The sequence below is a fragment of the Natrix helvetica genome (assembly GCF_964273705.1).
Source record: "Natrix helvetica genome assembly, chromosome: 4".
NCBI lineage: Eukaryota > Metazoa > Chordata > Lepidosauria > Squamata > Natricidae > Natrix > Natrix helvetica.
The window spans coordinates 107477492-107549580 of NC_138550.1; the positions used below are offsets into that span (position 1 = coordinate 107477492).

The 72089-nt window shown below is 37.4% G+C and overlaps 1 protein-coding gene across 1 annotated transcript; it reads right to left on the minus strand.

Annotated features, from left to right (window-relative positions):
* Window positions 1-16907: 16907 nt before the first annotated feature.
* On the minus strand, window positions 16908-33969 carry GALR1 (galanin receptor 1; the record flags this gene model as incomplete). Its single annotated transcript, XM_081953301.1, has 3 exons — window positions 16908-20921; window positions 22773-22838; window positions 33256-33969. The coding sequence occupies 3 exons, from the start codon at window positions 33967-33969 to the stop codon at window positions 20604-20606; spliced, it is 1098 nt and encodes a 365-aa protein (XP_081809427.1). The 3' UTR covers window positions 16908-20603.
* Window positions 33970-72089: the final 38120 nt, after the last annotated feature.

Sequence of the window (72089 nt, forward strand, 5' to 3'; positions counted from 1 at the left end):
TCCACATCTTCCATTCTTGCACTGCTTCTTTGAGTTTTTGTACGCTCTGGCTGGTGTCAGCTTTGATGGGGTCCAACCATTGTGGTTTATTTGGCAGCCTGATTTCCTATCAAATATCAGATAATAAGTCAATTTAGCACATCTAAAATTATTCTCAGCAGGTTATTTAGTATCAATAAAGAAATCATTTGTAGTTTGGCATTTCTGAAGCACTATATGTGCTGTGGCTCAAAATCAACTAATGTATAAAAGTAATCATAGAATAGAATAGAATAGAATAGAATAGAATAGAATAGAATAGAATAGAATAGAATAGAATAGAATAGAATAGAATAGAATAGAATAGAATAGAATAGAATAGAATAGAATAGAATAGAATATTAGAGTAGAGTAGAGTAGAGTAGAGTAGAGTAGAATAGAATAGAATAGAATAGAATAGAATAGAATAGAATAGAATAGAATAGAATAGAATAGAATAGAATAGAATAGAATAGAATAGAATAGAATAGTTGGAAGGGACCTTGTAGGCCATCTACTCCAACCCCCTGCTGAAACAGGAGACCCTATACTATTTCTGACATATAACTGTCCAGTCTCTTCTTGAAAGCTTCCAGTGGTGAAGCTCCAATGCTTCTGATGGCAAGCTGTTCTGTGTGGTCGATTGTTCTCATTGTCAGAAAATTTCTTTTATTTCTAGGTTAAATCTCTCCTTGATCACTTTCCATCTATTATTCCTTGTCTGTCCTTCAGATGCTTTGGAAAACAGATTGACACACACACACACACACACACCCCTCTCTGTGACAGTCCTTCAAATATTGGAAAAATGCTATCGTGTCATCCCTGGTCCTTTTCTTCACTGGACTAGCCATGCCCAATTCATGCTCAGCTGAAATATGTATGCTAGCATATACGTATCTTTGCCTTCTTAATACTGCTATTCATTAAGTATTAGGTCTCCTTAATTTAAGACACTTAATAAATGAGGTTTTATTGGCGTTTAGAGGTATGAAAAGCCTGATAGGGAGTGTTTGTCATTATTTTATTGCCTTAAGGTATTGTCAGAAGATGGGAATCACATGACCAACCTTAGTTGAACTCAATATCTAAAGATGGAGATACCTGGTTAGTTCTTGGTTGGGGAAATTTTTAAATCTTAACTTTAAATTAAGAAGACAACAGCAAACCATTTCCATTATGGTGCCAAAAAAATTGCATAAATGCAATCACTTGGAATGAAGCTGAACTCAAGGGCAACTTTAATTTACTTAGTACATGCTGCTAGTCATACACATTAGCTTGCTTCCAACGAAAGCAGTGAGAGCGATCATCTTTCATTTTTGAAAGATTATGCCTGTGTACTTTAGGAAAAAATATATTATACAACATTCGAAATATCTTAGAAAAAGCAATTTAAAAATTCCATAAATGCCCATTTCTGTGAAGCCTGCCCATGTTTGAGAACCAAAATATTATTAAGAAGGTCACAGTTTTGAAAGCTCCTTATCTTATAAATATCTCTATATATTTTCCTAAGTAAAGATTGCACAAAATGACTTGGTGGAGATACATAGATGCATGCATCCTGCATTTCTTCATGTGTTCCTTTCAGAGTAAGGAATGTTTTAAAAAGATCTGAAAGGAAGGATACAATAATAAACTTAAATAGCATAAGATTAAGAAAAGGAAATAGAATCCTATTCATAATTATACAAACACTATATGCATTGGTCATTCAGCCACTTTTGTGCAGCACCCATTAATTCATTCTTGAACCTTTCTCTTTTTTTGTTTTACTTCTTAAGCACCCTATCCCATTGCATTGAACTTTTATATTTATCCTACTACATACTCACTCTCACTTCCATAATCCAAAGTAGGAGAGGAAACATTCTTCCATACTGGCATTTTCACTTCGGGCAGAAAAGGTTCTCCTCTAAATCACTGTTCAGCTTCCTAGCAGCATTTGCACATCTTAACATTTCTCCACCCACTTGCTCGTTTCAGTAAGCATTCTTCTATTTTCAAAGTAACTGATAATTTGGTGCTGCTCAGGTATTTATTTATCAACCCCCCCCCTTTCATGAATGTCCCTGAAATTTCTAATGTTGGATTTTCCCCCTTACCAGAGGAGCCCCCTTGTGGAGTACTGGAAAGCCGTTACCATTGCAACTCCACAGCGCTGTACAGTAGAAGCCATTTTAAGGCACAACAGCCTGTATTTTAACAGAACGCACACTCTGAAGGGTGTTAGGGGTGTCTTACCCTCACTGTATTTGTTTCCAGAGAGTAAGAAATCTGTGCACCAAGTTTGGTTGAAATTGCTCAAGGCGTTCCAGAATTATGCTGGAACACACACACACACACACACACACACACACACACACACATACACAGAGCCATTTAGATAGATAGATAGATAGATAGATAGATAGATAGATAGATAGATAGATAGATAGATAGATAGGTAGGTAGGTAGGTAGGTAGGTAGGTAGGTAGGTAGGTAGGTAGGTAGGTAGGTAGATAGATAGATAGATAGATAGATAGATAGATAGATAGATAGATAGATAGATAGATAGATAGATAGATGATAGATAGATAGATAGATAGATAGATAGATAGATAGATAGATAGATAAATAACATTCAAGTTAATCATAGATTCATAGACCAATCCAAGTTAATGTATAAAAGAATAAATAAAAATGAAATAAATAGAATTTTAGTCATGTTTGTGCATGCACATGAAACATAACTACCCAGAAGCAATATAGTGTAACTGTGATGATCAATTTCATTTGCTTTGTGCATATAATATATAAACGAACCATATGAATTAAACAGAAAAAAAAACCTGCAACAGTTCCTTTCTCATGTTCTGCAGGAGCTGCTTAGATGAAAGGAAGCTAGAATGAACAGGGCGGAAGCTGTAAATCAAGTCTGAGTTTATTTCTGACACATAAAAGAAATTCCCGGGGTGCACCTGTTTTTCTTAATTCTCCAAATATATTCCATATTCATGTCAAGATGACTGATTTTCCTTGTACTTCCAGGCATAACCAGGAGACGCTTTGTGGAAGATTGGCAAGGTCTCTAGAATTGCCTAAAATCTTCACACTTGTTTTGTGGGTGGTGATAATCATCTCCTGGAGGAAACCTGTGTGATTGATGGCTAAGAGTCAACAATGACTTTATGGCCTATAATCACTCAATCAATGTAGTAATCATCAGTTTGAGGTCCAAAACATACAAAACTAGAGTTTCTCGTGGAAAGGTAGAAAGTAAAAAAACCCTCTTACTATGTATCTGTCAAGTCTTCCAGTTTAGAAAGGACTATCGTGGCTTTGGGTCCTTCCTTCTTCTTGGGAAAAGATGCTACAGTGGGTAGATCCTATGGGGCTTTCAAAAGCAGCACTCTGTAGGAGGTATGTGAAAGAGATTCCCTGCTGTGATCACCAATTCTTTGAAGAAACTCATAGCAACAATGACCTGATCCTGATTAAGACCCCAGTGGCCACTTTGGAACCATAAGCCATGAGAACCCAAAGGCATGGTATGGTTAGGTGTAAAGATGTGAGAATAATTTCTTTTCAGAAACTACTTATTATTCCAGTCTGTGAATTATTTTGAAACAGAAGGGAGGTGGGTGTTCCTTCATGAGAGGTTTTTAAGAAGAGATCAGACAGCCACTGTATTTGTCTGAAATAGTATAGTACATAGCAGTCTTCTACTTGAACAGGGGTTTGGATTAGAAGACCCCCACTGTCCCTTCCAACTCTGATCTTCTGCTATTCTGTTATTCTGTCATCGACAAGTGGATGCTTTTGTTTTCAAAATTGTATTGTTATGAAATTAAAATCATTTTTCTAGTGCCAATCAGATGTGGTATTCTACCGGTTTGGATCAGTTCACCCAAACCGGAAATCGTGGTAGCCGCTGCCCACCCACTCCGGCTCTATGGCATCCCATTAGGCCCTTTTTTCACCAAAAGTGCATGTGTGGAAGGCTGAGTGCAGGCTTCCACACTGCTCACATTTGCGAATGTGCATGCCCACATCCCTGGTAGGGAAGGTAAGTGAATACTACCCCTGGTGCCAATCATGTCTCAGCACTGTCCACATGTCCAGAATAGCCACACCACATTGGATGCAGAACTTTTTCAGAGTTTGATCTTAATGGTGAGTGATAGTTGCATGAAATTGATGGGCAGTTATGCCTTTTATTATTTGGATATTTTTTTTGGTATTCGTTGATCTATATAAAAGAAAGAAGAGAACTTCCTATTTTTCAAAAGCTTTCTCTTTCTGATAGCAAGAGCAATAAAATTAAAGCTAGAACCTGGAAAGAAAGGCTTCTAATGGAATGAGGCCATGGCATCACATCTGAGGAGGACCTCCATTTCACTTTTTAGCGGAAAAAAACAATTATACAGCAATCTATTAACTTTATCAGAGGTCACACACATAACAGAATAACAGAGTTGAAAGCGACTTTGGAGGTCTTCTAGTCCAACCCCCTGTTCAATCAGGAAACCTACACCATTTGGGACAAATGGTTGTTCAATCTCTTCTTAACAACTTTCAGTGTTGGAGCACCCACAACTTCTGAAGGCAAGTTGCTCCACTGATTAATTGTTCTAACTGTCAGGAAAATTCTCCTCAATTCTAGGCTGGTTCTCTCCTTGATTAATTTCCATCTGTTGTTTCTTGTCCTGCCTTCAGGTGATGCTTGATAATTCAGGCTCTTTTAGAAACAATTTTGGTGAGACAATCTCAAAAGAGAGTTTGTAATTCCGAGTGGATCTCAGACTTCTCAACAAGAAAAGAAAAATAGCCCACATTTCCCACCTTTGCTAGAGAACAATAAGCATGTGGGAATTAATAGCTGAATCTGCAGTGTTCTTTTCCTTTCAGGTTAGACCTGAAACTTGTCTGCATTTAAAAAGCGTTGCCTTTTACTACTTCTGTCAAGAGCTGTGTGCAGCTGAATAAAACTATGCAATTTAGAGGCATTAATCCCTCCAGAAGCCCTGGCAATACAACACTTATGTAGGCTGCAGCAGAAAGCATGCACACTCAATAGCAGCCTTAAGAATCTGGCTTCACATATTTCATTTAATTGTTTGTACACTTCAGGTGTAATGAGAAATTCATCCACGTCAAATCTGTAATTCTAACTCCCCCTTCGGTGGCATTTGCTCTCCCTCAAGCACCACTAGAGGGCTGAAGAAAACAGAAGGATCATTTGGTAAGCATCTATGGACCTGCTTGTGCTTTTGCTCTTACTAACAATGGCCACCATCGCTTCTCAGCAACTCAATCCCCAATCTATTACTGGATGTCAGGGCTATTAAATTCCCTTGGGCTTCACTGAAAGGGAAGAGTGTGTGCTTTTCGCAGAGCATCTAAATGAATGGTTTCAAATGGGCACTTGGGAAGTTTTTCCACATTTCTTCAATGCATTCATTATACGAAGTCCTTGAACATGTTTGCCTGCATTTGTACAAATGCTATATTAAACCAAACATGTTTATCTCTTCAAAAAATGTACAGATCCATCCATCAATAGTATGTGGCATACCGCTGCACAGTTGCCAATATTTAAATCCGTTAAAGAAGGCACACTTACCATTTAAGTTGTGCTTGTCCAGTGTTCATGCCAGTATGCACTAATCTGAAGAGACAAAGGCACTGCCAACAATTTACAAGGTATTCAGACCAGGCTGCAAGCTAACAGTTCTGCTGTTGTGTGTCTCTGCCTTTCAGTTCCAGGAAAACAATGGCAAACACTTTTTTAATGTGTCTGGATCTTACTGGGTTTATAAAAGTTTTATTATTGTTGGTCTGACTCAGCCTAGGGCAGGATGGAAACATCTTCACTGAAAGTTACACACACACACATACACACACATATATAATGCAGGCATAATAAGCAGCTTTAAAAAATATGGTTCTTCTTTTCTGTTTGAACGAATAAGTTTTATATCAGCATTGCTAAAACAGTGCAGGAATTAAAACATACTGTATGTTCATCATAATAAAGGTTGTAAGCCAAAAATCTGAAGAAATGTTGGTTTTTGAAAAAATATTCTTCTTTCCTTGAGTGGCTGGTTTTTTTTTTCCTTAGGCCTTCCAAAATAAAAGTTTACCACTGAACAGCCAGCATTTGCAAACACTTGAGATGGCAGAGGTCAGTTCCAGCTCCCAAATACCAAAATAGCCGATGGTGACTAAATTAAACAGTGACCAGAAAAAATGGTATAACAATAAATCTATGGGTGCTTAAATATAAAACAAGACAAAAAGCCCAGAGGGAAAGAGATTTTACTCGGGGGGGGGGGGGGGAAGAAAGGCATTAAAATACACAGACATAAATTTTCTACCTGGTTTCAAACGAGCAATCTTCTCCACAGGAAGCGAAGAGGAACCAGTGTGCTGTTTCAGCATACTGATAAACAAAGATATAGAAATTATTAGAGTGCATAATAAGCACTGGCTGAGTTGATATGTTGACAGCAAGAAGAATGCTTTATGGACAAAAATGGAAAGATATTTTAATTACCGCAATGGATGAATGGCTGGAAAAACTCCCAGAACTAGCAGAGATTGGCTAAATTCACTTTAAACAAAGAAAAGAACACGTCCAACTTTGTTTTGGCTTGGAAGCTGCTTCTGAATTTTGTGCTGGAGATGGAAAAAATATGAGAAACATGACTTTTGAGTTTTTCTGATGAAGTCTGTTGTCCCGGAAATGGGTAGTACATAGAAGTTGTAAGTTGTACATAAAAGTCCTAAATAGTTGGAAGTCAATGCTTTTGTTTCTTTTTTCTCCTTTACCCTATTTCTTCTTCTTCTCTTTTTCTCTCCCCTATTTTCCCACTATTTCCTTTTTCTTTTCTATTTTCTATTTTGATACACTTAATTAAATTATTTTTTTAAAAATAAAAGCACTGGTTCGGTTGAGCGGGGGGTGTTGGTGGGCCTTCTTTTGCAAAATAGTTACAGCTTCTGATTGGCCTGCACAAAGAGAAGCACATTATCCCATCCAGATTGCAGCACTCAAGGGGACAAGATGTTTTCTAATACAACATGTCTTTTTTTAAAAAAGTGGTTTGAAGAGCAGTGATTTAATCTATCTGGGAGATTGGAAGAGGAGAGGTTTTTTGTGGGGGAGGGAGTTGTAGTTTTTCAGAGTGTATTGGATTTTTTTTCTGCTTTGAAATGGGTATTTATTGTGATTGGTGAAATTAAAACTGAAGTATTATGTTATTCTTGAAGGTAAAGGTTCCCCTCATACATATGTGCTAGTCGTTCCCGACTCTAGGGGGCAGTGTTCATCTCCGCTTCAAAGCCGAAGAGCCAGCGCTGTCCGAAGACGTCTCCATGGTCATGTGGCTGGCATGACTAAACGTTGAAAGTGCACGGAACATTGTTGCCTTCCCACTAAAGGTGGTTCCTATTTTTCTACTTGCATTTTTACATGCTTTTGAACTGCTAGGTTGGCAGAAGCTGGGACAAGTAACGGGAGCTCACTCCATTATGTGGCGGTAGGGATTCGAACTGCTGAACTGCTAACCTTTCAATCGACAAGCTCAGCGTCTTAGCCACTGAGCCCTTTTATGGTATTCTTAATAGTTTTTATATTAGCAGAGTAGAATATCTATTTTAGGTCACGTGCTTGATAAAAGAAGTCAACTGAAGCTACAGTAGTTGACTTCTAATATACCTCCTGTTAATAGCTTGTTCAGCTGCTATATTTTGTTCTAACCTTTGCATTTTTCACAGTACTTTATGATTTAAGATTTCTCTTAAATTTCACTACTCTGTGTTCCTGGAAATCTGTCACTTAAGTTTGTGATGTTTTTGTTTAGTTGTGATTTTTATTTTTATTGTGATTGACTATTCATCTGAATAGAACATACACATGAATAATTGAATACTGTAGTTGTGTGCAGACTTGTACCTTAACCGTGAATTATTTTTCACGGTTCCCAATTTTCAGAGATTGTAGGCATGCAAAATTCATATACCCGTAATCTTGTGCTGACCTCCAAACCAGGTGGGAAAACCAGAAACAATGAGAAAGACATAACTTTTATCTCTCACTGAAGTGATATGATATGATATCTTCAGCAATAAAAAAATAGCTCAAGTTGCATTAGACTTCTGGAGATTCCATGGGAATCATATCTAGTTTCAACCCAGATCCTGCTACCTATAAAGACTGTGTAGCAATAGATGTGATATTCTTAACAACATAGCAAAGTGCATGAGGTTGAAAGATACTGATTTCAAGACTTAGCTTCTGAAATATAGTTTATGTGAAATGAAGGTTAAAAAATTAAGGCATGGAGTAAGAAAATGAAAAGGACAGTGTAAACTTTTTTAATGCAAATATCATTCACCCTGCTTCATTACATCATACACATATAAAATCAGTCTCCTACTTACACTGAATATTTTCCTTATGATATTGTATGCAGTTTTTAAACAATCTGTTAAAAGTCTGCTTTGAATGTTGCAGTCATTTGACAAGACACTATATTTAAAGTATTTTCCATATTCCTATCCATGGCTGAAAATGTTGCTTTCATAATACATTGCAGCTCAAGGTTTTTTTTCATTCAGATATTGATCTATCAAAAAATATTCACTTGCATGAAGCATTGCCGCACATAAATGGGCTTGCTCTGTTCTTCCAAGTTACAAGATTGTAATTTTTTTTCCCTAAAAGAGGAAACATGCCACACTAACAAGAAAATAATAAACAATTATTTTACTGTGATGCCTTCAAACTGGACATTGTTTCAGTTTTCCATCTCCATTTCCTCTGTCAGACAAATTTTTAACCCACATCCTTCAAGTAAGTGAATAGCAAAAGGTTCTACAAAGAATAAATATGACTCACTAAGCTGGGTTTCTCCCAGTGTTTTAATTAGCTCATTAAAATGTTGTGGTTCAGGGCTGCCTGTGTGGTTGATAAGATGTCTTGCTTGTTGTTCATTTGGCGTATCTGTGTTAGGCAAGATATGTAGGAACCAAAAAGATGCCTTCAGAGAAAGGGATTTTGAACTATTCATGACTTGATAGCTACCATGAATATTGCAAATACTCTATATTCTACACTGTAGTATTCTGCTCAACGGTACAGAATGTAACAGGGAAGGGGACAGAATGATAAGACTATGAAGAGCCCAAAGGAGATACTTTTGTCTGTATGCGTGTGCATGTGCAAACACACTCACACACACATATTGTGGACCACCTGCAGAGCTCCAACAGCTGGGAATGTTATTCTAGTTTCTTTTTTCCTTGATAAAACCATTGCATGGCCAATTATTCAACTTTATGCATCGTTCCAATACAGGAGAATATTTGTAGCTCAGGGATGAAATGAGAGGTCCTTGGTGCTCTCTGAGCTTGCTCGTTTTCTTGTAGACTTTTCATTGCCCTAACTAGGAACATCTCAGTGATGGTGCACTAGCACCAATGGTGGGATTCAAATAATTTAACAACCGATTCTCTGCCCTAATGATTTCTTCTAACAACCAGTTCACCAAACTGCTCAGAAAGTTTACAACAGGTTCTCCTGAAGTGGTGCGAACTGGCTGAATCCCATCACTGACTAGCACTGTTGATGTTACCTAGTTAGGGCAATGAGAAGTCTGCAAGAAAACAAGCAAGCTCAGAGAGCACCAAGGATCCCTCATTTATGAATAGTTTTGATGCAGCTATTTTAAAAGCACACCAAAAAAATCAAGGTGTTTTTTTGCAAGTGAATTAAAACCGCTTAAATCTGCAAGAACATATGGGGGAAAGCAGTTTTCCTATCAGATGAAGGGGGGAAAAGTAAAATATTACTTTCAGAGATATTGGAGTACTTTAAGGTTGATTAATTATGATACACCAGTGGAATATGCAATAAGTTAGTTATTTTGATCATGCAAAGCCTGAAGCCCCCTGCAAGCAGTGTTGAAAAAAAACAATTGTGGTACATGAAATGTATTCCCAGAAGATGGTCCCACTTGCTATTCTGCCCATGATTGCCAGGTTTGTTGCACTCATGGACTTGGCAGTAGCAGAGGAAATGCCCCCTCAATGCTAACGCTGTGTACTTTCTTGTGCTGGATGCAACAGGAGTAGATGTTCTTGCAGCTCATTTGAATCTTGGAAGTGTCTTGCTGCATAGTGATTTTGGAGATATCTGCAATGGCATGGGCTGTTATGTGTGCCTATACAACAGCATGTTACATCTCTGCTCCATGAACTGGTTGCCAGTCTGCTTCTGGTTCCAATTCTAAATGCTGTTTTTGACCTTTAAAACCCTTTATGACATATTAAATTTAAAGGCAAAGAAATAAAGGGAGACTACTATAGCTATTTCAAGCTGTTTAGCTTTCATCAGCTAGCCATACCCTTCTGGGATTCGAACCCCGTGCCGCTTGTATATTAGGCAGATGTATTAACCTCTAGGCCACTGGCTCCCCTCACTTTGTTGGCTGTACTTGGGGGGGGGAGATCATTTTACAGCTGAGACTGGTCTATCAGGGCAACCTGGTCTATCCAAATATGGGACGGAGCATACTCCAAAGAAGAAGAAAGCGGAAGCAGTATCCATCCCATATTTGGGTAGACCAGGTTGCCCTGATAGACCGGTCTCATCATAAAAACACCTTTATGACAGGGGATTGGGTTATTTGAGGGACCACCTCTTCCTGATCATATGTCCCTATCCTGTTCTTACCACTTTCTATAGAGAGACGATCAAGAGCATCCTGTCATATTGCATTATAATCTGTTTTGGAAATATTACTGCTTCAAACAGGAAGGCAGTGCTATGAGTGGTGAGGAGAGCAGAAAAGATTATTGGCAGTTCACTCCCTTCTGTCCAGGACATAGCATATAAGCGTTGATTGAGCAGGGACCACAATATTGTCTAGGACACTTCACATCCTCTACACGACCTGTTTCCCTTGTTACCTTCTGGGAGGAGACTTCATAGTATATGGAGCAGAACATCCAGATTCAGTCACTGTTTTCTTCCATATGGTATTAACCTTGTGAACTCCCAAACTTCCTCTTTCCGCTATGTATTCAAGATGGACAGTGATTAATATTTATATGTATTTATATGTAAGGGTACAGGTATATACCGGTAGTGGGATTCAAATAATTTAACAGCCGGTTCTCTTCCCTAATGAGCAGCTGGGTAGGCGTGGCTTGGTGGTCATGTGACCATGTGGCCAACTCAACCTCACTCAGGTCGATGGACGCTTCACCTTAGCCGTTACAATGTAATAAGGGTTAACCGGAGAGGCAGTTTCTGTAATCAGGGCAATAAAGATTAGACTGGAAACAACACCAGAATGTTTCCTTCCTGCCTCCCTTACAGGATTAGCCCTGTAAAGTGGAATAAAACAAAATGAGATTTCTTCCAACAACCGGTTCTCTGAACTGCTTAGAAAGTTAACAACCGGTTCTCCCGAATAGGTGCAAACTGGCTGAATCCTACCATTGGTATATACATATGGATGTGTATAGCGTGTCTATGTGTGTGTTATGTATGTGTACACTTTTGAGAGCAGGCGACAGAATTTCATTTTTAATGCGTGCCAATGTGCCCACAATTTAAAAATGACAATAAAGGTTATTTTATCTTATCTATCTTATCTTATATCTGCCCATTGTATCAGATCCAGCAGAAGAGGCATGATACAGATACCATCTGCTAGGAAGCTACATCGACAGGCCTCAGAAGGCAGGCCTTTTCTGCTGTGGTGCCCCTTATGCAACATTGAGTAAGGTTAATTCCATCCCTGTTGATTTTTCCCCAAGTCACTTAAAATCTAGTTATGCCTTCAGTCCTGGCAACTAGCAAAGTACTAAGGTGGCTCTATTGTTGTTAACATCTGCTGTCCTCTTTCAGCCTTTGTGATTTCATTTTTTAAATCTTTTCATATCTTAAATATTTTACAGTCCTATTGTAAATTGTTCAGAGATGGGCAACCATATAAATTTGATTAATAGTTAAATCAATAAACCATATGTCACATTATCATTGCACTATGTTTTTTTTCCATTAATGGAGAAGATGCTACTTGATATAGAAACACTTTTATTTACACTGATTGGCCTCCTATGAACTTTCAACACTTGTACTTATATAAAAGAAATACCACCATTAAAATAATGAGGTGATCTGACTGTATATGCATTTGTAATTCTTTAAATGACCTAGCAATTAAGCTGCACTCCTGAAGTACAGTGTATCTTTTAAAGCCATCTCAAAGGGCTTGATTAGTATAAGTTATGTGTATTTTTGATATATATATATATATATATATATATATATATATATATATATATATATATATATATATATATATATATATATATATATATATATATATATATATATATATATATAATCAATATAGATAGATGATAGATAGATGGATAGATAGATAGATAGATAGATAGATAGATAGATAGATAGATAGATAGATAGATAGATAGATAGATAGAGATAGATAGATAGATAGATAGATAGATAGATAGATAGATAGAGATAGATAGATAGATAGATAGATAGATAGATAGATAGATAGATATAGATAGATAGATATAGATATAGATAGATATTTGTGTTACAACCCCTGTTATGCCCAAATATTTATTTATTTATTTATTTATCAGCACAAATACAACACACACACAGACATACAGACACACACAGACACACAGACACACACATATATATATATTGAGACTAAGAAATAATCCATGCATTTAAGATTAAAAAAAGCAAAAATTGGTACCATATTCATCCTTAGATAAATGGATATGCTACAAAATGTGACCTAATTAATAATGTGTACATATCAGATCTTCAGGCTAATTGCAAAATATCTACTTTTAAAAGAAAACATTCTCTTAAGTCTGCCCCAGTGGAATCAATAATGTTTTGAAGCCATGGTCATTTATTCACAAACTCTCCCTGAGCTATTTAATTTATTTATTTTTTATTCCATTTCTATGGACACCCATCTCAAATAAATGACTCTGAAGAGAATTACATCAATATAATAACATAAACTGAACATGAAAAATGAGAATTCCCAATTAGAGTAAAATGGGGGGAGAATCAGTCAAATAAAACTCTTAACAATATCTTGCAGGCTCATCTAACCTCATGACCCCGTCTAGGAGCTCATCACAGTGACTTTTTAGGGAGACTGCTATGGTTTCAGTGACCCTAAAAAAGAGAGAGTTCCTGGTAGGGCAGGGGTGTCAAACTTAAGGCCTGTGGGCCAAATCCGCAGGGTGCTTAAATCTGGCCCATAGAGCCAGACCAGAAATATCAAAGGACCGGCCCATAGTGCCTCTGCTGGCCAAAAGATGCCATTGAGGGACACATGTGGGCCCCCTTATGGCCCATTTTTGGCCTCCATGTCCTTCTGCAGGACTTTGCCAGCCAAAAATGGGTCATGTGAAGGCCCCATTTTCAGTCTCCCTGACCTCCAGCAGCACATGGGAGCCTTGGGGGGCCTCCATGCAGCCCATGTTTGGTTAGGAAAGTGCTGCAGGAAGCCAGGGAGGGCAAAAAAGAGGCACGGGGGCCATCAGGGCACTGCAGGAGGTATCCATCCCATTTACACCCCCCCCCAACGGCCCACGGAGGAGAACTACTGCTCTGGCCTTTGGAGAAATCCAGTTTGACACCTCTGTAGTAGGGTATAAAATAGTGATGGAAGAAGACAGATCTAGAAGGCAATGGCAACCCACTTCTTTATTGCTACCTAGAACATTGTTATGAACATGGTTGAAAATGTTAAGAGAAATTTGGGTGAAACATCACTTTGACAAAGAGTTCCAAAGACTGCAAGGAACTGGTCACTGACAGTAGAACAAGCGGAGTTCCTTGTTTTAAAGGACTGATAGAATATGAAATACTTACGAACCAAGAAAAACTCAACACTGACAACATGGAAATATCATTTACCAGATTGGGCATCTTAAAGAGTAAGAGAGTTTAGGCAAAGTGGAATAGGGACTTCAAATCAGATACTTTCATGGATTATCAAGGACATAAAACAACATGATAGAAAGAAATGGCAGAAAGTTTATTGCTACCTAATTGTTCAATTATCGAACAGATGCTGAATGAATGGTGTGGAAATAAACAGAGAAAAATGTATAACAATAAAGTATAGTGGAAGTTTTGACTTGAAAGTTGTGTAATCCAACTATGGAATCACTCTAAGGAATAGATTCAGTAGACTTATAAGAAGAAGAAGAAAAAACCCCTGATGGAAAAAGGTAAGGGACATTGTGAAAATAGAAGCAGAAAAAAAAAATCCAGCTCTTCAGATGAAAAGAATAAGCTGCAACAAAAGCAAAATGGAAAAAATAAAGGCCTTGGGAAACAAGGATTCATGACTAGCAAGTGAAAATTTACAGTGTTATGCAAGGAAAGACAAGGACAAATAGCTCAATCAAGAATGTCAACCAGAAAATAGAAATAACAATAACAGGAGAATGAACCCCGTTAGTAATTTTATAACTGAAATAGAAATAGTAAAGAATAATTGCACAAAAGATTTAATACGGGCAATTGGAAAGAATAAAGGAAAATGTAAAAACTACTGAAATGCATACAAATGGGATTATAGGAATGATAGAAACATTTTTGCATTTTAAGCAAGTCAATACTGAACATTATATCTTACCTGATGGGAAATGAACAACAGCAAAATAATATCTAGGTTCAAAATCCTAACTTGCATAGGGTGTCCCAAAGGTGTTTTTCAAAAAGCAACTGCACTTCTCCCCCCCCCCCCCCGCTTGAAGATGTTTCAGTTCTCATCCATCACTTCTTATCTTGAAGCTTCTTGGATGAGAAGCCAAACACCTTCAAGGAAAAAAGGAAGTCCAGTTGCTTTTCAAAAAACACCTTTAGGACTACCATGATCTGGATTACTGAGAAGCTCCATAGATACTTGCATAGGTTGGCAGGAGCACACTTAGGGTAAAACTGGGCTTTAGTTGTGCTTCCTGTTGTATTGTTAAAGATACTCTCCTGTTGACCTGTATATGGTTAGCAAGAAATAATGAACATGGCACAGGTTTACACTTTCTGTAAGTTAATTAATAATATTATGTGAAAGCCCAAATTGACAAAGACTATAATGGGACACAGGCTGTTCATCAATGTAAATGGAAAGGTCACTCTAATGTAGATTATACTGAAGCTGACCAGGAAATATATCAACTCATTTGCCAAACGTATGGTATATGTTAAGGGCATCATGGTATAGAGTTAATTGTGAAGCATTGTAAATGGACACATAGAATATATTTTTTTCCAGTATTGCTATCTTTTAATAAAATTTGCAATAAAAGGATCCTGGTCTTATGTGTATATAAACTAACTTTCTTTCTCTTTCTTTTCTTTCCTTCTTTTCTTTTTCCTTTTTCTTTCTCTCTTTTGCACATACACACACTCTCTCTCTCTCACACACACACACAGACGTCCTGTGTTATCCAAATTGAACCACATTCCAGATTTGCCTGGTTACAACTATAACTCTAATACATTCTGAGAGTAAATTTAGAAAATATCCTCCTCCTAATTAGCATCTCTCTTTTCTTGGTTTTGCATAATTGGAATTTATAGTAATCAGTCAAAGTTTAGTTGGGTTAATCTTTATCAAAGCTAAAATATTTTCATCTTTTAAGCGAGTCTCAATCATATCCAGTAAATATGTACTACTATGTATTCAAATGTAATGTGCAACATCTCTGTTGCATCTTATCACATTTTGGTCTACAAACATAATGTATTTATCGTTTTATAAAAATGTTTTATCCAGCTCTTCTAGTGTTTGTGAACCACAGATATATATTAACCAGTATACAATTAACATAGCTATACATGAAAATTATTATTGGCAGTAAAAAGTTAAACTTTTGATGTTATTTCTAAGTAAGGATCTTGATTGGGAAACAAAGAGAAGTAACTCTTTACTCAGTGCTAAAATGAAGCAGTTTGTGAATTCAAATTGCCAACCTAAGATCTGGTTTTTATTTAAATCAACAAAATAATTGGGGTTTTTTTTCTTTTTACTTTTCTAACACATTTGTCAATTGAAGAGTAAGGTATTTATTCTTCTTGCCTCCCTTACCTCTCTCTCTCTCTCCCTCTGCATATATTTGTTTGCTGACATTATTATGAAATGGAAAATGAAAAATACACCTGCGGAAGAATAGAGCTGGCTAAAAACAGAATTGGAAGCAGATAAGAGGAGATTCAAAGAATGATGAATAAATGTTAAATATGATAGGACATATTCTGAAACAGGGGAATTAGTTTAACACATGATGGAATGACACTGGAAAAAAGAACAGCTGTATTCATGCATTTATGTATTATGTAAGGCAAAAATGGAGGGAGACAGATGTGTCTTTCAAAAGGCATATGAAAAAGGTAAAGGTAAATATCTGTCAAACTCCAATTTATGTCATAGTGCATATCAGACTGAAGATAAGATGATAGATAGATAGATAGATAGATAGATAGATAGATAGATAGATAGATAGATAGATAGAAGTTTTGAAATAGGTTTCACCTATTGCTATAATTTTGTTTACCCTTTTATCAATGAAGTTACTGCAATTCAATTTGATGGCTACTATTTATTTCTCTTACTCTTTGAAGCAGTATCTTCTACAAACAGTATAGCAATAATAGTTGACCCTGTTTTTGTACTTTAGAAAGTTAGAGCAATTAGGAATTACAGTTTAAAACAATGTTCATCACATTTACTTACTTTTTTTTTTTTTTGCAGAAACAGATACTCTAGCATGTATAGGGTAGGCAATTGTCATGCCTCATAGACGGAAAGCCAGATGTTTGTGTGATGTAGAAGCACTACTTTCATTGGTGCCAATGAAATTATTGTTGCTATATGTAAATGTTGAGTGCTGTTTAAGTCTCAATTTGAATTGTATTATTGGTCTTATCTTACCTAAACCTGGACACTAATAATGTTGGGCCATATTAGTAACAGACTACCAGGGAGCACCAGACTTGTGGGATACACTGTTAAGTCAAAAATAAAATAGAAAAAATAAACTATCTGAAAGGGTACTGTGGTAAAGCAGTTCTGTACGTAGTGTACACTATCTATATATAGTATGTAAGCACTCCTGTACTGTTGTGTTACATGTATGACTGCATCTATATGTAAAGGAAGTCCCTAAGATTCAACCTTGATAAAGAGATTTTTGTATCTTCTCTATAACAGAACTGCTGCTTTTGGACAAAGTATACACATGGGCCAAGAAATTTTAGGCCAGTAAGATAATGCAGAAAGATGTGTCACTACAAAGCTTTGTATACAGCTACCCAGTAACTAAGTAAATTAAAAACTTTTTTAAAATGCCTGTGATATTATAAATAAATGCAATATTAAGACACACATGCAGTATCAAGCAGTGTTTATATTTTGTGCTATGCAGTCAGGTACAGAAATATATATGCAATTTTTCAACAGGAAAACAAAACACCATAAATTAAACAAGTAACACAATCTGGTTAAAGTCAGAGCTTTGTGATCTTTTGTGCACAGCTCTGAATTAAATTCAGTCTTGGCAGCATCCATTTCTTCTCATTCTTTACTTGTCACATGTTAGCGATGCTTCTTTCTTCAGTTTACAAGATGCACAGCTATGAAAAGTATTGTTTTGTAAGTATCCAAAAGAGAGTAATGCTCATAAACATGCATTTTCTTTCACTTGAATGGTTTCAATCACTACATCATTCAAGAAAAGAATTTTACTTTGGGGAATATAGAGCTCTTCTTAATTAACATCTTTATAATCGGCATGCCTATTTATATATCTATTTTAGCAAAACTTTTATGCACCTAACTATGATCTTCCTCTTAAAAAAGGCCATTTTTTAATGCTTTCATAAGACAGCATCAACAATCTCCTCCGAAGGTATTGATTGAGATGTTCTCATTATCACATTCAAGGATATGTGGAGTGTTAAGCTGATGCAATATCAAGCATTAGAGAAAAACAGTACAGGACACAGATTTCCGCTGCTCCCATTTATTGGATATTGATGGTTAATTGGTAGAGTATGATAATGAAGTAATCTTGAGTTCCTAACATTTTTATAGAATCCTTGAGCAAAATGGGATATGATCAATCTGAAGAGAAACAAGAGACTGGGATATGTTGTAGAAAATACCTGCTAAGTCACTTTTTTCTTTTCTTTTTTAAAAAAGGAGTCTAGCATACCAAAGATGCTTTGCCTCACCCTAAAATCTGATACAGGTAGTCATTGTGCTTAACAGATTTTCCTGACAAGCTTCCTTCCAGATCATGTGGATATATCAGTAAGATAAATATCTACCTAAATTTAAAAATATCCACAAGACATATCCATCAGATATGGAGTCAGTTTGGACTAGTGTTTAAGGCGCCAGGTTAGAAACTGGGAGAGCTTAAATTCTAGTCCCACTTTAGGCATGAAAGTTGACTAGGTGACCTTGGTCCAGTCACTCTCTCTGTCAACCCAATTCACACTGTTGTGGTGGTGAAAATAGTGGAGGAATAAGTGTTAGGTATGTTTTCCACCTTCAGTTATTCATAGAAATAATAAAGGCAGAATTAAAAGAATCTTTAAAAATATTTCATCAATCATCAAATATGCATCAGTGAGGAATGTACCTATACCATGACTGATGTGGAGTAAGAATGATGAACCAGTGATATGCAACAATCCCTATGTGCTGAAATTAACAGATAAAAACACATCTAATTAGGGAATCCATAACACTAAGGCACCCAGTGGGGTATGTACAGGCTGTTTGCATAGCTCGTTAACTGCTCCCAGCTCCAAACATGCTTGGGGCTACAAGCACCACAGCATTACTTTCAATGTGTATTCTCCACTGGGTAGTTGCTTACTCTCTTGTAATTTCTTCCTCTTAAGTAATTCCACTCTACAATGGGATAAAAACAACAATAGGTTAGGCAGAACATAATGTGTACAATGTAGATCACCACTGCAGGATGCTGCAAGGGTCACAAATGCAGGCATTGGTTCTAAAGTTATTTCTTAAGCATTGTCATAACGTCAAGCGGTCAGTGAATGAGCCCTTCACTATGTGCGGACTACCTGTGTTTTTAGTTCTGCATCTTTTCTTTCTAACACTGCCTGTTATCATCTCATCCTTGTTACAGTTGGGCTTCCGGCATCTGACCTATTATTATTATTATTCTACAATATTTGGAACATTTTGACTGTCTGCTTCAGAATTATCAGAGCCAAGGAACTCATTAAAATGGAGACAGAGGATTTTGTAACATGCAACAATGAACTATGTACTCCCTCATTTAACATGATTTTAGAACAGATTTGAAGTTTAAAAAACATGATTTTTTAAAAAATGCTTGATAGGATCAGTTTTCCATTATAATTGTATTTCTTTCAGTTAATCACAAAATGTACAGGAAGGTATCCCATGCCTTTGTCAAACACACTTACAGTAGTAGTAACCGTTGTCTGAATGAAAGCAGGTATATATCAGCTTGTTGCCTATTCCAATCTTTCTATAAAAATGCATATGGAGCACCTTTACTACTTCTTTGCAATTATAGTAATCAAGTTCACCACCCATAATTTCTATCTCTGGCATTATGCACTTTATGTAAATATCAAGTACCAGAAAAAAAATCAACTAGTTGGAAATCCACTCTAATCACAAACCAGGCAGATAAATAGTTAGCATGGATCCAAGTTACAGACTTATTTAAATAAGTAAGCAAACTATATGCTATGCATAAAATTATTGACAGAGGCAGAATATAAATTATAATATTAATTGTAATTTTGAATTACTTTCCTTAAAAATCTAAAAATGTGTCTATACAAACTAATTTATGCAAGAGTTACTCTACAGATAAGTTCTCGACTTACAACCATTCATTTAGTGACCATCTGAAGTTACAACATCAGTGAAAAAAGTTGACATCACCATTTTTTCAGTTACGATGTTGCAGAAACCCTGTGATCACACATAACTTTGGTCGATAGAGTCATTCCACAATTCATGAAAATACTAGGATATTCCAGTTCAACTATTCCAATTCTTCTGGTTCAATTTGAACCCAATTTCATTTGGGATACACACAAACTGAAATATACATATCGAGAAATAAATGGCTTAAGTGATTTACATTAATAAGATTGTATAAGAAAGAAAGTAGTATTTTAAGCATAACGTAAATATACTAGACCAATATGAATTATATATTAATCTTATTTGATTTCTGTTTTAATTTTAAAAACAACTCTCATTCAAAATTCTTTCAGAAAGAAGGGTATTAAAGTATTTTGTCTATGAATCAGATTTTCTTACTCCTTTCAGCAAGACAATTAATTGAACTTCGATTGGTTGGATACCAATGACCAATACAAAACCTGAAATATTTGCTCACTTTGGGAAGTGCATTTTTTTTAAAAATAAAAGCAGCTAGAGCAAGTCCGTTCCTATGAAACTGCAATAGAACAGCCAACCACATTCATTCTTCAAACATGTGTAGAATTAGTAAATGGAGGCGTCTCTATATTACTCTTATTATCTTTCACTTCATTCAGAGGTGAATTGTGGCCAATCTGACACTCAAACACTTGCTTATAGGCCTTCCTAAAATTCTCAGAAAGGAATGCATATATAATAGGATTCACTGAAGAATTACTGTAAGCCAGGCAATGTGCTGTTATTCTGAAGAAAAATGAAGCTTGAGTTATGGGGAAGTCTCCAAATTCAGCCCAGAGGTGGACCACGTGATGTGGCAGCCAGGATATCCCGAAAACCACTACAACCACAAGGACAGTTTGAGCTGTCTAAGAGAGGGAAACAATAAATAATGTGAAAAGGATGTCACATAATTAAGTTACACAAATAATTACTAATACACCATAAAAGCAATGAAAACAGAAAGGATATATGTTAAGCAAATCCTCTAGTGGCTTGAGAGGTTTGATGAGAGCAAGGTATTATTTTATGACAGGAATTTATCCCTTCAAATCCACAGATAACAATCCTAAAAACACTTAAGTTGAAGTAAGAGCCATTCAATTCTGAATTACATCCTTAGCCGTGCCTTGTAAATTATCCATTGGCATGCTGAAATTTCTGTATTAACCTTGTCAAAACTTTTAAAACTCAAAGCCCCAGGTAGGCTCCTGGATCTTAACTAACCATGAAGAGATTTCAAACCAAGATATGATAGTCACTGGTCCAAAAACCTTTAAGTCAAATGCTTATGCAGATAACCAATAGTCAATTTTCCATAGATTACCTGAATTGACTGAATAAACCCAGCTAAAACAAAAGATATACTACTTACATTTAATTTATAGGTATCTTTCCTATGTCCTTTTTAAAAATCCTGAGGTGTATATGTTATAACTGATGACAGTTTAAAAAATGAGAAATGAGCCCTTTGAGAGTAGTAATTGCATATAATAGCTGAGAATCTCTTGCAAAATCTTATTATGTTACAGCCATTAGAGTCATTATCCTGTTATTGATAGGAAACCAGAGAGATTCTACACTACTGCTATTGTTTATTTAGTGTAATTTTATACATTTTCCTTAAAAAGCAAAATACATGAAGAGTAATTCTACCAAACATGAAATACATTTTAAAACCATGTATGTTTACACATCAAAGCCAGACTGTGAATCTTTTTTTAAATCACCCCCAAATCTTGTAAGGACTCCAACATCTTAGATATTATGCAGGATTTCAGCCATTTGTATTATTCTAGTTTTAATTTAATTACACGAGATTAAAACTATCTTGTTGGGAGTCTTTTCCCAAAATGAGGTTAAAGCCATATGTTAAAAACAATATATGAAGGAACTATTAGACTTTTCTTATGAAAGTTGGTTTTGATGAGGTATTAGAATGGAGTGATCTCCCCACAACTGGACAGGACTTCTGAGAAAAATACTGAAATTACTCAGTAAATTACCAAGTTGTTTTTAATTTAATATCCCTACATTAGCCACTTTGTCACTATATTAGCCATTTTGTCTCCCTATATTAGCCAACCCTAGATAGTCCATCAAAAATGGAATTTCAAGACAGTATACTTATTTTTTTAAGAATTCTAGTACATCTTCAGAAAGCTGTAAAGCTTAATATATGTTACCTGTTGTCTCATTCCTACAATAATTTTAACTGGCAAGTCCAATTTAAACTATCATTTTCCCACCTTTTTTTTCCTTTGCTTTCTCATAGTACACTGATGGCGAACTTGTACACGCATTCACTTGTTGGGGCCGTGCTCCGGGAAAGCCAAACATCCAGGTTCTAACGTGCATGTGTGCCCAACAATCAAGGGGCCAGCCTGCATGTGCAGGCTGGTTTTCAGCACTGCCGTGCATGCAAAGGGATCATGCTCTGGAAAAGCCAAACTATTGGGTTCTGGCGTGCATGCGCACTCAACAATCAGCTGGCCAGCACGCATAAGCACACCAGTTTTGGCACTGCCGCATGGGTGAAGGACAGCTGATTGTTGCGCATGCATGTTTGCCAGAAACCCACAAGACAAACAGGAAAGCTGGGCGTGCCGGGCGACATGGCAAAGGGAGCTCCAACACATTCAAATTACTTCATGACATACTAATTGGTTTAACAAAGATATTGCTCTACTATACTTTGTTTTATAAATAGAGCTTTCTACCTTCTTCTTGGATGCTTCTGACTTCTTTGATATGTTCCTCAGCTTCTTATGCAGATGATTGAGGACCTGAAAAATATAAGTACCTTTCATATAATTAGGTTATTTGTACTTTTTGGCATTTTATTTTAAATAGGTATTAGTGGATTTTCACAGCAGAAATACCTGAACTGGATTCTATAACTTGCTAAATATATTACCTAATTGTCCTCAAATGTAGCCAAATAATGTTTGAAGCACATGGTTTGCAAAAATCTACTGAAAAAAGGGAACTCCTGTTTTTACAATTTCTAGGTAAAACACAATTAATTGAATTAGCAAATAAATCGTGTTTTAATATGATTCATACCACAACATTCACACCATGCAACACCTTAACATGTGATTGTTAGTCACATTGATGTTCACATTGATTAAAACCACCTTTTGCAATTGACTGATGATGATTCTCTGCAGAGCAGCCATTGAACTATTCTACTTGGCTAGACTGAGGCAAACTGTAAACACTCTGGAAATGCAGCGCTCATATTTTTATTTGAGGATAAGGGCATAGTACAATGTTTCACAGCAACTTTGTGATGGTTAGAAACACAAACCAGACTCACCTGCCACTTTTAATAATTTTAAAACTGAAAAAGATTTGTATTTGTACAAACAGTTTAAGCTTAGCCGAACCTTTTCGTTTTAGTTTTTAAACATTTTAGTTCAGTGTAAAAGTTAAGCATTATATGTCCATTCAGATCCCTTACCTTTGCTATAAAATAAAATTAGAGCGATATATTTCCTTCTTTTTTTTAACCTTCAGCCACAAATCTACATCTCACGCCTATACGTTTAACCTATCAGAAATATGTTGGCTATAGTGACATAGAAGTAAAGAAAAGGTCATTTATTGTGGTTATTGGTGGGGAGGGAAAGGTGAATATACTATGCAAAAATAATCTACATTATTTTTATTTACTTGAAATAGAAGCAAATCCTTGTATTAAGAACAGAAATAAATACTGATATATTATGATCATCTATTGCCTGTTATAGATTATTATACCTGGGTACAAGAGTATAGAACTGATTTGAAGAATATGTGCACTGAATCCATTAGAATTTATATTCAAGTAGATTTATGTAAGACTGTGCTGTTAGAGAATCATAAAAAAATGATTTTTTTTCAGTTGACAAAAGAGGATTTTATCCTGCATACACAAAAGAATGGATAATACAGACAATTAAGAAATCATACACAGGTGTAATTCTCAAATATTTAGTGGAATCATCACATTAATTTTCCATATTTTCCATACATTACCATAATCATTCATTTTTTAATGTACAGATTTTCATGTTGTAGAAAAAATCCTTCTTATAGATCTTTTTTCTATAAATATATGATAGATGTCTGTATATGCATACTACTTATTTTGACTTTTATCCTTTCCTGAGAACAAAGTTAACAGATTCCTTTCTTGAACTTATGGTTTTTTAAAAATGTATGCAGATGTAACTTAAATATGTCTCATTGTAGGACATCACAAACCAATATAACAAAATATTTCAATATTCACTTCCTTTCTACTCTGAGTGTAGGAAAACTTGAGGATTATTTCCATATGTCATTTTCAGACACAGTAGTGGATCAAAATGGATTTCATTAAAAGACAGTCTTCTCTTAGAAGGAACTTATCTTTAATAGAGAAAATTATTCCACTTATAAAAATGCTGTTTGACATTCAATGCAATGCTCTTTAACGTAGTAAAACTTTTTTACTGGAGTGTTAAGTATGAAAAATATATAGAGAAGGCAAAAGACGTGTTGGAATTTTTGTCAGGAAGCAAAAAAAAATTTCTTGGCACTAAGATAAAAAAAAGAATATAGTGCTTCAAGCCATTAATAACATTTTACAATTAATTATTTTAAATTACTGATTTTAAAATCTGTAAATTCAGCAAGGTTTTTTTTAAATAAAAGGATCATTATTCAGAATTATTCTTGTTATGATGTATGCACTACACAATTACTTACCGAATCATTACTTCCATAGGCTAATTATACTGGGCATAATAGTTTCTGTTCATGGATTGAGTATATTGAAATCGCAGCCTACTCTTAACAGTCTCCAGCACAAAATATGGTACAATACCATAACATTTCCAAGGAAAACAACCTAAATTTCCCTATATATAGCAAACTATATCTTTTGTTCATATACAAAACTCTTTGGATCCAGTTCTCATTTTGATTATTGAGTTAATTCTCCTCTAACATTTCAGCATTCAGACTAAAAACTGCTTTTAAAAACTATTTTTTCTGGAACTTTTAAATTGTTTGTTGAGGTTATGAATCAATGAATGAATAGGGGATAATTGTATAATGCTGTTTTCAGAATCAAGAATAAATAGAAATACACATAAAACCTTTTTATCTCTGGAAAAACGTAAGATAATAAATTGTATATAAATTGCCTAATTAGTGTTTAAATACTACAGTAAATGTATCATAATCATATCTGATTAGTATTGTCTACATTGTCTAAAAATAATGCATTGTCTTACAAGTGGTGTCATCAATGGTTTTAGATAGCTGCTTCTGAATTTGTTCAGCTTGTAATTAAAAACAGTAGGTATCATTTAAACATACCTAGTAAGTTAATCATTCTGGAATCAATAGAATTAATTAAATGGAGCTGTCCGTCTATCTATCTATCCATCCATATTCATTCATTCATTCATTCATTCATTCATTCATTCATTCATTCAACAGCAGAAAGGAAAATAATAATTGAAGACTATCCTCAGGAGAAACAAAAGTCAGACTTTTGCAACTCATCTGTCCTTCACTGCTATATAAAAATAGATTTTTTAAAAAAAAAATGCTGTTAACAGGCACCTAAAGTAATCTATCACTGCTTGCCCAGTAAGATAAGAAAAAAAGATTGTTTCAGAGAATGAAGAATATTGGTGATTGAAGCAAATTCAGCCATTTTCCAGTTGAATAAAATTCACCTCAGTGTAAAACGGATTTCAGATTTAGGGCTGATTCCTAAATTGCCAGTTTCACCATCCACCTTCATGTATTAGCACTAGAAACAGATCTCTTTGCAAAGTTACTAAACTGCTACAATATTAGGATGCCTTACAACACTAGGACAGAAATGCTTACGTAAAAATGTCCTGATAACTCCAGCTGAATTTGGGGAAAGGATGGTAAAGCAAATTAAAAAGAAAATGGGGAAAGAACGCTACTTCTATTTTATCCATGTTCCCAGTGATGTTATTAGTTAAGGCCAAGAGGTTATAAACCTCTCTTTGAAAGGCGATAATATCACTTGATTTGAAAGAGGCATTAATGTGCCTTTCTTGAAGACATCAAGCCAGGAACCAGAAAGAAGCGAGCCAGTTTGGTGTAGTGGTTAAGGTACTGGCTTAGAAACTAGGAGACTGTGAGTTCTAGTCCCCTCTTATGCCCCAAAAGCCAACTGGGACTTTAGGGCAGTCACTATCTCTCAGCTCAACCTACCTCACAGAGTTGTTGTTATTGTTGTTGAGGGAAAAGAGGAGACCAAAGGAGGAGGATATATGTTCACTGCATTGATTTACTTATAAAGTAATGAACACAGGCTAACCATCTAGTAGATAAAATAAATTATAAACTAGTTTGCTAAAACTATTTTAGGCCAAAACAGTGGAGTGCATGGTGCGCAACAACTCAAGTCATCTCTTGAACTCCTGAGAGAAAAACACAACATAAATGTAGCAAATAAATAAAATTGGCTACTTGTTCATTTCAAAATTTGTATAGGTTTGTTGAAAAATGCTGCGCCTGTTTAAACAGAGTATCTTCTGATGAATTGTAATTAAATAACAATGCAGGGACCTGCTCTTAATTGTCCTGGTCCACAGCATTTGCAGACATGCAGATAAAGTCTTGATTCTTTATTTAAAAGGTTTACAAATAAATCTCTAATGGTAAAAAGAATTGAACAAACATAGTCCCTTACACCTCAAATGCCAAGCCCATAAAAACTCAACCAATTTAAATTAAAAACAAGAGGGTCAAACAAACATTGTTTTAAGGTCTAGGATCACTATCTGAAAAGGCAAGTTAAGGAGCTAAAGAACATATTGGTGAGATAAACGGAAAATTGCCCCCAACAGTTTATCCTTATATAAGAGTGGCAAGACCCTAATTTCTTCTTTCAGAAGGGAAGAGTTATCTATGGCCAATAAGCTTCCTGAATGCCTTTGTTCACCCATCCTCTCTTCATGGAGGGCCCTTGATTTGCGGGATCGCATCCTACCACACACTTCCCTGCGACCGATTCGCTCTCACAGGGAAGGACTCCTCCGGGTGCCGTCCACTAAGCAATGCCAACGGGCAGCACCTAGGAGTAGAGCCTTCTCTGTGATGGACCCAACCCTCTGGAATGACCTCCCCCCCGATATCAGAACCACCACCGACTTTCCCTCCTTTCGACGAAAACTGAAGACTCACCTGTTCCGTTTAGCCGGCCTGGACCATTCATAACCTTATTATACCTCCTGGCAGATATATTTTAACTGGGTAATTTTAATTGGGTATTTTTTAGGATTGTTGAAATACTGTTTTTATCTACTTTACTTTGTACAGTGTCGTATTGCCTCCTCTTCTATGTTTTTATGTTTGTATGTTTGTATTCCATTTTATCTGTTTTATTTGACTGTACACCGCCCCGAGTCCCTTTGGGGAGAGGGGGCGGTATAAAAATCGAAATAAAGGTAAAGGTAAGGTAAGGGAGGGACACTTTAGCGCCACTCCTTTGATCCTGGAGACCAGCAATAGATGTTTTCCCTGCCTGAGACTCTTCCAACTTAATCCCTTATAGACCTACTATAACTCCTCTTCATCTTCCGAGTGTGAGCTGGCCCTGATATTAACATCCACACACTTCAGAGAGAAAACATGATCAAGCTGAAAATGAAAAATGCATCAAACATTAAATACGATAAAATCGCCTTCTCATCTATTCCTCACTGAAATTGGGATGCTTCTGTACTGAAAAATGTATTTAAAGTAAGCACATATAAATTGTGCTTAGAAAAGCCTTTCCATCTGGGAAAAGCCCTTTGAGGGTTTTTATGCATTAATAGATCAGATAGATCTTGTTGATACATCATCCACTCTGTGGCCTTACAATTTCCCTCCCAGAATCCTGGGACCTGAGAGGACCAATATATTATATTTATTAGTGTGATTGAAAGGAATTTAAAATTATGATGGTCTCAGATAGATCACATCTCATTTTGAGTCAGTGGATTCTATGTAGGCTGAGAGATTGATAATTCCACAAAAATATAACTACCAGTAAGTATTAGTAGAAAGGGATGTTTTACTTCCTTCAAGTTTGAATAAGCTGCACAAGGCCTAATTAGTCACATATAGTAAGCCTACTATAATTGTTTCCAGTTATACCACTTCCGATAGAAGAGTATATATACTGTACCTCAATGTTGAACTTTTGAGGGGACCTTGGAGGTCTTCTAGTTCAGCCCTCTACTCAAGCAGGAGATCCTATACAATTTCAGGTAAGTGATTATGCAGTCTCTTCTTTAAAACCTCCAGTGATGAACCACCCACAACAAGCTGTTCCACTGGTTAATTGTCCTCACTGTTAGGAAGTTTTTCCGTAATTCCTCTATTGTTTCTTATCCTCCCCTATTGCGCTTTGGAAAATAAATTGACCCATTCCTCTTTATGGCAGTTTCTCAAATATTGGAATACTGCTATTTGCTTGCATACATTTCATTACCCAGCTAGGTAACATCATCAATGCTAGCGGGGACTTGCTCTCGGTTTACAGACAATAGCCTGTTCTGCCAGTGTTGGCAGTGGTAATTAGAGATTAGAGTATTGGTTTCTGATAATCTGGTATTAATCCTTGCTTATCTGGGTATTGGATGCTGGAGTGTTCTAGTGTTTTTGTTACATCCTTAGCTTTTTTATTTTATCTTTTGAATGGTATATTCAAAGACAGCTGCATTACTATTATCCTTCTAATCTTTCCTATTACCTACTCCTACTAGTATGACTATCGTTTTGTTGGTTGCATCTTATGAATTATGATTGTATCATATGATTTATGATTTATCACTTCATTGCTTGTATGTACACTGAGAGCTTATGCATCAGAGACAAATTCCTCATGTGTCCAATCACACCTGGCTATATTCTATTCTATTCTATTCTATTCTATTCTATTCTATTCTATTCTATTCTATTCCATTCCATCTTATTTAAATATTGTCTATCTCTATTTCAGGCCAGTAAATCACATTTACTATGATTATAACTAATTACAGTACTGTGGAATTCATTTCAATGCCTCTATAAGGTATATAAAAATACTTTACCCAATACTTTATCTATTTACCCAAGATATGCATTTATTATAATCCCAGTTTAAAAGTAGTGGTTAAGTCAGATTTTGGGAAGGCAGTAAATTACCCATTCCTCTCATAATGTAATTTCTTTGGGTCAACTTAATTCTGCAGAAATTGGATTTAAAACTTCTGTAAAATGTAGGACAAATTAGTTTTTTTTAGCTCTGGGCTACATATTTAGCTAAAGTACATCTTTATTTTACCTGGTTTAGACACAAATGTTACTCTACCTCCATGGTAGAGAAATATTATGGAGGAATTATTTCTACTTCTTAAACCATTCTTTCTGGGAACTGAAAAAATAATGTTAGCTATTCATTTTATAACAAGTTTATCCAAACAAGTAGAAAATCAATACACAACATGAAATCAGTTTCCTCTGACTTCAAAATGAGCTTAATGCAATTAAAAGTTTCTTTCATATATATTGGCTACTTCAGAGTTTATTTAATAGGGTGGTGGTAATCACCCTGCTGTTAGAACTGTTATTCTGAAATTGGAAGAGTGATCCATGTGATTTGTTCATTTCCTACTATTGTCGCACTGAGGGCTGAGATTAGTTGGATTATTGGTTTCTGATTCTAGATCAACTGCTTTGCATTAAAATTGCGTACCTTCTTCGCTATAAACATAGTATACACAATTTATCAACATAATCTACAATTGCAAACTTTCAGAATGAGGATTGGATAAAACAATTATTGTAGACATCTGAAAATATAGCTTTGTACCTGATTGGCAGTATAGGTGTTGATATGTATTGATTGTTAAGGTTTGATTTTTTTTTTTTACAAAGGGAGAAATGAATGACTTTCAAACAATGTGATTGCTGTCTGAAATTCTGTTTGTTACAATTTCCAGGTCATCTCCTTCTTTCTTTCTTTTTTCCCCTCATTAGCTAAGCTTATTCATTTTATGGTGTGTTAATTGTTTAATGTTGCATTTCTATTCTTATTAGTTTCCATGATAAATTTACTATGCAAACTAATAAAATTTAAATACAGTTATGTCCCATATCCTGCCTGTTCACCTTTTAATACCTTACTGGCAGCTCAAGTGCATTAATGAAGACATCAGTGCCAACAGAACAGGGTGACATTCAGTTCTCTCTTCTAAGGATGCTGCCTGTGATGGATTGGAAAAAAATACTTGGATGTGGCAACCAACCAAAATCACAGGACATTATCTTTAGAAGTAATGATGGAATTAAGGGAAAGTGTAGAAATTCTGCTACTTCAGTTCCATTTCCCACCAGTATCCACTTTATGCTTTTCCTAATGGTAAAAGTTAAAAAACATCCCATAGTTAACTCTGAAAAGATCTAAATATATGAAGTAATTTCTTATATCATGGGTTGAATGGAATAGAACAAATAATTACTAAGTACATAGTTCCTTTTGCTTCTGTGGAAATAGCAAAAATAAAAAATTATTTAAACGTATTTATGTCTGGTTCTTTTCCTAGATTTTTAAAAACAATGTTATTTTAATGAACTTTAAAAAAAAATTAGTAACAATTCCAGATGTTAAGATGGAGAAAACAGAAGTCAGCACGGATATTATTTCCCACCCATCCTCCATCCCTTCAATTACTTCACAAACAGCTACATCAAGTCATGGACACTGAAGAAAAACTTTTGTAGCCAAACAATCTGTGCATAATTGTACAGTTGCATAATTAGAACAATAGAATTCGAGGATATCTTGTGCCAGCATGTAAAATGGGAATAGGCAAAAAAGCAGTATTGCAGGAGCAGTCCATTCCATAATACTGCAAGTAGTATTAAAAATATCTAAAAATAGATAGCTGTTGGGGTGATTTTTCACAAGACTTCTCATTTGCTGAGAAGAAAGTTAGGGCTTGATCTTAATACAAGATCTTAGAAGGGAATATCTAACATTCAAATCATTTTCTCCTATTATGAATGATATCCCTAGCATTGAAACATATAGTAAATTGGAAATGGTGGCCAAAGACTGTCAAGAGGCTGTACTGGTTACAAAGGGGGTCAGCAAGTATAGGTTTGTGCTTTGCTAATCAGATAATCCTCTTTTACTTCTGGCATGTAAAGGTATCCAATACTAAAGAATATATGTAGCTCTGGGTTGGAACCATTGAGTTCTTGTTTTTCTCAAAGCTTGGTTATTTTCCAGCCAAGCGTAGAGAATGACAAGAACCCAATATGTAAAGCATGGAATTTCCACTCAGATGTTACATACTAGATACCAACAGTTTCACCTCACTGATCATTACTTAAATACAGATATGTCTCCAGAAGCAGGTTACAGAACAGGATTTTGTTCCATTCAAGCATTTCCCATACATGTATCTTGATCTAGGCAACATCCCAGCATGATCCCATTAGCCATACTTTCTACTATCCACACACAAGGCAGGCAGCTGTACAAGGAAAGCTTTGCAGTCTTCTATGCTAAACGCTAACCACATAGATCTCCTGCTATATAAGACCGTAGATAAGTCAGCAGAAGAATTCCATTGCTTAATTCTCCATTAAAAAGATGTGCACGGGCATATTCCATTTCCTCTCCTCCCCAAGAAAAAGATAATTCTGCTATTTCTGGTGTTTAAAATGGAAAAGTTCTCCTTAACTTTCCAGCTATCTTTTATGTTTAATGTAGATGGTAAATCAGAACAGGTGCATGGTATTTAACTTTTTTGTTTCATTGGAAAACTTGGGCTTGCAGAGATTCCAAGTGAAACTTCTTGCAATTATTCTGAAATTAATAGATTTTTCATTATGTGGTTGAAAGAAACTGTGTTCAGAGATAAGTTATCTTCTCTTCATCCTTTCAATGTTAGTCTATGTGCTGCCGAAGCAGAGCGCTTCAAAGATAAATGATCAATATTACGAGCTGTGATGGTTTCAAGTAAGTGATAATTTATTTACATGCCAGCAACAAATACTAACTTTAGATAAAGAAATGTGTGGATTGTTCCATATTCAAGGGAACCAGATTCAAAATTCAGAGAAAGTGAATCAGAACTTTAGTTCTCAGGATTTCTGTTGATTCTCTCTCTTTCAGCCAGATATACAATTGAGTTCATCAGCGGACTATCTCCTATCAATAGCAGATTTTTAACTGATACTCATAATGCAGCATTAGGATCAGACAGACCTTCTGGCTTTCTTGGTGTCACAATTCATTCTTTACCAAACATAACAGACAATTTCCCTTCATAGTAATAGTTTATTCAAACCTTAGCCAATATTTCATTCATTTAGCCACTGATGGCAATTCTGGGGTGTCTTTCAAGAACCCTTAATTTTTGTCAGCTGCTAATAGGTGATTCCGAAAAACAGAGGTTCAAGAGGAACTGAAAGGAGGCAATCAAACAGAAAAAGCAAATAACCCTGATTAACCAAATACAGGCAGAGGAAACCAATGCAAAACTTGCTCTGGGCTCTGCTTCTTCCTTTGATGAGCAGCTATGATGAAGCTGATTAACCTCCCTGATAAATAGATTAATATTTAATTATTAAGTATATTGATTTATTTTTCAAATCTAATTCTAACAAATCCATTCGTTTTAATTTTTAAGAGAGAACCTGACATAAATTCATTTATCATGTGAGGGGTCAGTGCTACAAAACTTGAAATCTCCTGCTCCAAAATATCCTCCAAAATACATCATCTATAACTTCCTTAAGCATCTATACAGCTAAAGCATTACGTGCTCAACGGAGTGTCCCAAATGTAACTTTAACCCTAGTCATGTTGTTCACTATATAATCCTGCATAAGATTATGTGATGGAATTGAACAGCACTAAACTGTTCAAACATTGAACAGCACCTTGGATAATCCTCTCTCAACTATTCCACTCAAGTGTTTGCTGTTTGCTATTTGCTTTAGCATTATACGTACAACACATGAAAGAAATAGCAAGAAGAACTGTTAAAGGTAAGATATGAGTTGCGTATTTATTATCCCTGTGTATAGACACTGGATAAAATACTGTGAATTTTTGCTGCACCAAGTTCCCATGATCCTGGGAAAGGCTGCCCCATGCATTTGTTGGGTAGCACCTCCATCCTTATCAACCTCACTTACCTTAGCATAGCAAAAGGAGATGAGCAGCAGCGGTAGCAAATAGCCAAAGATGAAGGTACACAAGACATACACTTTCTTGTGCTGGAGATTGGGCCAGACTTCCCAACAAAAGGTCTGGTTGAGGAGCTTTTCATGGACAATGTGCTGGTTGTGAGCCACAGGGGAAGCCATGGCAATAGAGAGAAGCCAGATGAGCCCAACCCCCAACAGTGCGTTACGGGACACCCGCACGGATGAGGAGCGCCGTGAATGCACAATGGCCACATAACGGTCCACAGACATAGCCGAGAGAGTAAATATGCTGACCAACATGGAGACAGTGAAGAAGTAGTGGATGAACTTGCAGATGAAGGTACCCAGGGACCAGTTGGGCAACATGTACACGGTAGACTGGAAAGGAATGCAGAAGAGTAAGTAAGCCAAGTCAGCGATGCTCAAGTTGAGCACAAAAATGTTGGTGGTGCTGCGGGGTTTGCCCGGCTTGCTCCTGGCCAGCACCGTGATGACCAGAGAATTGCCCATCACACCCAGGGTGAAAATGAGGCCGAAAGCCACCAAGGTGATGAAATTATCGACGCCGATTTCGGAGAGGAAAATGAGTTGGTCCGTCTCTGAGGACTGAGAGAGGGAGGACCTGGAGGCATTGAAGTCCAGCCAGGGCGAGCCCCAGGTCTGATTCCGGTCGCTGGGAACGGCAGTGGCTGCCGCGGCCATGCTCTGCTGCGCCTGGGTGCGGGTGGGTGGGAGCAAACTCGGAAGGCGACAGGTGGGTCCCGCGTGGCTCCCACCGAAATCCTCTCGGAAGGATGCCCTGGCGAAGCTCTCCGCTCTCCCTCGCTAACTCCGCGTGGAGACTCCAGAGGCTGAGCCCTTTCCTCTTCTCGCCCTGCTCCCCCGCCTACTAAGGAGCAGCTCCGAGGAGGGAAGGGGAGACGCGAACCGGCGCTGCTTCTGGCTTTTCAAAGAAAGCTCCGCGCGCGCCCAAGGCTTTTGCTTCCCCACAACCACGCTGCCCTTCGTTTCAGTCCGTCCCCGCCCTGTTTTGCTCCCCTAGCAATGGGAGAAACTTCCCACAGCCGAGCCGGGCTGAGCGTGGAAAGACTTCTCTTTCTGCCTTTTTCCCCCCTGAGAACGACTGCCAGCCCTTGGACACAGCCCGGGTCAGGCTCCTGAGGTTCCCAAAGCCGAGCCGCTTTGGATGCCTTCCTTTCCTCGCTTTCCTGGCTTCAGTGAGCTGAACGCGAAGCTTAGCCGGGGCACTGAGGCAGCGACCGTCCAGCGGCAGTTGGCGTGTGTTGGCTGGCGCCCTCGCTGCTTCCCGCACTCCTCGTTTCTCCCAATATCACGCTCCTCCCTCAGCTTGCTTGACGTAGGGTGAACTCTGGAAGCCAAATGAGGGCCAGGTCGGCTTCCCACGTTTCCTACACCCACGTTCAGTGAGTAAAACCCGTGTCTCTACTATCTCCCTCCGCCCCCCACCCTCCTCCCCAAGAAATGCTGCCCCTTCCCCTGCCTGGAAACAGCACCCTTCTAGAATCCTGTGGGGATGATGGGAAAGAGTATATCTTGTCCCTTTTATGCTGTTCCTTTCCATTTTCTACTTCATTTTGACGGGTGCCACCTCAACCTAGCCAGGCATATAGTAAATTACACTCAGGACAATGTAACTCCGTCTGGATATTTGTTATTATATTTCGAATAGGCGTTTCTTCTCAAGAAGCCCAGAGCTGCATGTATGCTTTCCCTCCCATCATATGCTGGGCAACCCATTAAGGTAGGTTGGGTAGAGACAGAATAATAAAGCAAGCTAAGAAGCATGAAAGCATTTTGTTTTTAAATCAGATTTGTAACTCTCTTTTCACCAACAAGCAAAGAAAACAGCCCGAGTTCCCCCCAAAAAATGCATCCCAAAGTCAGTTGTTAGCTCAAAACTAAGGGTATCATTTTGGCTAAAAAGTTGAAATCATATTGTTTTAGCATACAGAAACAAAACACGTAAAGTTTTGCCACATAATAGTGTCGTCTCTTTCATTTCTGCTTGGTTGCAATGTCAAAGCAACAAAATCAAATAAAACAAAACTCTCTCCACAATGAATCTCATAGCCAAATAGGCAGAAAAAAGTTTTCCGTTCTGATACCTTGTTATCACTATTCTATTAATGTGATTTTATTGGATCCCTGCATTTTCATATATTGCATTTTCCTTTCAGTCCATGCTCTGTATTGTAGCCTATCAAGACTTGTGAATCTAAGAATCCTTTTAGTAAAAGTAAATGCATTCGTAGAAGATTCTCTTCAAGCAGCTTCATTCAGTTATTTATAAGAAATGTGAAGTAAAAATACCTTCATCTTTGGCATTCATGTTTTCCTGCAGAAAACTTTACCCTGTTTATTTTTATCAAGTTATTTAGTTCTTTGTAGTGAGTGTCCTTCTCCCCTCAGAACACAGTGCCCTTGGATTTGATTCTCTCTTAAAAATGTCACCAAAGTTCCATTTTCTGTCCTCAATAGCCAGGACAAGACAATCTGTATCCATTAGTACTCTACACATTATTACTGTCATTTCGCAACTGTTTGTTAAGTACTAGAATATATAAAAAAAAAATCTATGTCTTTGATATATCAAAGACTAAATCAGTATCAATATCAAAGACTAAGATGAGTTGGTACAGTTCATTTCACCATTCTTGCTGGCTGCCCAAGAATATGATTTAATTTATACAATAATATAGAATATACCATTAAACCCTAGACATGAGTTGAGCCCCAAGATTCTACACAAGAAATAAATAAGTAAAAAATGTAGACTTTCTTTGAAGCATTTTTATTTGAAATTCTTATTCTTGTCATCTATCTTTCTTACCTAAAATCGGGGTATATTCTTCAATTGTAAGTGGCATGTGAATTAAGTAAATGTGTGTGTGTGCATGTATCTGTGTATAAATTTATGTATGGAAATTATCACTAAAAATATTCCACTATATGTGGGATTGTATGACTTCTGAAGTATTCCAACATTCTTAGAATATTTTAAAAGATTGTGTTAAGTTCTGTAGTCTTTTGGACTTTGGATAAATAGATCAAAAATACTTTGCCTTTTTCTTTTCTTTCTTCAATGATATTTAAAAACCAGATCCTCAGCAATAATAGTATGAATTCCCAAGTACTGTAGTTATGCTGTCTACATTTTCAGTGTAAGACCCATTTGTAAGGCAATTTATCAGGAACATTTTTAAAGTAGCAAATGACCGCATCATCCTTACAAGAAGCAGTGGATGGGGACTAATCAAAGAGAGGATCAACCTAGAAATAAGGAGAAATTTCCTGATAGAACAATTAATTAGTGGGACAGTTTCAGAAGTTGTAGGTGCTCCATCAAACTGGAGGTTTTTAAGAAGAGATTGGACAAACACTTATCTGAAATGGTATATAGGGTCTAATGCGTAGTAGAGGGTTGAGTAGAGGGTTGGATTATAAGATCTCTAAGGGACCTTCCAACTCTATTATGTCTGGTAATGAAGAAAGGCTTTCTAACTTCATAGTAAATGGCAGAATCATATGTATGTTGTATGTTGGACAACATACAAGTTCAATAATATTTTATAAGATTTCTTTGGGGGGGGTTCTTTAAAAGGGAAATATAGTCAAATAGAAAAAGGCTCCATTCTTTGGATAATCTTCCCCAAATGACAGTCCCCACATACCGATACTGCTTGTTTCTTCCCAAACTCAAATCATCCAATACATTCTAAAGTTTCTGCTGCTGTCACTTACTTTACACACTGCAGCGCCTCACAAACAAGGCTTGTCCAACTAATTAAAAGCCAACCTGCGACTGCACATTAGTAAATTTGCATCTATATATAGTTATCTAAAGTCACCAAGAGCAATTATTTCCAATGCAGAGAAGACCAATATTTAGAAGGATAGTTGGTAAGGAGCACTAGTAACCTCCAAACACTACATATGCTGTAAATAAGGCTATTCGGCCTTCTCATCCTCCTGTCCTGTTCACACCATCTAGAAAAGAATATGAGTTGTATATGGATACGGTTCTAATCCAATGAAGTTTGTCAGTCAAGTATCCTTCAGCACATGCACAGAGCCAGAAATGTAATTGCTTTTGAAAGGCAATAACAACCAGAACAAAAGTATTTGTAAAAGCTGGAAGGTCAATGTGATTTTTTAAAGTTATCTGAATAGTTAGTTATCTGAATATTTAGTTATCTGAAAATAGAAATAGATCCTGTTTCTGCTTATTATGTTTCCCTTTTTAAAATAACTGATTGTAGATTTGATTTTTTTATTATGATTTTTGTCAGCTCTTTGAAGAATGTTTAGCTATGGATAATAATTTAAGAATGTATTTGCTTTCATTATTTTATTTAAACACACATTTTTTTATATTTTCATTGTGGTTTTGTCTATTCTTTGTTAATTTAAGAAAGTTCTGGGCCTTTTGTTTCTTTTTAAATTTAAAATGGCTTCAGTATTGACCTTTGCACTAATGAAATTATACCTAATTTGTGCTAATGATGTTACATCTAATTGTCTAGTTTGCTTTCTAAACAGTATATTGCCAATTTTACAGACAAAGGTAAGCCTAACAGATTGCTTTTTAATGTGTGAATCGAGTTATTTGCCTCAGTTTTCTTCTTCTGCAGTAGGGTTTGTTAGGGAAAAAAAAGAGGTCCAAAGAACCATGTCAATCATCCACCAACCAAGGCAATCAGTCATTCCTGTGTATTTCGAGGATTACTTTACATGGGTTGAGTTTTTTTTTTAATCCTTACTCACACTTTAAACATTAATATGGCAGACAGTTTAACACTGAGCTTTATTTCAAAATCTGGACAAACTGTATTTCTGACAGTTGAAGTACCCAGCTTGGTCCAAGAAATGGTATACCTAATTGTTGGGCTATGTTGGGTTGACTATCATAGTTATAAGGCCATAGATTTGGTCCTTCCAAATGCAAAAGCTAGTATGACATTAGTCAACTTGTTGCTGTCATAATGCAAGGCTTACTTGGTTTTGGGCTCTTACAAAAGAGGATGATCGTGAGATCTAGTTGCCTTCATTTATACTGATATTGAGTCCTTTGAATTTAGAGAATCACTCAAAATAACCCATTCAATGATTAGGGGCCAATTGCCACTGTCTCCAAGTTCTGCAATATATATTCCTAAGTAAAAAAGACTTAAGTAATTAATCTGCTTAATTACTACAATTGTGCTGAGCTTCAATTGGTTACTTTGATGAAATGTAAATGGAATGCCTCTGAGAAAAAAAACCATTAAGTCACACACACACACACACACACACACACACACAATTTCTAAATAATTGACTAGCCGCAACTCTTTACTTCAACTGACCAAAGGTGGAGCAATAGCTCCTCACACACTCATACTTCAGGAAGAAGCAAGCAAACCAATTCTCAACATTTACATGTTAAAATTCTTTTACACAGGATTATGGATCTGCATGATTCATGTATCATAACTGTGCATTAGTATGGGCTATTCCTTATTTGGAGTGAATTTTCTGCTACCAGGAGGATCCTTTCCTACTTTAGGTTTCTCAGAGATCTACCTACTTCCTTTGAGAGACTTGTTATCAATGAAGCTTAGATTAACCACATCACCAAGTACTGTATGTTTGAATTTCAAAATCTAAAAATCAAAACCACTTCAGTTTGCTTCTCATGTCTGTCCTTCAGTTCTTCTCACTTCTCTCCTAATACTATGATTCTATCTATACATTTAGCCAGTAGTTGTCCCACCGAACAACCTTCAACCTGACAGAATTCAGAAAATGTGACATTATTTCATGACATTTTAGCTAGTTCTAATAAAGAGAGTAATCTGTGGTGAATAAATTGACCTCTGAACATGAATAGAGCCGTAGGTATGTGTGTACCAGGTCTAGAAAAGCTGCTAGGATGTTTTTTAAATGATGGGGAAATAATCATCACAAAACCTTTAAAATTTGCTCTTTTTTTTGTTTCGTACAATAATCATGGAAATGGTTGTAGCTGCATTTGCACTAATTTTTCAAGAAAAGGTGTCTCATTTCAGGATTCGCAACGGGTTGGAATATGACAAGCATTATATACTGCTGTGAGGCTTTATAAAAAAAGATGCACACGCTGATAAAAGGATTCATTCAAACATGTATATTATGTTAATAAGATAGCAGGAAGGCTTTGCAGAATCTTTCAGGATAAAAAAAACATCATTTTAGAATAAAAAGTAAAAAACCTAGATTTTGGGGATCCTTAGAAGTCAGGCTTAAAAAGACACTGTTGAACATAGCTATTATCAGCAATTTTTTTAAAAAAATGTGCTCACCATCAATCTTTATTTAAGTAGAAACATGGATGGAGCAAACAAAATTATTAAAAAATGGCATTTTATGATGTTTTTCAAAGAAGGGATGCTTATAAATAATTCAAATGATATATATTTAATTAAGCAAAATAATTACTTGTAATAATATTCATAAAACTGATGAGAGAAAGTAAATATTCCATTTTAATTGAATTAATTGAATATTAATTAAAGTACATTGCTACAGTCACTAATATTAGGAGTAATTATCTGTAAAAACTTAGAGATTCATATTTGATCAAATTTACTATTCATCCTTTTTTTTAATGTAAGGCATTCTTTACATTTTATTTACTATCAAATGGTCCCCCCCCACCCCACCCCATCACACATATATGCTAGTCCTGATTCTAGGTAGTGGTGCTCATCTCTGTTTCAAAGCCAAAGAGCCAGCACTGTCCGAAGAAGTCTCCATGTGTGGCCCACATGACTAAATGCCGAAGGCGCATGGAATGCTGTTACCTCCCCACCAAAGATGCTCCCTATTTTTCTACTTGCATTTTTACATGTTTTCAAACTGCTAGGTTGGCAGAAGCTGGGACAACTAATGGGCGCTCACTCCATTACGCGGAGCTAGGGATTCGAACCTCTGAACTGCCAACTTCTGAATGACAAGCTCAGCATCTTAGCCACTGAGCCACCGTGTCCCATCAAATCATGTCCCATCAAACTATCAAATGCTTTAAAATTTAACTCAGAGACTATGATCTTCCACTGTTTTTCATCTGATTTTCAATATTTACTTCAAAATAAACTCCACAGGAAACATTGTAATTTACATTCATAAAATTATGGATGGAATGCAATTTTAATAATGTCCCTTGTATTTCTAACCTATTTTATATTATAAAAGCATTCTTTCCAGCTGACAATATTGATGTGTCTCTGCTATATGGTATGGCAGAATTGCAGGTCTATCAATCTTTTTCAAATCAAAACACAGCAACATTTGAAGTTGGGCATTCATTTTCTTAACTAAACAATAACTCCTCATGCACTCTTTCTATTTTTTTTTTCTTATCCAGAAATATAGATTATTGGAGTTACTTCTCAACTATATGAAATGTATTTGCTTTTCAATAACATTCACTACACAGCTGCATTGATAAAAACTTTCTTTCAGCTGGTGTGTGTGTGTGTGTGTGTGTGTATGTGTGTGTGTGTAAGATGGGGCATACATTTGATGAATGAATACATGTAAAGATGCTAATTATGGAGCTTTTGAAGGAATAGGCGTACACTGAAGGTTTGGTTTGAGGTAGCGGTTCATATGCACAGTACTCACCATGCTATTGCTGTTGATTTAGATATTTAACATCATTGCAAAGACCTGATACTTAAACTTGAATAGTGCATATACATGTAGAAAATCTAATATAATATTTCACAAAGCCAAAAGCATGCCCTAAATGAAGTTAATTAAGGGGAAACCAGGTTTGGCAAACCCTAGCTATTTTTTTAAAAAAAATCTTTCCAAAATGCTGAAATAAGGACATTGATTAACGCAATTAAGTTTTTCTAATAAATTAGATTTTATAAGAGCCATGATGGTGCAGAGGTGAGAATGCAGTACTGCAGGCTGACTGCCTACTGCCAGGAGTTTGATCTTGATCGGCTTGAGGTTGACTTAGCCTACTATCCTTCCCAGATCGGTAAAATGAGAACTCAGATTGTTGGGGCATGTTGTAAACTGCTCAGAGAGTGCTGTAAAGCACTATGGAATGGTATATATGTCTAAGTACTATTGCTATTTTTCATCTAGTGCAATTTATATGTAATGTCTTAGAAGTAGGCCACATTATTTAATACTACTAACTCAAGATGCAAGTAAACAGTAACAATAGTGCTTTATCTGTTCTTCCATTAGTCCAAGTGACCTAGGTTATTAGCCAACATCTAAAAGCTAGCTAGTTACCTACTGCTAATAATAATATTGTAGCTATGTTGCACAGTTCAGTTGAATAGACAGAATAGCACATTTTCAGTTACATAAACAGATTAGTTATAAATTTTAATTTGTCAAGTGATCGATTGTGTACAAAATAAATGTCATTATTTTCAGCTAAGAGCAAACATCTTACTGTTAAACATAAAATGTACTTTTAGAGTCAAGCTGAATATTAAATTTTCATTCTTAGTTTGTAAACATTTAAATTGCAGTCAGAATAATGCAAATTGGGGTCAAGATGATACCAAGCAAGGAAATGTCCTGATTAAAACCTTTAATTCCCAACCCTATCCTTGTTAGACCTGTTGCACTGTTTAAAATGTCCTAGTTTTATTAATTTAATGATTCATTAGTTGCACTCCTGAAACTAGTATGTGATTTGGCACTTCAACTTTCCCAATGCTGTAGTGGATTTTATTCATAATATTTCAATATTTGCAATGTAGGTAAGACACTGACGGGTCAGTCTGTCTGTATGTCTGTCTATATATGCATGTATGCATCTGTGTATTTACACACATGCGCGCACACACACGCATACACACATGCACACACACACAGAGTTATACATTTTCTTAAAGGTTCACATGTTCTCCTACATTAATAGCAGTTGGATCAAAACCGGTACTATACAGTATACTGTATTTTGTATCTGATATTTCATTAAACATTGGAAAATTTAGATAGGATGACAAACCATGACAAACATATAAATATGCTGCCTAGACAACTGGATGAAACATTAAAGTCTTGTAAATAACAAAATCACATAAAATATATATTTATGGGGTTATTTTCCTCAAACATTTTGAGTATGTTATTCTTATTTGCCATAAAGGACAGTATATTTTCTTCTTCGGTTTATCTCATAAGTGTTACAATACAATACAATACAATAGTAGAGTTGGAAGGGACCTTGGAGGTCTTCTAGTCCAACCCCCTGCCTAGGCAGGAAACCCTATACCGTTTCAGACAGATGGCTATCCAACATCTTCTTAAAGACTTCCAGTGTTGTGTCATTCACAACTTCTGGAGGCAAGCTGTTCCACTGATTAATTGTTCTAACTGTCAGGAAATTTCTCCTCAGTTCTAAGTTGCTTCTCTCCTTGATTAGTTTCCACCCATTGCTTCTTGTTCTACCCTCAGGTGCCTTGCCCGTTAAAATAGCTTTGTTCAAAAATTAAATATTAAGCTATATCAGCATGTTTTAAATATCTTAATTCAAAAGATATCTGGAACGCATCCCCCGAGATATTTTTTATTATTGTATTATGTAACATTTTTAGCAAGCAACATTATGCTAAATAAAAAAAATATGTAAGAAATTCAAGCAAACTGAAGGCATAAATTTTAAACAAGAAAGGAGGAGGAACTGAAAAGGAAAAATATTGCAAATGGTTTACCTCAAAACTTTCAATATATCTCTCAAAACTAGAGGTGATTGTCAGAGAGAGAGGGGGGGGAGAAAGAGAGAGAGAGAACAAACATGGGAATCGCCAAGCTTTAATAATTTTGACAAAAGCTTTCAATATTCCTTAGCGCCATATTTTCCCATTTTTGCTTCTACATGTCCATACATGTTTAAAGGGTTTTTTTTCCCTTTAAATTTCTTACTCTGTCTATCTGGAGATCCAATCATGTCTATACAGCCATGACTTTTTCAATATTCTTCTTTCGCTCAGTCTATTTATTATTCCCTCACAGATCAGTTTACATTTTTATCATTGTATATTTTCTCTGTGTGACCAAATCACCTCAATTACTTTGTTCATGGTCATTCACTTTCACATTCAGTATGTTTATTCAACATCCATTCATGCTTGACTCTTGTCTCTTCTAGTTTTACCACATAGATGTCCTTACTAGTATAATTTTGTCTCTTATACCCAGTTCTCTCTTTCATATAACAATGTCTGCAAGAGCAAGCTCTTATGCGCAGTCATTTTTGCTTCTTTAGGCAAACAATATTTTATTATACCAAACCACATAAGTCTAATTGCACTTGATATCCTGATTTTTGCTCATTCTCTCATCTCTTGTTTCCTCTCGGTGTTCTGCTAAAGAGCCTCCTCAGCAAACTTAATAAACTAAATCCTCTCTGATGTTTCCATTTCTTCTTTCTACATTTTCCTTTGTACAGGGGAATTATTAGATATTTTTTAGTCTTCAGATGTATCTTAAACAAGTCAGTTAGATGTTCCATAAGCCAATTATTTTAATATTTATTGAATTATAACATTTATATCTTACATACATATTATTATGGTTAAAAAAAACAAGCTTTTAAATATTCCATGTGTAATTTAAATTCCCTTATTTGGCTCTCTTGACTTACTTCTACTTATTTTAATTATTATTTTTCTATCAAATCATCATTCTGCCACTTTTTATCCTAATAGTTCCTTGCTTTTTGATTACATACTTTGCAATGTTTTGGTTCTCTTAAATAGATACCATTCAGTAACTGTATCGTTTATCCTTCTGAGGTCAGTAAAATGAGAACCCAGATTGTTGGGGGCAGTATGCTGACATTGTAGAATGCTCAGAAAATTCTGTGAAACACCTTGAAGCAGTATATGAATCTAAGTGTTTTTGCTATAACTATGTTTGACCGTTAAACACCTTTATAAGGTGGGTTTTTTTTAAAGGCTAAGCATCTGTTGATTTTGACAAGATTGGAAAACTTCCCATTTTCAACGTAGTAGAAAAAAGAATTTATGCACAATTTGGAGTTCTCCTAGAGCAGTGGTCGGCAAGCCGCGGCTCGCGAGCCAAATGCAGCTCTTTACACATTTTAATGCGGCTCTTCATTGTGCCGGGCGCCCGCTCCCCTCCCTCCTCTCGGGCTTCGGAGGGAAGCTTCTGCAAAAGCCGAGTGACAAGTCTCCCAGGCTGTAATTTGTCGAGCTGTACGCGCGCGCCTGTTTTCCACGGCGTGGAGCAGTGGCGAGATTCTGCGCAGCGAGCGATGATTCCGGGGGCCATCAGTGGGGGGGCAGGGTCTCCCCTCGCGTTCCTCATCTTCCCGGATAGCCCCTGGAATCATCGCTCGCCACGCAGAATCTCGCCGCTGCTCCACGCTGTGGAAAACAGGCGCCTGCGCACAGCTCGGAAAATTACAGCCTGGGAGACTTGTCACTCGGCTTTTGCAGAAGCTTCCCTCCGAAGCCCGAGAGGAGGGAGGGGAGCCGGGCGCCCGCTCCCCTCCCTCCTCTCGGGCTTCGGAAAATTACAGCCTGGGAGACTTGTCACTCGGCTTTTGCAGAAGCTTCCCTCCGAAGCCCGAGACATGAGAGATTTTATAAGCAAAGTGTTGCTAAGAGGAGTCCATACAAAGTTGATTAAGGAAATGAATAGAGGACTGACACCACAAATGGCAGAAGATATGAGACTGTTTTGCTACTGGAAAGATGCAGGTTGATAGATGGAAGAGTATAATTTAAAATTAGTTAAACTTAGTGAAATTTTGTGACAATAGATATCTATATAAATAAAAATGTAATGTTCGTTTGTTCGAAATCTCAAATCTCCGAAAGTTCTTCACTGATTGCTTTGAAATTTTGACACAACGTTGCACTCGAATACACACATGTTTTTATATATGTATGTTATATAGATGTCACACCTGTGACAGGTAAAAACATGCTTTTCTCCCCTCTCCTCCTGCCGGGCCTTTGTTGTCTGAGGCGCGGTGGCGCCTGCGCCATTCCTCGGCCGCCTCCCCCTGCCTTTAAGCCAGCCTCCCCCCGCCCAGCCCAGCGGAGCTCCAGAGGAGGTGGAGGCAGAGCATCTCCTCAGCCTGGCCGGCCGCAAGAGCTCTCCACCACCCCCTCACAGCGAGCCAGCTATGGCCTCGCCAAGGCGGCTCTGGCAGGGGACGGCAGCGAAGTGTCAGCCTGAGGTGCAGTGGGGCTGGGGCACCCACTGGGTGCCCCATGAGGCAGCAGCTGCAGTGGTGGTAGCATCTCTGGATGGGGCCATGGCTGGGGGGGCTGCCTCGCATCCTTCCTCCTCATCATCATCTTGCTCCTCAGGGGACGCCGGCCGCCTCCTCTTGCTGCCACCACTGAGGGAAGCTGGGTCGGGGGCGGCAGCCACCTTCTCCTCCTCTCCTCCTCAGCCCAGATGGGCCGGTGCCTGAGGGAGGTGTTGTCATCATCAGTGGTGGCGTCGGGCCTTCCGCCGGCCCCAATGCAGCAGCAGCCACAGCAGCCTGACTTAGCGGTGAAGGCACAGGAGAGGAAGAAGATGGCGTAGCCAGTGATGCTGCCTCGGCAGGCCGGCAGCGGCAGCAGCAGCAGCACCGGCTTGGAGACTTCCTGCCCGACCTGCTGGCCCAGTCGACACTGCCTCCCACGGCCTCCGATGCCACCTCCATCTCGGTCTCTGCCACAGAGCCTGGCGCTGCTCTCGCAGGGAGGAGGAGGCATCAGGGCTCTAGCAGGCACCCAGTTGAAGAAGAAGAGCGGTTTCCAGATCACCAGCGTGACCCCAGCACAGATCTTGGCCAGCCTCAGCTCCAACAACAGCATCGCCAAAGACACGGAGAGCTACGATGACCTGGACAAGTCGCACAATGAGGACTTCTCCTCCTCCGAGATCCTGGATGTCTCGCTCTCCCAGGCCACCAACTTGGGGGACCCCAAGTGCAGCTCCTCCGAGGAGATGCTCAACAACTTCCATGAGGCCGACAGCCCCGACGCCATCTCCCCCAACCAGCCTCGCCCGGCCCAGCAGCCCCAAGACCTGACCAACAGCATCACCCACCCGCTGCCCCACTACGCCCATGGTAGACACCCCCAGCCTCCCTCCCATTTTGGGGTCTGGAGGGGTCCCATCCAGCCTGTCGTTCCAGAGGCTGCCCATCGTGGGGAGCTTGGAGGGTGCCAGGCTGGGGCCTGCGGTAGCATCCTCCATGGCGGCTCTTGCAGGGGCCACCGTGGCTCACTTCCATGCCTGTGCCGGTGGAGCTGTGGCCAGTGCATGAGTGGCAGGGCCCGCCAGATGGGCAAGACCCTCACAAACCTTGCTGCTGCTGGTAACGGCATGGCCCTGCTGAGAGGGAACCACCCTGGGAATGTTTCTTTCTTCGCATGTTTTTGGTAAATGTGCCCGGTCCAACATCTTTCCAGCAATTGAAAATCGTTTCTCACATGGACAATTATATGTTGTATGTTCTAGAGTCAGCAAAACAGACAATCTCTATATCTTCACAGACAATGGAACAACAAAAATATTGTATACCCACAAGCATTGTGAAATTAAACATATTAGAAACTTGTGCTTTCTCTTTTCTTTCTTTTCCATTTAACCAGACTGGGCCACAGCAACGCATGGCCGGGTGCAGCTAGTAGTTAAATAAATAATTAATAATGATAATAATATATACAACGTATAGTGTTATGATAAGTAATAACTGGATATGAATATTGAGTGGTACCCATGAAAGGGAGATTAGAAACCCTTTTGGATTATATATAAAGGTTAATTAAAAAAAAGAAGTAAGTTAGATTCAATTAAGTCTTGATTATTAGGGGGGGAAATGATATGATACAGGATATAGTTAAATAAAGGAGGGATACTGATAACAATGTATATTTATGTATGGGTACAACATAAGGAAATGTGATATAAATTCTAAACAGTGATTTGGAAAGAAGGATTACAAAACTTTGTTATTAAATATTATGGATGTTTAGCTAGAATAGGACATAAGGATTTAGTGTTATTGGAGGATTTTAGAAATAGTAAATGAAATGCCAGTATGTGGTTATGTATTAAATCTTGGTATATTTTATGATGAAGGACGTTTAAACAATTATAGTCAAATGAAATTGGAGGTATGATGATGGTAACATGTATAAATATTTGAGTTAAAATATTTGAGTTAATATGAATTATGTTTGTTGACTGTGGAAGAGATGCACGTAAACCTTTTTGTAACCAACTGATACATTTTCTACAGTATGTAAAGAAGAATGTGTTGTGTTTGTTTTGAAAATTAAAAATAAAATAAAAACTTTAAAAAAAGTCTTATGGAATTCTTAAGTATTATGGAATAAAATACTTTTATATATAAGTTCAAGGCTCAGCTTTTTATAACATTGTATCTACTAAATGTAGGAAGGTAACTATATTCCAAATTGTGAAATACCAAAAGATAGTAATTGTTATCATTCCTTATAAGCATTTTATTTATTTAAATCTCTTTCAAGTCTCAAAAGTCAGTCCTGTATTATAAAACAAAAAAGTCTAATCTTTTCATTTTAAGATTTTGAAGTGTTATTCCCAGTAAGAACCCAAAATACAAGAGTTAAGCAAGTCAAATAGTCACTTAGTTTTCTGATAATTAGATACTGATTTTCCATTATGTTGGACAAAATGATGTCATTAATTCTGTCTTGTTAAAACTTTTCTTTTTTTACTTCTGTTGAAACAGAAAACATGCTGTCTTACATGTTTCATAAATTTATAAGAGGATCCGAAACAAGACTTTCCTAATTAAAACTAGATAATAATATAATCTTGAACGAACTGATTTACACATATAGTATTGTAAAACACAGACTGTAATCCTTGTTTAAACCAGAGCTGGATCCCTAATGAAATATCACACAGTATTGTTATGTTAATTATTGTCTTTAAAATATTTCTATTCATATTCTGGAGCTGACATACTTTGTCACTGGTTTTGAATTTTGTAATAGTTTGTTCTTATCTTAGATATAGGCCTAATTTATTCCTGGAGATAACCTGTTATATTTTCCTCAGTGTAAATAATGGCATGTTCAGCCTTGAAAAAAGAGTATAGTATGATTTGAGTCTGTGAATCTTTGAAAATCTGAAAAATGAATCACCACACTTCAGCAAGTATACCCAGGCTCAAACGACACACATAAACTTTTAAATTACAGGAATTGCAATAATGGGTACACTCTTTCAGCTTATTGCAATTATAGTTTGATTTCCAATCTTATCCAGCTTCTGGAAATATCTGAGTACATGCTCAGCTGATGTGAAGGGACATTGAAAGAACTATAGTGCGCTCTTAAAAAGTTGCTGAATTCTTGATAATTCAAGCAGTGGAATTAGAGGCCCTTGAATAAAGTATGCTCTCAAAAGCTGGAACAACCTGAATGTGTATCTCTTAATAAAGACAATTAATATGTATGCACATAATGTATATCTTCATTTTCCTCTAAGTGTCTACTCTTTGTTGATTGACAACTTGAAGATCTGACTTTCCATATGCCTTTTATGGCCAATCCTCATATTTATAATCTTCACAAGTAAAATTGTTAAGTACGGTGATGGTTTTACTTAGCAACTGCATCGCTTAACACCTGAATTGCCAGTCCAATTATGGTTGCTAAATGAGGATTATGCATATATTATATAAATGAATAATTGCTGCAAAAACTCCAAATTTAGCAATTTATTCCATAAAGCACACTGGACATTTTATGCAATATACATGTATTTTGAGGAGTAAACAATAAAGCACATAATGTAACTATTTTACAAGGTTACTCAGAATTAAACATCATGTGACAAATTAATAGTCTACTAACTTAATCTATTATAATGCATATATTGCATTAAATAGTAATCCTGTATACATTTAATTAGTAAATCATGTTAAACTTAACTAAGGCTACCACAGAGTAGAGCTGGAATCGCTAACACTCTCTAGAATGTTTACCTTGCGTGTAATATTTTTCAGAATAAAAATAAGCCCCACAGTTATTACAACAATGGAGTTCCATGCTCCCACTGTGCGACACACTGTGTTTTTTAAGCTGGGGCTGCCATGGTCATGTCCACAGGTGAACTGCACAGCAGAATGTCTTCTTTGAATCTGAAGGACTGCCATATCATTGCCTAAAAATATAAATCATGATTTTTTAAAAGCCAGGTTTTGCATTGAAATTTACTTCCATGACACCGAGCGCACCAGCTTCACATATTCTTCCATGGTCTCAGTAAAGATGAGAATAAATCAATGTTTTAGTTCAGGCATTACATTTTGATGAACATAGCCTTAGCTAAAATTGTAAGTTAATTCTACTCGATACGAACTACAAACTCCATTTTATTTTTAATTAATTTATACAATTTGAACTTCCCTGCTGACATTATGACGGTTGCAATGTCCGAGGTTCATGTGGTCTGCTTTTGCAACCTTCTGACATACAAGCTCAACTGGGAATCCAGATTCACTTAACAACCATGTTGCTAACTTAACAAATGCAATGATTCACTTAACAAACTGTAGTCATAAAATGGGGCAAACTTAACAAATGTTTCACTTAGCAACATAAATTTTGTGGTCATAACTCGAGGACTACTTGTGTATAGCTTAGGCATTTTAAATTTATTCAGTAAGTCAATCCCCTCCTTGTCTGAGATACACTATAGGCAGAGCAAAATGTTTAGCATTTTTGTTTAATAAACAAAATGAATAGTGTTGAAAGGGAACACACCAAATAATATTATAAAACTTCAGTGAAATAACTACCAAGATGATTAGTAGTATAGAAAAATATATTTGTTTTCACAGAGCTATTAAGAGCAGTTCTTGCGTCAATTTTCAGTCAAGCACAGTGCATTATGACAGGCGGTTCTGGAGAATGATTAAGAGAAGCGAACAGACTGAAACCAAAGCTTTCCATTTCAGGAAAAAAAATAATAAAAGGGGAAAAAATCAACGTACAAAAAACTGCATGGCTTCTCAAACATAGAAATGCAGCCTCTTAGACTTCCACTCTGAAAAGTAAGGACCAGAGGAAGTTAAGTGCCTTAATCATATAGGACCTGTGCTGAGCATATGACACCTGAAACTTCACATTCTTCCTCTACCATCCTATGCTGGCTTGTTTTATTCACTACGGGAAACGCTACCAATTTGTTGTACAGCATACCTACTCTTTGGCTCCATAGGAATCGGAAAAACAACAACCTTTGAACGATTCCAGAAAACTGTATAAAAGCAAATGTCATTCCCTTTTTCAAAAAGGGAAACGAGGACTACTCAGAAGAAAAAAAAACCTCCAGACATGTCACATCTATACTGGGCAAAATAGTCAAACTGATTATCGAGCAGCATCTGATGTGACGTTCTACTACCGCTTTACAAAGCCTTAGTAATACCACACTTGGAACACTGGATCCAGTTCTAGTGCCCACACTAGAAAAAAGATGTTGAGACTCTGGAAAGAGTGCAGAAAAGAGCTGGAGGCGAAAACATAAAAAGAAAGATTAGAGGAATTGGATAGGTCTAGTCTAATGAAAACAAGGACTAGGGGAGACATGATGGCAATGGTCCAATATTTGAGGGGCTCCTGCAGAGACAAGGGGGTCGGGGTGTCAAACTATTTTCCAAAGCACCAGTGAGCAAGACAATAAACAATGGTTGGAAATTAACCAAAGAGAGAAGCAACCTAGAACTAAGGAGAAATTCCCTGACAATGAGAGCAATCAACCAATGGAACAACTTGCCTTCAAAAGGTGTGGGTACTCCATCACTGGAGGCTTTCAAAAAGAGATTGGACTACCATTTGTCTGAAACGATACAGGGTTTCCTGCTTCAGCAGGGGGATGGACTAGAAGACCTGCCTTGAGATTTTTTACCTGAAAACATACACATGCTTTCAATAAATACATACTGTTGAATTATTAATAACACGGTACAATATATTTGGATGCAATGGATAATTAAAAGTTCGTTAAAAGTCAAGTGATTATAATAACTTGAATGTGCATTCTTGATAGAGCAAGAATATATTATCATGGTACTGTCAGCAAAATTTAATTTCTGCAGCTCTGGAAATCTGCACATTTTAATGTCATTTTTCTTTTTGTCTTTGCTTCTACGGTTATAAAAGTAACTGGAAAGCTAAGTGCTTCTGTGGCTGATTGTCATTATCCTCACTGTGACCTAAAGAGAAAACTTGTTCAGTATTATTATGCATTCAGTTAAGACATACGGTTTGCAGAATGAGTTAAGTTAAAATTAATCAAAGGGCAAAAAATATTTCAGAGGACGTTACACAAAAACGAATGTGTATTCTTGCTTAAAAGTGCTATACATTTTTCAAAGGCTTTTTCTTTCATGGCAAATTTCCCAAAGAAAGCTTTTCCAATTAATCTTACCATGCAGGATATCCAGAAGTAGATTACAAATTCATTCTGTCCCTGGTTGGGGTACAGCATGTGAAACTAATGATAACATACAAATATTAATCCTCCTTTTGCAGGCTGCTCTCAGAAACCCAAGTGCTAAGTCTTGTGTCATGACTTATATAGTTACTTCTTGCCGTTCACAAGGATTTAGTAACTGCAGACAGAACCTGTGTGTGGAAGGCAAGAATAAAAGTGGAATTTACCCCACTGCAAAGAACTGACTCAAAGCTGCAATGCCAACATATTAAATGCAGTTCAACCGAACTGTAAATAGTATATTGGGCTGTTCCCCCCTGCCCCCCCCCCCTGCAATAAAACTGCAAACCCTGCATTAAAGCTACAACATGACCAAGAATTCCTCTGTAGGAAGTTAGCACCCACCCCTCTCCTTGAAAAATGAGATATTTTAGGAAATATAAGAAAGGCAGAATATTTCCCCTAAAAGGGAGGCAGAAACTCACCCCCCCCCCACCATCTTTGTCAATGCGCCATTAAGGCCTGGGTCAGTCTATTCTACATAACAAAGATCTACCTCCTTCAGGCAGAACCATAATAGGAATCTCAAAGCTCTTTCATTATATCATCACCCAGCAAGAGTCAACCAAGCCTGCATGGCCCCATGGGAATCTAACAACCAATCAGAATACAAGCTCAAAACCAAAAGCCCAGAGAGAGCATAAAACCCAGGCACTCTCAGCACCTCTTCCCTTTTTGCCATGTGATCCTGTCCACCATTAAAACCATCTTTCCAAACAACCACCATTGTTTCCAGTGTCTTTCTCCCCATTTGGAACTGAACCCAGATAGGACATTTCTTCCAGCACCTCACTGTGGCAAAATGCAATAGATAACTTTCAGAGTATAATTGCTATATCATTTCTTTTTTCAACAAATGTGATAATCCCTCAGGCATGCTTTAGTTGCTTCTCAAATGGTAGCGGTAGAGATTCCTGCCATCCAAATTTTCAATTTCTCATTACATTACTTCTCATTACAAGCAAAGGCACATAACAACTATGTTATGGAACTAACGTAACAGCTTCAGTGTTTCACTTAATAAGAAATGTCATACAATGAGACAAAATTCACAACAAATGTCTCATTTAATAGCATAACTTTTGGGCTCAATTGTGGGGGTAAGTTGAGGACTTACCTGTACATTGGAACATTTTTTGCTGAAAAATCTTTCCTCCCTTGAGACAATCCAAAGTTGACATTCCATTCACATCTCCCAGAACAAATGTTTTTGTCTTTTGCCACTTCTGCAAGAATTTGGAAAAGATGTTGTAAAATTATTCTTTATCCGTTATTATTTCATTCATTTTCCTCCTCGAAAGGGAATACGTGAACCCTAGACAATATCTGCCAAGGCTTTTATCAAAACAATAAAAGTGGTGTGGTGCTCTCATGAGAATCTTGTCAAGTAGACCAGATAAAGATACACAACCCAGATGAGCCAATCCTATTTTATTTTAAGGTTACACTAACAGAAACTCGCAAGACTGAAAGAACATTTCTTCCTTGTCCCAAAGGTGTTTCCCCCCAAAAGGTAACTGGACTGTCTTGGTTTTTTCTTTGAAAATGTTTCACTTGTCATCCAAGAATAGTCGTTAGTTCTGAAGTGAACAACTGAAGAAGCTTCTTAGATGAGAAGCTAAACATTTTCAAAGAAAAAACCAAGACAGTCCAGTTACCTTTGGGGGGGGGGGAAACACCTTTGGGACAACTATGCCTGGGATTAGTCATAGACTAAGCTATGGAGATCGAAATGTCCTTCCATTTTTGTGCATACAGTACCTTTGCTGCTGTAAAAATATATAACATCAAAGTTCCATTTTTCCCCCCATCTCTTTCCATCAACCCCAAAAGAAAAGTTTCTGGTTTCATCTTTTATCTTTGTTTTAAGAATTTTCTGTGTTAAAATATGAATCTTACTCCAAAATTTCTTTGCTTTATCAAACGTCCGCCATCAATGATAAAAGGTCCCTTCGAAATACCTTTGTACATTCTAGATAGCTTATCAGGTGTTAAATACCCTTGATACATTATATTATAAAAATGTTGTTCTAAATTATAGTTTAGTATGAATTTTAAACCTTTCAACCACATATATTCCCATTGTTCAAGCAATCCATTACATCCAAAGTTCCTTGCCCACTGAATCATACAATGCTTCACATGTTCACTTTCAAATTCAGATTCAGTAACATTTTATACATTTTAACAATAATATGTTCATCACTACCCCACAGTAAGTTTTCCAATTCATGTTCTACAAAATCAAACCCATAACTCTTTTGCTCTAGTTTAAATCTTTCTTTCGGTTGTTGGTATGTAAACCAATGGCAAATTGTTCTAATTCAAGCTCTTCCTTCGAGGGTGGGGTAGACAGATATTATTTTACCATAAGTCTACCAGTCTGGCTTTGCCACCATTTCTTTTCTTTAAAAAGCTTCCTGGAGAGAGACCCAAAGAGGCAACTTCATAGAGATCCTTGTTTTATATTTATTCCAAACTCAGTATGGCATGTCAAGCAAAGTGATCATTGAAATCAATATTAACTTTGTCGTACCATAGATAACCGTGCTATCCAAACCTTAATTCATGGGCCTCTAAATCTCTTGGATGAGAAGCTTTTAGAAAGCTTCCAAAGTTACCTTTTGGGGAAAAAAACACCTTTTGGACAACTATGACCTGGATCAGAGATGGGATTGGCTGAACCAGTAGTGGCAGCAGCCGGAGGCTCCGTCCATCCGCCCAGATGCTTCTGCACACGAGCAGAAGCATCGCAGATCTGTGTGAGCGCGTCCAAACCTGTAGTAAAGAAATTGGCCACCCACCTCTGACCTGGATGATTGAGAATCTCCATAGACCTTTCTTCCTTGCCCCTTTTACAGCCCCAAAAAGTAGGGAGGGTCCCTTCTGAGATGTTCGCTGCCGCTACTTCCTTCTGAGGTCTAGTTTCTACTTATCTGATTGATGAAGCTTTTTTAAAAAAAAATTAATTAAACAAAACCACAAAAAAAGAATCATCCTTCATTGCATCTTGTAGAAAGTGTGTCAATTGGTTACAGATAACTTTCGTGCATTTCTTCCACAGTCATTACTTATAATTCATATTAGATTATACACTTTAAATCAAACATCTTTGTATATCTTACTATCAATGTACCACAATTCTCATTTGACTACAATTATTTGAACGTACTTTTACCTCCAATCATTCATACTTAAAGACACAACAACCACATAATGGCATTCATTAGCTATTTCAAAAATCCTCCAATAACATTACACTTTTATAACATATTCTAAATAAAAGTCAATTAATAAAATTTCTAAAACTTTTTCCTCCCCCCCCCAACTCGCTGTTTAGAGTTTGTATCCAAGTTGCTTTTACCAATACCAGAGCATATATATATTTAATATTATTAAACAATATCCATTGACATTTCCTTGTTATTGTTATAATTGGCTAAAAATCATTTACTATTTATATCCCATCTCCTCTCGTCAAACCCAAAAAACATTACACCTTTATGACAAGACCTAAATAAAAGTTTGTTAATAAAATTTATAGGTCTTTTTCCCAGACCGCAATTTGCAATTTATATCCAAATTTCTTTTACTAGTTTGCCAGTGTGTACACACACACACACACACACACACACACACACACACACATATATATATATATATATATATATATATATATATATATATGTGTGTGTGTGTGTGTGTGTGTTGTAATTGTACTGATAAATAAATAAAGGGAGACTAGGATAGACCTATTTCGAGCTAATTAGCTCTCATCAGCTAGCCATACCCTTACTGGGATTAGAACCCGGGCTGTATATATCTTAGGCAGGAGTCTTAACCACTAAGCCACGGGTTCTCTTCCTTATCAGTTGAGCCAGGGAAATAGGTATGTATTTGTGTTACAATCCCTGGTATGACTAAATATGGGAGGAAGGTCACTACTCCCTCTTTCTGTCCTTTGGCTTATCACAGAAGACCATGCAGGCAGAAAACCATATTTTTATTTTTACTGTTGCCTTTTTATATTTGTGTTGTAATTGTACTGATAAATAAATAAAGGGAGACTAGGATAGATCTATTTTGAGCTAATTAGCTCTCATCAGCTAGCCATACCCTTACTGGGAGTAGTGACCTTCCTCCCATATTTAGTCATACCAGGGGTTGTAACACAAATACATACCTATTTCCCTGGCTCAACTGATAAGGAAGAGAACCCATGGCTTAGTGGTTAAGACTCCTGCCTAAGATATATACAGCCCGGGTTCTAATCCCAGTAAGGGTATGGCTAGCTGATGAGAGCTAATTAGCTCGAAATAGATCTATCCTAGTCACCCTTTATTTATTTATCAGTACAATTACAACACAAATATAAAAAGGCAACAGTAAAAATAAAGACATGTTTTTCTGCCTGCATGGTCTTCTGTGATAAGCCGAAGGACAGAAAGAGGGAGTAGTGACCTCCCTCCCATATTTAGTCATACCAGGGGTTGTAACATAAATAAATAAATAAATAAATAAATAAATAAATAAATAAATAAATAAATAAATAAATAAATAAATAAATAAATAAATAAATATATTTAAGCTGTATCCATTATCATTTCATTATTGTTATTATAGTTAATTATTTGTTGATGAATAAACATTTAATAACAATCTAAAACAATCTAAGAATTACTAAATTTCTACTTATTGCTCAACCAAAATTAACTAATTTTTTATTATCAACTTTCATTGTCAACCTGTATCTTTCCAGTAACAAAACAGTCTTATCTCTCTTGCCAATTGTGGTGTCAGTCTTCTTTTTATCTCCTTTATAAGGTTTTTATAGACCTCTCTCCGCACTTTGTTGCTTGAAGGATTTCTCAGGTAATCTCGTTGCCCTCCAGTTGTTATTAAAATTAGCTTGTCTTCGGTTGTCAATCGTGCTTCTGAAAAAAATTCTCTTCTTAAATCCATCATCATTACCCTTTTTTTTCCTTCTGTATCTTGGAATCTGGGATAGAGCTCCAATTCGTCGAATTCCCTTTTCCATATTCCCTTCGTTCCACTTTCACACACATTTGCTCCATTAATAAATTCATCTATTGTCTTGTCTTTATCTTCTATGTCTTCATTCTCTCCTTTAATTTTTGGGGCTCCAACCTCTTCATCTTTTGCTGTGCAAAACACTTGTTTTTCCAACTTCTTCTCAATTCTCCCATATCCTTCCAATAGATTTGGAATTCCAGCCAAGATATTTTGGAATGTTAAGGTTTCCTCATCTGAATATTGATCCATGTTTCCAAAAAAGAAGAAGGAAAAGAAAAAGAAAAAACTAGTAGCCACTGCCACTCTAGCCTTCCAGGCCGCTTTTATTTTTTAATTTTAGGTTGACTTAAACACAAGTTTTTTAATGCTCTTCAAAAGAGAAGGGTTCTGGGGTTTTTTCCCCTTTCTCTCCCCTGCCAAAATAGTTCTCAAAAGCACCTGCAAAAACAATTTGTGCCCTTGGCTGTTTATCAGTTTCTGTAAACAAATTGCAAACCCTTCAGCTACAAAATCAGTAAGATCAAAGAAGAAAAATAAGAGATACGTTGTTTCAAAACCTCCAGCCTCTGACCTCTGAGTGGCAGTGTTGCTACTTTTCACTTTCTAATATTTATCTCTGGCTTATAGGAAACAAAGTTCTTTAATGAAATTTAATAACAAGTAATAGGAAAAATTGTTAAAATAAAAAGGAAGGTTTTAGTCCAAAAGTCAAAAAGTAAAGTAACAAAAAGCAAAAGAAAAAAATATGTTCAGTTTAAGAGGAGAAATGAAAAACCTTGCGAGCACTTCAATCCACAAAGTATAGTTACAAAGAAAAAAAACTTTCCAAATCAATCCAATATAGGTTAATTTCGCAGCTTAATTCTTTTGCCTAAGGATCTAATTTGGCTTTTTAAAAAAAGTTTCTTTGGGCAGTCTTTCCCAAAATAGAAAAAAAATACTTCACCAGATGGACTCACTTTCTCTTTTCACTTCCTTCCTTCCAGAGCCGTCTCAATTTCATCAGCCTGGGGCTGCCTGTTTACCTCAAGCTTGAAGAACTTCCCTTGGGTCAATCAAGGACTTTGCAGTGTCCCTGAGACCAGCAAGGCTTTGTCTTCCTGATCACCATCTCTGCAGGACTGTTTAGGTCCAAATGGACAGTCCAGCGGCAAAAGTGTCAACAGTGGTCTCGGAGTGTTGAGACCGCATGTTGTAACATCGCAACATTGGCTCCTTCTTCCTGATTAATGAAACTTAATCTATCCTTAGCTAAAGGCAAAGGTTCCCCCGCACATGCGTGCTAGTCATTTCTGGCTCTAGGGGGCGGTGCTCATCTCTGTTTCTAAGCCAAAGAGCCAGCACTGTCCGAAGACATCTCCGTGATCATGTGGCCAGCATGACTAAGCACCAGGGCCTTCAACAGAAAAGACACATGTCCCAGGACGTATATGATGGAAATGTTAAGGGAAGGGATTTGAGGCATGTCTATCCTATGTGCTCTGATGGATGGACAGATGTCCTTTGGGGGGAGATGACTTGATTTCATGCCATTTAGGGCTTTAAGGTTGACTCAACCTTCCATCCAAGAGCCTTGGTGGTGCAGTGGTTAGAGTGCAGTACTGCAGGCTACTTCTGCTGACTGTCAGCTGCCTGCAATTTGCCAGTTCAAAACTCACCAGGCTCAAGGTTGACTCAGTCTTCCATCCTTCCGAGGTGGGTAAAATGAGGACCCAGATTGTTGGGGGCAATATGCTGACTCTGTAAACTGCTTAGAGAGGGCTGTAAAGCACTGTGAAGTGGTATATAAATCTAAGTGCTATTGCTATTAATGGTAATAACCAACACCTTAAATTGCACTTGGAAAAAATTGGATGCAGCATAGCATCGATGTATTATAGTGTAGTATGGGTGAACCTATGGATTCTCAAAATTTCATGTCATTGCATTCTGAGGCAACTGTAACTTCCAGGTGGCCTTCAAGGTGGCCTGTGCAAAATAAATTGCAGTAATCTAAACAGAAAGTGACCAAGATATGAGCAACCAGAGAAAGGTGTGATTAAATACCTGACCTAATAACATAATTCTAAATATCTCCCTTTGTGAAAATGAAGAAAATAATTCTTCCTGTAATGGCTCATGGGAGGAAACAAAATTATTTATTATTTTGATAGGCTTCCTTCTCTTAATTGTAAAGAGTCAGTTTTCCATTATTATTTTTTTAATGTTTAAGAAAGCAACGCATTCCTTGCTACCTAATAAAACAGAAATAAAGTGGCACTTTGTTCTCTGTGAAATGGCTTCCTCAGAACCTGTGAAAAAATCCACAGCAGGAAGAAACTGATAGATAAAAGATTTCACTTGCTGCAGGTTTTGTATCTATTCCATTTGCTTCTGCTTCTTCATTTTAAGATTACTGGTGATGGTCTGATGCAGTGGATAGGGAGAAAAGCAGAAGTGCTAAATTGAGAGTCCTAGCAAAATATCTGGTAATATATAACATCATATGTGAGACAAAAACTTATCTCCAATACAAAACACAGAACTCTTGCTGGTGTGGCAAATGATACCTACAAATGCACACATAGATGGCAGTATTTCCAGGCTGATATTATTTGAAAATTAACAAAATGTTCTTGTTTGATTTGTTAATCTAACACTTGCATTTTGCAGTGGGTGATATATATATATATATATTTGTAGTGGCATAACTCTCCCATATTTTGGGTTGCCAAAAAATAAATGTTTGTGGCTGGAGAAGTTCTAATTGACAGACATGCCTCAGCTAGTAGCCATTGATTTGTGACATGATAGCAACAACATCGATCTATTTAAAGAGAAGGCTACTATGTTCTGAACAAGATGAATAACAGCACCTTATTTTTGTCTGAATTAAGGTTCTGCAGCTTCATTTATATTGGAGAAGTAGAACTGGGCATCAGCAACAAACAACACTTCATATCAGACGTAATCAGACAAGTTTTCATGTGTGGGTTTGTAACACATGCATAGAAATACAAGTAAGTGTGACAGTCTAACCGAGTGATTGTGAACCTTTTGCACACATGCCACAGGTGGCACGCAGTGTCCTCTGAGTGGTTACGCGAGCTAGTGCCCTAATTCAGGTCCACTGTGCATTTGTGCATGCCACCCACCAGTCAGCTGGTCATCAGGTCTCTGCTGTGCATGCGTGGGTGTGGGGCGCATGTGGGGGGAACACATGCATGTGTGGGGGACAGTTCTTGTGCACAGGGGCCACAATGAGGCATGTGTATGTGGGCCGCACATGCATGCATGGGGGGGAGAAGGCATGGGGAGGCTGCGAACACATGCACAGGGGGCAGGACACATGTGTGGGGACCACGCGCTCATTGGATTTTGAGGGTTTGGCCGCGCTTTGGGCACTTGGTATGGAAAAGTTTAACCATCACTGGTCTAACCCTACTATTTTTCTTTCCTCCCAAAAACAATCTATTTCACTTACGCATGGCTGCAGATCCAAGCCACTGCTAGATTTTTGGGGCTCGATTGTGGTTATAAGTCAAGGACTACCTGTAATTGTTTCCTCGTCACTTGGAAACTTGCACTCTTGGTAGAGCGTCATTTGAACAATCAGTTTCCTTCCATATCCCATTTTTAAGACAATACCTAAATGGAAGATTTGAGCAGCATGATGGCCTAGTGGTAAAGACACTCACCTCCTACTCAGAAGGTTGAGAGTTCAATCCTAAGTAGCGGCAGATGTTTCTCTCCTTTGGGCACAAAGAAAATAATTCTGCTGTGATCTCTGTGTGGTGTCAGGAAGGGCATCCAGCCAGTAAACAGTCAGATCCATCTAGTCACCCTGAATTAAGGAATACTCTGAATTAAGGGGCTACAGGGTCATAAAATGAAGTTTTAACTAAATGGAAGGTTTATATGTGCACTCTTTTTTTTTTACATTTTTATCCTTTTCATTTAATTAGGAACTTGTCCAATGAAGGAATTGAAAGACTTCAGAAGTGTGTAGACAACGTCTCTTTCTTACTTGGCCTAATATAATAATTGCTATAATACAGATAATGCAGATTTTAGAATAATTCTCATAGCTTGGCAATCAGAAAGCTCACAGAACATAAAAACTATTGTCTTGGAACATTGCTTTAAAGTTGGTATTTAGACATGAACCAACTACTGAATTATATAATCTTAACAGAAACACAATTCCATGTAATTTTAAATGTATACAGACACTTTATCTCTCGGATGATCCTCAAACTATCATTAAATCCTAAAACAATTTAGCCCTCCCTTCAACTGTGCTAATATAATTAGGAAAGGCCAGAGAATTAGAGCTGCAGTTCTGTGTCGCAAATATTGGTCATCATTAGACAAGCTTTTAGACTTTTAGGCACTCTATTCTCATTTGGCTTATATCTTCATTATTAAGAAGGAAGGAAGCATAAGACACTCTGTGTAGGGCTTGGTATAAGAGGTCAAATAAAGTGCCAAATTAAAATCTAGTCTTTCAAAGGCTTTGGGTTGGATGATCAGTAAACAACAGGCATTATTGTCAATAAAAAAAATCATAGTGAATCTCTCCTAGCCAAGACGGCTGGTGCTATGAAACATCTGCTATCTGGTTGTTTCCTACTAATTGACTTCTAAAGAAGAATAAATACCAGTTTCTTGAGACAAATTACACTTACAAAACCAGACATGTTCATTTGCTGTGATGTGCATCTTGTTAGAAACATAAAGTCACACCGTGTGCATTTTGTTTAGAAGGATTGGAATGGCAGCCTCTGTATTTCAAGCCCTTGATCACAAGAAATGCAACAGGATCGTTGAACATATAATGTGATGCATATATAATGTTCACCTATGCTCTAAAATCCATTAGCAGCCATTTAATGAGGCTGTAAGAGGGACAGAAGGAAGCGTGCTGTGAGGGTTTCAAGGCTGATGTCAGCCATTTGAGGTTAGGCCAGGTCAAGAAAATGGATTCCACCACAAATGTTGGCACTTGGCTGTATCGATATATTATAGGCTATAGTAACAGAATCTTGAAAATCTGATACTTATTATTGCTCTTGTACCAAAGAGAGTCAAGGCAGAGCCTCTTTAAGCTCATATCTATTGTAATATAACTGTCAACCCTGAAGCTAGCCTGACCGAAGCCATTTTGAGGCTTCAGTGTTGCCACAGTGGAGCTGAGGGATAGGAAGGGGAGAATAGAGATAGTCGGGGTTTTGTAGCCAAAACAGAATACTTTCTCCTAGGAACCAAGGACATTCCCACAGGTGACCAGAGAGAGGAGGAGTGAGTTACCAGGCAACCGGATGACACCTTGATTGGGCCATGTGATTGTTGGAGGGGGGAGGAGAAAAACGTTTACTTGTAATTGGCTGAAAATTGCGGGAACATTCAGAGTCAGTTTTCACCAGCCTGTGCCAATATGATATGTCCAATAAAGCTATTCTCTGCCTCAGAGTTCTGTTTGCTATGGGCGTATTACCTGGAATCCTGACAATAACCCTTCTTGAGTTTGGTTCATATGTGCTAACAGCCATTGCATTTCTTCTAATTTGTGTAGTTTTCCACAGTATATTCTGTACTTCTTGTTCCCCCTCCCCAATACACACGAATAATATGTTAAAGGAATAATCCCGATCAAGCATTTTACTTGGTTATATTTTTGTTTTTTGTAGAAATTCTAAAACATGGTTCCAATTTTTTAAAAAAAAAAAGTTTCTAGTGTTTGCACTATATTCTCATATCCTCTCTGATATCAGAGAGTCTTAACAATGCATACCAGGCTCATTAAAATTTCAGAAATATTTTTAATATTTCTTTATATATTTCTTTAAAATATTATCTCAGATATTATATTAACCCCTGTACGTACACTCCTATACGTATGCTACACGTACCCCTATACGTACACTCTTATACGTATGCTATATACAGAGAAATAAAACACCAGTTCTAATACCTTTCAAAAATATTGTAATTATTACATTTAACGGGATTTAATTGTGGCTGATGGTATCATCTACACAGAAGAAATTCACCTTAGAAGGATATATATTACAAACTTATTAATATATGGTTTTCCAGAATGTATGCGTTCCATGAAAAAGCATCCATTAAAAGCCAGAATTAGAAGTGCAACGCTACCAGCTGTCTCTTAACTTAAAAAAGAAAAACCCACATAGTTGTGTATGTGCAATCTTTCAAGTATAAGGAATGAATGCAGTTGAGATTTCTTTTGTTCAACTTCTACATAATGTGCACTTTTTAGCTTATTCTGGGGGAAGAAAACGTTCTAAACACCTTGCAGGTGTTCCTTTGAAAAAGGTAGACATGTGCAGGCACTACAAACATATTATTTTTCTTATTACCGCCTTGCTTCTTTCTAATGTCTTTTGACCACACTGGGAAAATAATGTTTTTAAAAGAAAACATGCCTGCTGGGCTTTTACAGTTAATATTACAGCCGGTGGGCAATGGACCACCTGATCAATCTAACCTTTGTTGTAATTATCCTTTGGTCATCAGCTCAAGTCAGCCAGTTCCATTAGCTTCTTAGTTCATGAGAGTGACTGCAGTTCCCATGAGAGCTTGTGGTGTTTAAAGAGAATATTATTTGAGTATCTTGATCATCTTCGAATGAAACATGTCACTCAATTCTAGACTAGAGAAAACATACTCTTTTTTTAAAAAAATGTAGAAGGTAGGTTAAGAGGATAATTACTAAATTCCTGTCAGGCAACTATAACCTTTCCAAGTTCAGAAGATACCTTTAAACTTTGAATTGTCCAAACTGGATGCCTTCTTTCTTCATTGAGATCACTTGTATTTTCTTTCATTTCGTTCTTATAATTTAAAAGTTTAAAAGTCACAAAGACACTTGAGACTCTACAAGAAATACAGAATGTGCTGTAAATCACAAGGATTATATACTGTATGTGTGAAATATTCTCCTCTTGAAATTCCAACTTTGAAGTAGCTACAGGTAGTCCTCGGCTTACAACCGTTCATTTAGTGATCGTTCAAAGTTACAACAGCACTGAAAAATGTGACTTATGACTATTTTTCAGTTGCGACCTTTGCAGCATACCCATGATCATGGGATCAAAATTCAGATGCTTGGTAACTAGATCATATTGATGACTGTTGCTGGGTCCCAAGGTCATGTGATCACCTTTTGCAACCTTCTCACGAGCAAAATCAATGGGGAAGCCAGATTCACTTAACAACCGTGTACTAAATTTATCAACTGCAGTGATTCACTTAACAACTGTGGCAAGAAAGAGTGTCAAATGGGGCAAAATTCACTTAACAACAGAAATCTTGGGCTCAGTTGTGGTTGCAAATCAAGGTATTTACACACAGGAAACTTGAGGGAAAAAGACAACGTATTATGAGAGTTTGGGTTTGAGGAATAAATATGTAATTCCTCATCTCACACAAACTTTGAACTTAACACTGATTGCAAGTAGCATCATTTCAAGTGTTCCAGCTCTTGGAGTATTATGATTGGACTATTGTTGTATAGTTTGCTTTTGCACTAGTTTTTTTTAAATTTAAACAATACAGCAGGAATCATTTGGTGTCTCTACAACTGTTGATTCAGACTAGATGAGGTGATGTGGAACTCAAGGATCAAGAGAAAAGTAGCATTAAAACCTATGATCAAAGAGATGGAGTTGAAGTCAAAGCCACATGCCTGGCCATCTGCCTAATAAATCCCTGCCGGTTTGTTGTTTGTTTGTTTTCACTCAGTCTATCAAAATAGAGCTGGAGGGGACCTTGGAGATCTTCTAGTCCAACCCCCTGCTCAAGCAGGAGACCCTATACCATTTCAGACAGGTGGCTGTCCAGTCTTTTCTTAAAAACCTCCACTGATGAGGCACCCATAACTTCTGAAGGCAAGTTGTTCTATTGGTTAATTGTCTTCACTGTTAAGTGAAGGAGTTTCTCCTTAATTCCAGGTTGCTTCTCTCCTTGATTAGTTTCCATCCATTGTTTCTTGTCTTGCCTTCTGGTGCTTTGAAAAATAAGTTGGCATTCCTCTTCTTTGTGTCAGCTCCTCAAATACTGGAATACTGCTATCATATCACCCCCTAGTCTATCTTTTCTCAAGTCTGGCCATACCCAATTCTTGCAACCATTCTTCATATGTTTTTGTCTCCAGGCCCTTAATCATCTTAGTTGCTCTTCTTTGCACTTTTTCCAAAGTCTCAACATATTTTTTGTAATGTGCTGACCAAAACTAGATGCAGTTTTCCAGGTGTGGCCTTCCAGGTGTACTAATATTTCATGTGATTTTGATGCTATGCCTCTGTTTATGCAACCAAAGATTGCATTAGCATTTTTGGCTGCTGCTGCACACTTCTGGCTCATGTTTAAATGAAAAGTCATCTACTAGGACTTTTTTTTTCATTGATATGGCAGGTTAGTGATCTCTGTATGGCTGAGTTGATTTTGCATGGAATTTATGCTACATTTTATGTTTGAAGCCAGATAATATAAAGAATAGATGTACACATGCATTACAGCGTTTCCCACTCGTGAGGTTATATAAATACGAAGGTAAATACAGATGCAAAAATGTAATGTTGATTTGATTGGTTTGTTGATGATTTGTTTGTGTTTACTCTTATAAGGTACTAATACAACTCTGTAAAGCCTTAGTAAGACCACACCTGGAATTCTGCATCCAATTTTGGTCACCACACTATAAAAAGATGTTGAGACTCGAGAAAGAGTTCAGAGAAGAGCAACCAAGATGATTAGCAGACTGGAGGCTAAAACATATGAAGAATGGTTGCAGGAATAAGGCATGGATAATCTAGTGAAGAGAAGGACCAGGGGAGACATGATACCAGTCTTCCAATATTTGAGAGACTGCCATAGAGAGGAGGGGGTCAAATCAAGGTATTTTTCAAAGCACCTGATGGTCCAGATATGGAATAACGGATGGAAACTCAACAAGGAGAAATTCAACCTGGAAATAAGGAGAAATTTTCTACAGTGAGAACAATCAACTAATGGAATCGCTTGCCTTCAGAAGTTGTGGGAGCTCCATCACTGGAAGCTTTCAAGAAGAGACTGGACTGCCATCTGTCAGGAATGTTGTAGGGCCATGATGGTTAACCTATGGCATGCGTGCCAGAGGTGGCACTCAAAGCCCTCTCTGTGTGCACGGGCATGATCACCAGCTGGTGTTTTCAGGCACTGGAGTGCTGGAAAATGACCTGAAAATGGCCTGAATAACGACCAAACAACAGGCCATTTTGGGGGCTGTTTTCCATGCGGTTTCCCAGGCTGTTTTCAGGCGGTTTGGGGGCCATTTTCAGGCCATTTTTGGACCATTTTCAAGCCATTTTTGGGACATTTTTAGCTCACCAAATCGTCCAAAAACAGCCCAAAAAGTGGCCTGAAAATGCCCCAAAATGGCCTAGAAACAGGCATACACATGCTGGCCAGCTAGTCTTCGGGTTCCGGCATTCTGGTTCATGCACACATGTAACACGTGCTCCAGTTTGGGCACGCATGCTGAAAAGGTTCGCCATCACTGGTGTAGGTTCTCCTGCTTCGACGGAGGGTTGAACTAGATGACCTACAAGGTCCCTTCCAACTCTGTAAATCTGTTAAAGGTGGCTGTTGTTCTTTGAGAAATAATTAAACATGAAAATATACTATCTTGGATTGATTCCTGACTTTAGGCATGCACTTTGCGCTTAATGCTATTGTTGTATATAAATTAATACAATACAGTAGCAGAGTTGGAAGGGACCTTGGAGGTCTTCTAGTCCAAACCCCTGCCTAGGCAGGAAACCCTACACTGTTCCAGACAAATGGCTATCCAACATCTTCATAAAGATTTCCAGTGTTGGGGCATTCACAACTTCTGGAGGCAAGCTGTTCCACTGATTAATTGTTCTAAATGTCATGAAATTTCTCCTCAGTTCTAAGTTGTTTCTCTCCTTGATTAGTTTCCACCCATTGCTTCTTGTTCTACCCTCAGGTGCCTTGGAGAATAGTTTGTCTCCTTCTTCTTTGTGGCAACCCCTGAGATATTGGAACACTGCTATCATATCTCCCCTAGTCCTTCTTTGCATTAAACTAGACATACCCAGTTCCTGCAACCGTTCTTCATATGTTTTAGTCTCCAGTCCCCTAATCATCTTTGTTGCTCTTCTCTGCACTCTTTCTAGAGTCTCCACATTTTTTCTACATGGTGGTGACCAAAACTGAATGCAGTATTCCAAGTGTGCCCTTACCAAGGCATTATAAAGTGGTATTAACACTTCCCGTGATCTTGATTCTATCCCTCTGTTTATGTAGCTTAGAACTGTGTTGGCTTTTTTGGCAGCTGCTGCACACTGCTGGCTCATATTTAATTCCTCTCATGAACATTAGGAGCATGGTGGTTTGGTTTTTTTTTACAGGCAGCAGTCACCTCTGCATGCAAGATTGTTTTTGATTTTGACTTGCCAAGTAGATAGGAAAAAAAGGAGGGAAGCACATGCTGAATTTGTTGTTTGAGACTGCTAGAAAGTGAGCACAGTACCAACAGAAAAATTCAATAAGAGGTCTGTGTTTTTTAAAGGAAAACATTAGAACATTATGTCCACCTACATGGCTTGTTTATCTACAGGTTGGGAGAGGTGTTAAATGAAAGGAATTTTAAAGTACTTATCTTTTTTGCCCTGTTAATATGTTTTCTCGGTGCCTCTGGGTTATTTAAAAATGGAAAAGGTTGTGCTGAAGTTAAGGAGAGTTCCAATAATTGATTCTAATAAAAACTTTTCAGCTAGTGAGAGATAAGCAGTAGTACTATAACTTCCTAAGAGGGATTTATTTTATTATTTTCTGTTTTAAAAATTAATCCTTTGATGGATAGACCAACCACATGGATTGCAATTCCATCTATTTTTATAGTCGTTCAGTAGCAAACCTGGTACTGATTTTGTTCCAAAATGGCATTCTTTCATTTGACCAGGATACTAAAATGGTTTGAGCTTTGTTCCATTCAAATGCAGGATATTTCAGTTGTTCTAGTCATTTCAACAACCCCCCCCCCCCATCAATACATCTCATTATAGGAAAACTGCCTAAGTTAAAAGAAACTAAAGTTTCTTTTAAACTAAAACTAAACTAAACTAAAACACCTTCTGTTTTATTGAAAGAGTTATTTATTTTTGCGCTCATAGCCCCAAGGCTAATGATGCTAAAGGATACTTTTCCAAATGCTTGTGTTGGTGTTATTTCATAGAATAACGGCTTCTTTCTAATCAATGATTTTTTTTTTTTACCATGTCCTGAATGAAGAAAATTTGAAAATGGAATTTGGTTCTAAATTAATAAACCACTCTGAGAAACACGGCTCTCTAATGTCTAGAGATAGAAGAATATGCTTGAACTTTGGCATAAAAACAGTGTAATACTATGAGAATATTTTGTTCTCTTCCCTCCAGTCATGTCCAATTCTTGGAGACTGCCTTCACAAGTTCCTGAGGTTTTCTTGGCAAGGTTTTTCAATTGTTTACTCTGTAAATAGTATGTTTAAACAGGGGTCATTTGTAAATTGCCCAACTTATGGAGAAAGGAAAGGACGCCTGCTTTGAATACTTTTGAAGTTCTAAATCTGGAAATTACATTGCCCAATTTGTAGATATTTATTCTAATTAATTTTATGAGGTAAAGCTCAGCTGGGCATTTAATGGCCTGCAGGCAACGTCTGGCCCATTGGCTGTTCCGGTCCAGCCACTGACAGGGAAGGGCAGGAAGTCATCAGCAGCCGGGAGTGGGGCATCAGTGGCGGAGGCAGGGTGGCATCAATGGGAGTAGTGCAGAGGTGGGATTCAGCTGGTTCTCTCCAGGTAGGGTGAACCGGTAGAGGTGGCTGTGAGAGGCTCCGCCCACCTGCCCCAATGTAATGTGCAAGCACTGCTCATGTGCAGAAGGTGGTGTGCATGCACAGCAGAGGTGAGTTGCTTCCGGTTCGACCCAGATTGGCCGAACCGGTAGTAGCGGTGGTGGGAGGCTCTGCCCCACCCCCACCTGGACGCTTCTGTGCATGCACAGAAGTGTCGCATGCGAGCACATATAGGAGCACACCCAAATCGATAATTTAAAAATTGGCAATCCACCTCAGATGTGCACTCACATTTGCGAACTGGTAGGGAAAGTAAGTGAATCCCGCTGCTGGAGTGGTGGTGGTGGGGGCAATAGCAGAGTGCCAGGGCAGCAGTCCTGCACAACAGGTCTGAAATGAGTTCCATGGGCAAGAAATTAATTATATACAGTCTAATAAATGGCCAAGGGTTCAGTTTAAGGTTTCAAAAGATCAATGTGGCTGAGCAGTTCTGAATTTCAGCTTGTGCCAGCTGTCTAACATGGATTTCAGAATGGTTTGTATTTCTTATGGTTTCATCACTTCTATGGAAGTGGCAAGTCTTCCAGAGGTATTACATAGTTGTTCCATTACTATATCCTCAGCAAATCTAATATGGCTTTCTTCACTGCGACGATTCAGGGGGGAATAGTCTTAGTCTTACTTTCAAGGAAATATTAGAGTCTCCTCAGAACAAAGGCAGAATAGTAAATATTGAACATTGCCAGAATAGGAAAGATCCATGTAATTTTCCCAAAGTGTAATAATTATTTCAATCATTTGGAGTGCAGGTGACTTTCTAGAAAGCTGGTGAACATAGAAGAGATGGGCCAGTTATGTTACCATGTTTTATGAGGAAGTTTGAAGGTGGAAATTATTACAGAAGGTGTAGGAGAAACAAGCTTCTTTCATCTTTAAATTCCCTACATTAGGAATAGTAGACAACAGTAGACAAAAAAAAAACTTTCTTTGGTTGAACGTCCTGTGTGATCACTTAAGGTATTGATGTACAAAACAGTGTCTTCAAGATGACTCTTTCCTTGCCCTCAGAATTAAACTCTTTGTTGTTTCTTCAAACATTCCCCCACTGAAGTTAGGTATATGTATGTATAGGTGTATGTATAGGTATATATATCTGCAAGGTATATGTATATATAGATCATATACATGCTACTGGAGAATCTCTAGATATACTGGGGCACAATTGCCAGAATTCTTAGTCAACATGGAAAAGATTGATAAGGGAAATCCAGTCATTGATGATTATGTGAATTTATTTTTAACTTGTTGGGATAATGCCATCTTTCTTGCCTTAGAAATTACATGCTTGCAAGTAGTATTAAGAGCTATTGTTTTTCTGCTTGGATTCCTCCATTTAGTGTGATTCATCAGGCTTTGTTGAACAAGATATGTGCTGTAAAGGCTTGTTTGAACTACAAGTTTCCTCTCCTGATTCTTTTGGCTTTGATTGCTAAGATAGCAAGAAGTCTCAGAAGGACAGGCCACCTAAGGACTTGTCTCAGCAGGTAGGGGCTGTTGGGGGTAAATAATATTTGGTTGAAGGCAGAGAGGTAAGGAGAAAATGGGGGAGGGGGGAATAGAGGACAGTCATTGGAAAAATAAACACGGTAAAACAAAAGACATTCCTACAATGCAGCATTGAGGTATAAATCCTGGGGCAGAACTCAGATGCTGACACTGACTTTGAAGAAAAGGCTCCAGTAAAACCTGTAGAATGTCAGCCTCAGGGGACATAAAACCAAGAACACCTGAGGCTAATCAAACACTGGCATTACCTGAGGAGCTGCATGTCAGATGGTAATAATGGCAAGCCACCCACCCACCCCCAGCAACTAGAACAAAGAGCAAAGGCTCCTTGCCAAGCAACAGAATAAATCCTTCAATCAAAGACAGTTGGCTGCAGTCTGATTTAAGAAGGAATTCTGATCCACAATTCTTCCTTGGAATCAACTGATACCCAACATTTGTGTGATGTTGACATAGATTAGGCTCATGCAATTTTGACCACTGGATTGTCTGACAACTCTGACATGACTCTTGAAACTTGATTGAGATTTTGAGTCTTCTTTTGCATGTTCCTGTTAAAAGCATATCTGTTCAGGAAAGCTTTCCTTTTTTTAAGAGACTGTTTTGATTTGTATTCCTTGCCTGCTGTTATTTCATCACTCTTCAGTAAACTGCTAGTTTCCATAGCAACTACTTGAGATCCTAAGTAGATACCATATAGGGATGATACAGGGATATTAGCGGTAGATTACAATGGCTCATTTGTTTTTAATGAGCAAATTTTCCAAGCTGGACCAAGTATGCTAGTATTTCAATGAAGGATCTGTGTAGGAGATGACCAGACTGAGCTCAAGGGATGGGTCAAATGCATCATCAGTCTTGAATCCCTTTGCTCTCACAATTCCATTGGCTCTTATCTACCGCTAATGTGCTTTGACCATTAGCAGTTCAGATTCTTGTAGACAGCATAAGCTTGCAATAAACCTTTATATTCATTTGAACTTTGTCGACTTCCTAATTTTCCCATTCTTGGCAATATGTTTATTATGAAAGTATCTCAGATTACATCTGCCCCTCATTTTCTTTAAAATCCACATTATTAATTAGAGATCATTAAATTTCTATCAGATCTCTCTTTTGCCTAAGATAAAACTTTATGTTAGCATCACAATTCCAGTAATAAATGGAAGGATGTATGTATCATTCTTAGAATCTAATGGCTAAGCAAAGTTGTTACATCTGTAATTGAATTCACACTTGCTTCAAAATAAATGTCAAATATTGAACCAAACACATTCCTTTTGCAGTTAATTTTCTGGAGAGTAATATTCAGAATGACACTGTGATCTTATTTGGAATTTTGAATTAAAAATGGCAGCCTTTTTAGTGAGGTATCTTTTCTTCCAGGGATCTTTTAGAAAAAGTAATTGCAATTACCAACCAGAGTTCTGAAGGGGAGAAACAATTGATGAACTGTCAATCACAACTGAAGAATGATACCTAAGGGAAGGCTTATCCAGAGACAGGATCATAGGAAAGAAGAAACGGGGCATGTTGCTCCCAGAGTTGCCTCAAACTGTAAGAAGGGTGGCCAATAAACTTAATAATATACATTGGCATCCTTCAGTCTCAAAAGACTATCATATCATGCTCTGGAAAGAGGTCATAACACAGCATCTAGTGTGGCTATAAAATCCAATTCGGGAGTGGTAATCCCTCCCACTCTGAGGGCAGATACATTCTGTCCCCTGCCCAACCCCCAAATTTCACTGGTTCCGGGACTGCCTCTTTGCCTCAGCCTGCCGAACAAGTGTCTCTTCGAATTAGAGAAGGCCATGCTGCGTCTTTA